This window comes from Salvelinus sp. IW2-2015, linkage group LG6.1 (genome assembly GCF_002910315.2).
Source record: "Salvelinus sp. IW2-2015 linkage group LG6.1, ASM291031v2, whole genome shotgun sequence".
Classification (NCBI taxonomy): Eukaryota; Metazoa; Chordata; class Actinopteri; order Salmoniformes; family Salmonidae; genus Salvelinus; species Salvelinus sp. IW2-2015.
This window is the reverse complement of record NC_036845.1, coordinates 3,259,105-3,331,193: the sequence shown is the minus strand read 5'-3', so window position 1 is coordinate 3,331,193 and position 72,089 is coordinate 3,259,105. Positions and strand designations below refer to the sequence as shown.

Below are 72,089 nucleotides of genomic sequence, written 5' to 3'. Positions count from 1 at the left end.
AGTAGTGTAATAACAGCTTAATTACAGTATGTTTGGCCTTACTGTAGAGATGTAGTCTACCTGCAGCATATGTGGAGATAGTTGTGGTAATGATATTTACCTTGGAGACCTGGGGGCTCTTGCTGAGGTGGAAGCAGGCTGACAGGCCCCCGATCCCCCCTCCCAGGACAGCCACTGTCTTCTGCATTCGGCCCTAGGATGCCCAGCTCTGTGCAATGGAACAGAACAGGGCTGTAATGTATATTCTGTACCACACAAATCCCTCAAGCATCAATGTGTAAATGGCATTAAGAGCAGCTGAGCAAGCCAAGTAATGTTAGTAGAAACTTCAGTGAAGTGACCAAGCTTGGCTTTGGTTAAAGTGGGGGGAAACAAGGACAGCTGCACACTGTCGGACCGGTAACTGTCAAAGGCCTGGCCAAGCCTACTTGACCCCATGAGGAAGTGTTTTTGAAGATGAGCTTCCCCACAGGGTGATGCAGTTACAAGGGTTTGTGGAATTCAGCTGTGAATACATCGATTTGCTCAAGGTCAATACTTCTAAAAATTGTAATTGTTAAACACTTACCTTGTAGCTATATTTGTCCTCTGTAGTTGCGTGCCTGTTTGCTGAAATCCATACTTTGTTATGCAACGTTCGTCAAATACAACCACTGACCGTTTCCTAATTTCTGTTGCTCTAAAATGTGCCAATTGAATCTCAGTTTAGGCAGGGTAATGTACGTTTTAGAGCAATCTTTCAGCAATAGAAAACGTTGAAATGGTCAGTGGTTGTATTTGACCAACGTTTTGTTAAAAAGTATGGACAAAGAAAGGCACGCAACTACAGAAGACAAACATAGGTACAAGGTAAGTGTTTCATAATTTACATTTTTTAAAGTAATAACCTTGGGTGAATCGATGTAGTCAGAGACTGACTTCCACAAAGCCTGGTCCCTGCTCAACTCCGTGGGTGGAGATAATCAGAAACTTCCTTCACCACAGAGTTGAGTTTAGTTAGCTACAAGGGCCCATTACTAAAACAATATGATGGTGTCTCTCACTCATCAAACAGATGACTGACTCAGAGAGTTGTAGCCTATGTCTCTCACTAATCTTGAGTGGAGAAGGAGGGTTGGGTCTGGGTGGTGGCCCCTGATAAGATGATGACATAATGACAGCCCCTTTCAATCTGCTTGCTGTCTGGAGACTCAGAGAGACAAGAGAAATGTACTTTCTTGAAAGAAATACTTTTGTGTACAGTCAGTGACAGTTTTCACTTTGATCCAGTTGAGCATATACCTAGCAGTAGCTGGATACAGCAATAGCCTAAATACAGCTAGCTTGAAGATGATATTGTGTTACTTTTTACTTTCGTTTATTTGGTCAATATTTTCTTAACTCTTCTGGAACTGCACTGTTGGTTAAGGAATTGTAAGTAAGCATTTCACGTTAAGGTCTACACTTGTTGCATTCAGCGCATGTGACAAATAAAGTTTGATTTGATTTGCTAGCTAATAGTTAGTTAGATAAGTAAGGCCAGTGAACGTGCAAAGGCATGATGCCAAATTACGGTAGGGGCCAAAGGCAGTCATTCGGTTGTGTGCAGTTTTACTGTAAATGACAATACACCAGCAATATATCAGATGGAACTAAGTAACGTTAGTTTTGAAGGAGTCTTCGCTCACAACACCTGTTCTCAGGTGTTACCCAATGCATTCAAAATAACCGCAAACGTTGTTAGCCGGTTAGCATACAAAACAACTGGGGAAAAGTGTAGCATACGTTGGAAAGGAAGGCACAACTTCATGAGAGGTAAACAGACATAACGATATGCTTATTGGAATAAATGTAGAAATGTCTAGAAATTACCTTTTGCGGTCTAAAGTTGGAGTCACGACTCATATGAACCTCCGTGACATACCATTGATGACAGAAGACTTCGTCGCTGCTTTGAACAACCAATTACAATCACCGATTTTGTCTTCTTTGCTGGAAATCCTTTGCTTGTTATTTCTGTATGGTTGCCATCTAGTGTACGGGAAAGCAATTACAACATGGCTTTCTTTTATTGCAAAAAAATGAAATGACTCATTTGCACCTGTATTTGTATTTAATATATTTTATTTTATTTAAACCATAATGACCCATAACTTCATAAACTGGATACAACTTCACCATACAATGATTATCATCGACCTTCATCAATCTGGCCAAGGCTTTCGACTCTGTCAGTCACCGTATTCTTATCAGCAGACTCAACAGCCTTGGTTTCTCTAATGACTGGGTCGCCTGGTTCACTAACCAGTGTTGCCAACTTAGCGACTTTGTCGCTATATTTAGGAAGTATTCAGACCCCTCTAGCGACACATTTTTAAAAAATCGTCTAGTGACAAATCTAGCGACTTTTTCTGGTGTTATTGGAGACTTTTGGATACTCTGATGGGAAAGCACGTATCGTTCTTACTCTTCTCAACAAGCAGCGGGTGCTGCCGTGGGCCCCACCCCTGTCCCAAAGCACTCACACGCGGCCCAGTCCTCGCGCAGCAGTCCCTCCCAGCTGCAGTCAGAGCAGGAGATGTTCACCCCTCCACGTCCAGACTGCAAATGAATTGCGCATGCGGGAAGCCGCCGCTGGCTGATCATGGCTTACATTCAGGGCGGGATGTAAATGTAAAATGTTCTTTGTCTAAAATAAATCACTGCACAAAAATAAATCACTGTATTTGACTGACACAGCCTCAGTCACTTACTCACCTTGTCCACTGTGTGTGTGTGTGTGCCTCTCTGTGACATAAGCTAAACATCTAGCTGGCTAGCTCATCATGTCTCAGTCTAAACTGTACACTCAAAAATACAGAAAGGAGTGGGAATCAAACCCTGAATTCAAAGGCTGGTTGAAGCTGTTTATTGGAGATGATACACGAGCATACTGCCTGTATTGTAAGGCTGATTTCTACGCCAAACTTAGTGATGTAAAAAAACACATGACAACTCAAAAACATACTCAAAAGGTAAAGCCTTATAACAGTTCCACCCAAAACAAGCTGCCATTTATGGTTAAAAACATTGACTGCAAAAAAGGCTGAGGCCACCATGGCATTAGCTATCACTGAACACTGTTCCATCCTGGCATGTGATCACATTGGAGAAGCATGTAGAGCTGCTTTCTCAGACTTCACTGCTGCTACCCACTTCAAAATGCACAGGACAAAGTGCACAGAAATTATTAATGGTGTTCTAGCACCATACTTTCTGAAAAAGTTGGTCGCAGATGTGGGTGACCAGCGTTTCAGCCTCCTCCTCGATGAGTCCACGGATATAAGTGTTTCTAAGTACCTGGGGGTTGTGATAAGGTACTTTAGTTACACCAAGCAGACAATTGTATCAACGTTTCTGGGGCTTGTTGAGTTGGAGGGAGGAGATGCCAAATCTATAGCCCGTGCTGTTGTGGCTTTCCTCGAGAAGTGTTGTCTTAAAAAAGAGAAACTCCTGGGGATAGGGACTGACATTGCCTCTGTTATGACAGAGATTAACAATGGGGTCCATAAAGTGCTGAAGGAGGAGTATGGCCTCAAATATCTGGTTCTTATTCGCTGTGTGTGCCACTCTCTATAGCTTGCTCATTTGTAGTTCTAAACATATTTAGGGTGTTTTTTACTCACTTTTTGTCTCTCTCACGACGTTATTCCTCTCTCCTACAGCGTCCATCACAATTACATGCACATGGCCAATTATGCAAACTAGGTGATAACGTCATTTAGCGACTTCTAGCGACTTTTAGGACAGCCAATAGCTACTTTCCTTACTGAGAAGTTGGCAACACTGTCACTAACTACTTCTCAGATAGAGGTCAGTGTGTCAAACCTGTTGTCCGGACCTCTGGCAGTCTCTATGGGGGTGCCACAGGGTTCAATTCTCGGGCCGACTCTTTTCTCTGTATATATCAATGATGTCGCTCTTGCTGCGGGTGATTCTTTGATCCACCTCTACGCAGACGACACCATTCTGTATACATCTGGCCCTTCTTTGGACACTGTTAACAAACCTCCAAACGAGCTTCAATGCCATACAACACTCCTTCCGTGGCCTCCAACTGCTCTTAAATGCTAGTAAAACGAAATGCATGCTCTTCAACCAATTGCTGCCCGCACCCACCCGCCCGACTAGCATCACTACTCTGGACGGTTCTGACTTAGAATATGTGGACAACTAGAAATACTGAGGTATCCGGCTAGACTGTAAACTCTTCTTTCAGAATCATATTAAGCATCTCCAATCCGAAATTAAATCTAGAATCGACTTTCAGTCATGCTGCCAAACATACCCTCGTAAAAATGACTATCCTACCGATCCTTGACTTCGGCGATGTCCTTTACAAAATAGCATCCAACACTCTACTCAGCAAATTGGATGCAGTCTATCACAGTGCCATCCGTTTTGTCACCAAAGCCCCATATACTACGCACCACTGTGACCTGTATGCTCTCATTGGCTGGTACTCGCTACATATTCATCGCCAAACCCACTGGCTCCAGGTCATCTATAAGTCTTTGCTAGGTAAAGCTCTGCCTTATCTCAGCACACTGGTCAGCATAGCAACACCCACCCGTAGCACGCGCTCCAGCAGGTATATTTCACTGGTCATCCCCAAAGCCAACATCTCTTTGGCCGCCTTTCCTTCCAGTTCTCTGCTGCCAATGACTGGAACGAATTGCAAAAATCACTGAAGTTGTAGACTTATATCTTCCTCACTAACTTTAAACATCAGCTGTCAGAGCAGCTTACCGATCGCTGCAGCTGTACACAGAACATCTGTAAATTGCCCATCCAACCAACTACCTACATCATCCCATATTTGTTTTCTTTCAGCTCTTTTGCACACCAGTATTTCTACTTGCACATCCTCATCTGCACATCTATCACTCCAGTGTTAATTGCTAAATTGTAATTACTTCACCTCCTTACTTCATTTGCACACACTGTATACAGATTTTTCTATTGTGTTATTGACTGTACATTTGTTTATCCCATGTGTAACTCTGTGTTGTTTTTGTGCACTGCTTTACTTTATCTTGGCGAGGTCGCAGTTGTAAATGAGAACTTGTTCTCAACTGGCCTACCTGGTTAAATAAAGGTGAAGAAAAAAAAAATATATATTTATTTGTACTGTATTTGTGAGACATTCTACTGCACTGTTGGAGATACAGTTGAAGTCGGAAGTTTACATACACCTTAGCCAAAAACATTTAAACTCAGTTTTTCACAATTCCTGACATTTAATCCTAGTAAAAATTCCCTTTCTTAGGTCAGTTAGGATCACCACTTTATTTTAAGAATGTGAAATGTCAGAATAATAGTAGAGAGAATGATTTATTTCAGCTTTTATTTCTTTCATCACATTCACAGTGGGTCAGAAGTTTACATACACTCAATTAGTATTTGGTATTAGTATTTGGTAGCATTGTATTTGGTAGCATTGCCTCCTGAGCGGTATAATGGTTGCGTGGTCCCATGGTGTTTATACTTGCGTACTATTGTTTGTACAGATGAACGAGGTACCATCAAGCGTTTGGTAATTGCTCCCAAAGATGAACCAGACTTGTGGAAGTCTACAATTTTTTTCTAAGGTCTTGGCTGATTTCTTTTGATTTTCCCATGATGCTATGCAAAGAGGCAATGAGTTTGAAGGTATGCCTTGAAATACATCTACAGGTACAACTCCAATTGACTCAAAATATGTCAATTAGCTTATCAGAAGCTTCTATAGCCATCATTTTCTATATTATGGTCATAATTTTCTGGAATTTTCCAAGCTGTTTAAAGGCCAAGTCAACTTAGTATATGTAAACCTCTGATCCACTGGAATTGTGATACAGTGAATTTTAAGTGAAATATTCTGTCTGTAAACAATTGTTGGAAAAATGACTTGTGTCATGCACAAAGTAAATGTCCTAAACGACTTGCCAAAATTATACTGTAAGGTCTACCTCTACCTACACCTGTTGTATTTGGCAAATGTGACAATTAACATTTGATTTTAAATCTGTGTATGCAACCAATAAACTTAGATGTTATCTAGATTTTAATATAGAACGTTGACCCAGTCATTCAGATTATCCGGAGCCTCTGACATCTCACATCATGGCTTTGATACAACAGGAGACAAAAATAATGTATCTAGCTTGTTAAATAAAAAGTTAAATAAAATGTTTTTAAAATATACAGTTTGTTGAAATGACATGTCACTAAAGCTTGCAAGAGTCGGTCTGTCTGTCTGTCTGCTTGCCCCCCCTCCCTCTGATTCCAAAAGTTCTACAACATAATGAACAAGGGCAGCCTTTCTGTGGGAAGCTAGTGCACTACAAAACAGCTCCTGCAGCCTGGGGAAGTCCAGCTCCCCTGGGTGGAGAGCTGACACCAGGACATTTGCTTCACATCCTCTGGGACCTCAACTCCTCCAGCTGTGGCTGCCAGCCTCTTCCTCTCAATCTCCATCTGACGCATTCTCATTCTCTCCCAGGCACAAGTCTTACAGGGTCCTGTGAGCTTCTCCTGGACCAGGTCCCACTCCTGTTCAGCTCTGACTAAGAACAGAGGTTGGTCCCTGTCTCGGAGCTTCATGATAGTGCAGCACCAAGACAACCTCCCAGAGTTTGAGGTGAGGACCACCTACACATCGAAGTGTTCAATAGGGTGGTTTTGACCATCGAGGCTTGGAATTGTCCAAATCCAAATGTTGGGGATTTTAGGGTGCAGGACCATTGGTGATTTGGGGTGTAGGACGATCGGTTGGTTCTCAGTGGGAGGGTTATTCCTCTTATTGTCGTCCTCCTCACTTTCCTTAACCTGTCCTTTTCCTTCTCTCAAGCACTTTCTTCAGAGTCCCAGAAAACTCAATTTCATCATCTGCATCTCCATCACTAGCTTCCTCATCCGCACTTTTCTCCTCATCTCCTAACCCACACAGTGCTCTGGCCAGCTGAGTGTTGGCCTCCTGGGTTCCCCCAGTAACAGCCACATCTAAAGGGAAGTGGTCATACAGTTCCAACGCCGCCACCAGCGTGCCCTCCAGTCCTGTCGCCCGTGGAGACGATCGCCATGGTGCCAGCAGCAGCTCCACCATTTCTTCACTCAGTTTCCCAGTCATCATGAGCTCAGTTTATCTCTCTGAGAAAAAACAAAGGAGTATTAAAAAGGTATATGTCACAATTATATGTTCCTAAGACTTTATATTGTACACAATGCTCGTTACAAAACCAATAACTAGCCTACGAATATTGTTGCACTTTCTTTGTCTAGGGGTCCTAGGCTAACTGGAATTAATGTACATTTATGTGAGAAATCAACGTATGTGCCTAGGTGTTGAATGTACATGTGCCCAGGGAGACAGCAATCTTACCTTGGTCCAGGGCCAGCTCTGTCTCTCTTGACCTGTTGGTCAGCCAGTCAAAGCTATTATATATTTTTTCAGTTGGTGACTAAATATAAATATATATATACTGTATGTAAATATAAATAAAGTCCAAAAAATAAATGAAATGTAACGATGTGCGCTGAGAGTAGGGAAGCAAGTTCAGGGAGTGCGTGTTTTAATAAAATAAATGGAACATAATACAAAACAAGAAACGCTAACAGCGCACAGACTTAACACTGGAACAGAAACAATAACGCCTGGGGAAGAAACCAAAGGGAGTGACATATATAGGGAAGGTAATCAGGGAGGTGATGGAGTTCAGGTGAGTCTGACGACGCACAGGTGCGCGTAACTATTGTGACAGGTGTGAGCCATAACGAGCAGCCTGGTGACCTAGAGGCCGGAGAGGGAGCATATGTGACATGAAAGGCCTCATGGCCACCAAACAAAACCCACAGCCTTTACAGCTTGCAAGGTGGGATACTGACTGACGATCACTTTCTTCATATTATTCGTCTTTTTCTTCAATGAGGTTTAATGGCGGTTTGCATCCATTATATGTTGTATTACCACCACCAACAATACTTTTTTGGTGGTTGGCGTCCAACTTTATGTTCCATTCCAGCCACCTACTGAACTGACTATCACCTTCATTGACAGCACCTGCTTATCAATTCAGCTCAGCACCTGCTGCGTCCTGGGGGAATGGAGTGTGGAAGTGTATCATGTCAATGTGTTGCCTAACTGTGTTCTAACACTACGCTACCTACTACATAACACTATGAAGTAAGAAACAATCAGATTTTAGGGTAGCACTACATTACAGCACTTTCTCCCGTCTACTGTAATGTAAAGTGATACTGATTTAGTTGGACAGAGAATACTTAAGCATAAATAATGACAGACTACTTACCCTGCAGAGATAAAATAAAAATGATATGCAGACTTGATTTTAAGGCTAATATCACTAGAGTGGTTTTTCCTCTTGTATTGAGTAATCCTTCTCTTCTGGAGGTTTGCCGATGTAGTAAGTTCTTTAGGAATAACATCTGAACCCCGTTCACTTCACTGTTGACCAAGTCAGTCACATGCTGCATTGTAAATACACCACAGATATAGATCTTTTTTCAGGTGGAGCAAGGTGTGTGTAGTCCCACGGGACAATTCAGCGAGCTAGAGAGGCTGGTGTTAGCAAGACTATGGTGTGTGAATACAGAGAGAGACAAACTGGTGACTGTTATTGGAAACACAAGAACTGGCTGCTTTCATCACAAGGATATTACTTGGTATGAAACAAGATTACATTTGTTGTTTGATATTCAGATCATAATTATTACCATACAATTACACATGTCACTTATTTTACTTTACATTTAACTTTTTAGTGACAGGGGGCAGTATTCGGAAATTCGGATGAATGACGTGCCCAAAGTAAACTGCCTGTTACTCAGGCCCAGAAGCTAGGATATGCATATACTTGGTAGAATTGGATAGAAAACACTCGGAAGTAGTTTCTAAAACTGTTAAAATAATGTCTGTGAGTATAACAGAACTGATATGGCAGGCGAAAACCTGAGTAAAATCCATCCAGGAAGTATAAAGAGGAACTTTATCGAACAAAACGACCATTTATTGTGTAACTAGGACCCTTCTGATTGCAACCAGATGAAGATCTTCAAAGGTAAGTGATTAATTTTATTGCTATTTCTGACTTTCGTGACTAATCTGCTTGTTTGGAAACTGTTTGTATGCTTTTGTGTGCGGGGCGCTGTCCTCAGATAATCGCATGTTATGCTTTCGCCGTAAAGCCTTTTTGAAATCTGACAAAGCGGCTGGATTAACAAGAAGTTAATCTTTTAACCGATGTATAACACTTGTTTTTTCATGAATGTTTATTATTACTCTTTCTGTCATTTGAATTTGGCGCACTGCAATTTCACCGGATGTTGTCGAGGTGGGTCGCTATAGCCGTGTGTTTAAGATATATATTAAACACACAAAAAGAAGTGACAAGTGAAAGGAACATTTTAAGATAATGTATTAAAAGCCAAAGAGGGTTTAAGACAATAACCTACAAGTTTCTTTATAGACCAAATGTAATGTAGAGCGTAACAAAAGCATTATTGTGACATGAAATTACTTTGTAGAGGTTTTTAATCATCCATTCATGAGAAACACAATTCTCAACAATGTAGCCTACTACTTAATGAAATTGTCCTGTATCCTGTTTGAGTGTGAACAGTTGAGAAGATCAATGGCACTTCTCCCCAGCAGATGTCATCATTGCTTTTCATCTCAACCTACGAATAGTAACGCCACTCAGTCCACTGGAATAGTGTATTATTGAGCTATGTCAAATAGGCCTGTTGACAATAAATTCAATGTTGCAAACCACCCAATTAGTCAATATACAGTACACACATACAAAACAATGAAGATGCATGTAAACATACTGTACAAAGATGTATATTCATTCATGTTTTTAGTAACTTGGGATCAAGACATGTGCAGACATGCCCCTTGACATCATGGAAGTAGACTACATTTAACAGCAAGCTGAGACAGGTGCTGAGCACAGCAGGTGCAACAGAATGACAGGTGTTTGGTCAACAGAAGAAGATGCTCAGGGCCTGACATCACTGCAGGGGAGGTAATGTTTGTTGTGTGTAAAAATAGATGATGTGACGATTGCTCTAACTCTAACAGTCTTTAAATCTGCTAATTTAAGAGACTGCTGTAACCTAAAAAGGTCAAGAATGGTTAAATACCGGTTGCTATAGGTGTAACATTATATAGCCTAAGGGTAGACTGAGGACTGATGGCTTCAGGCAGAACTGCTCACTTTCTGTCTGGGCCAGATATAGTCTAGGTTTATCATGAATCCATTTCTTTTGTCATATTTTGTAGTCAATATCTCAGTGTTTCCATTCAAAAGGACCACAATGCAATCTCTTGCTGCGCCAGACTGGTTGGACCACTTCTGTTGCTGCTAGTGTGAATAAGATCAAGCCACTCCCTGGACACATTCCCATGTCAACAATTCATTACATCCAGCCAGACCCTACATTCTCTTGGATCTGTTAGGAACACTTGTACTTGGGTCTGTTATTTATTCACTGTCTTTTTCTTCTCTGCTCAGGAGCAGTGGGTTTAGAAGGAGCTGACAGAAGGACTGCTACCATGGCTGATGGCATAGGAACCACCTGTCTTATGGTCATTCTCATCCTGGGGAATATATTTGGAGCTGTAAGAGTTGCACTTGATTTTATTCCTATAGTAGCTGTATTTTGAAAGTATTTTTTTAATCATATGTAATCATATGGTAGACAAATGTTGTGCAGATCTATGGTGTTGTCCTAGAAATGTATTACAGTACATTAGATTTCTGGTCCTTTTCAGCACTATACTGTACGGGTTATTAACACTTTCTATTGTAATGTAGGATTCTGTTATAATAATGGGTTACAATTTGTTATAACAACTCTTAATAAACCTGTTATTACCTTATTATAGGCAGCAGGTCTTGCCCTTTGCGCTCTGGCCATCTGGGTTGCAGTAGATGATTACAAGCTCTACCCAATATCTAGTGTGTCGGGGAAAGATGACATCTTTGCCGGGGCCTGGATTGCCATTTTCACAGGCTTTGCCTTCTTCTGCATGTGTGTCTTTGGTATCTTGGCTGCTGCGAAGAAGAGCCGTGCCTTAATGCTAACAGTAAGACTTTGATACTAAATTCATCACAATTTATTTGGTCACTGAAGTTCTTAATTTGTTAATCTGAACACTGCTTCAAAATATATKATTCAAGTGGAATATATGGTTTGTCTATATCTCTTTCCCTGTTGTTCTTTTCAAGTAAAGGAAAATGTTTATTTTGTGATTTTGACAGTATCTGATCCTGATGTTGATCATCTACATATTTGAGTGTGCCTCATGTATCACTGCAGTCACCCACAGAGATTATGTGAGTACATGGGAAATGGACACCTTGGGGTACCTTCAGATCTTCACATTGTTTGACCAGCACAATTCTAGATACACAACTTAAACGTATTCTCCCGTTTTGTCTCATCCTCTCCTATGTGCTGTTTGTAGCTGGTTGGAAACAGTAATCTGGTGAAGAAGCAGATGCTGAAGTACTATGCAGCCGACGGTGACTCTGGCAGTCGGATCACACTGACATGGAACAAAGTGATGAAAGAGGTGACTGGTCACCAAAACAAAGGAATCTGTCATAGGATAATCTCACTAATCAGAGCCACACCACACATTCCAAACAGACGACTAGCACGAAGACCGACTAAACCTTGGTTATTGTGTGGAGTATCTGTTAGGGAAAGGTATCACATTCCACTAACACACACACACACAGTCACACACTCACACGCACACACCCTTGGGAGTAGCAGATTAATTTTCAGGTCTGACATGTCTTAGCATGCCTGTCTCTCTCCATCATAAATGCCAGAGTGACGCTGCGTCTCTGCTGGGTGAACCGGTTTGGACAGCCCAATAGTGTGGGAAAGACAAGGGATAGGATCAGTTTGCTGCACAGGGACAGAAACAACCACTGCAGGCTGTGTTGATGTAGCTAGGATAAAGAATGTAGAGCTGAGGGACACAGTAGACAATTGTCACAGTAAACATGTGTATCAGTAACACGTTCTACAAATACTTATACAGTAGCTTGTTCAGTTTGAGTGAAGTGAGTTAAGTCTGTCACAACATCAGTTTGTCGACTGAATAACTAAACTATTCTTGTTTGATTGAAGAATATTCCTCACCCATCTATTGTTTCTACAACATCCTCTCCTCCCCTATTTCAGGTGGAGTGTTGTGGAACGGATGGCCCAGCGGACTGGATAGAGTACAACTCCACCTTCAGGGAGAAGTTTGGTACAGACTACCCCTGGCCCACCCACTGCTGCAAGAGGAAGAACAACTACGAGGTGGTGAATGTAGAGGCCTGCAAGAACGGCCAGAACACCACCATGTTCACTAAGGTGAGAAAACACATTCCCATTGCCTAAAACCTAAGAGATTCTCTGGTTCTCTAATTTGCACTTGAAGGCTCAAGATTTAAGTAGCTCATAACCACAGATCTAGGATCTGATTATACAGTACCTACCATGAATTATAACTGTACTGTAACTAATAACAGTATGGAAAATATCTGACCATGTACAGTATCAGTGGTTAGGGGTCATTTATACCTCCCACTTGAAGTAAGCACATTCTTGAAGCACAAGCACATTGGGGCGGCAGGGAGCCTAGTGGTTAGAGCGCTGGACTAGTAACCGAAAGGTTGCAAGATCGAATCCCTGAGCTGACAAGGTAAAAATCGGTTGTTTTGCCCCTAGTTAAATAAAGGTAAAATAAAAAAATGTTGCTCTATCTTTCTACCCAGGGCTGCTTCAACCACATTGAGACTGTGTTCAGTCGATATACATGGGCTATCAGCTGGTATGGTTTCGCTGTGCTAATGTTTATGGTGAGTATTCAGTTGGTCTACTTAGGTTGGTAAATAGTTAAGTATTTAGTTGGTCTACTTAGGTTGGTAAATAGTTAAGTATTCAGTTGGTCTACTTAGGTTGGTAAATAGTTAAGTATTTAGTTGCAACAGTTTAATTACCTGAAAATGATTTATCGGACACCTTTGGATACTACACAACATACAGTAGAGACATGATCATAACATAAAGTCTAACAACATTTGTACTTTCTTGCTGTAAGTCTAACGTTCTCTTGTCTTTATTTTATTCAGTTCTGTCTGTTGATCCTGGCCATGGTGTACTACCTGATTCTGTGAGAAGTCTGGAGGTGATGTCTCTAACCCATGTTTTTGACTTTCTGCTGAAGCCACACCAACCCTCACTTCAGCAACTACAGTGCATTGCAAAGGTATTCACACCCTTGGCGTTATTTTGATGAATTACAACCTGTAATTTAAATAGATTTTTATTTGGATTTCATGTAATGGACATACACAAAATAGTCCAAATTGGTGAAGTGAAATTTTAAGAATGACTTGTTTAAAAAAAAAAAGTAAGAATTTAAAACGGATAAGTGGTACGTGCATATATATTCAACCCCTTTGCTATGAAGCCCCTAAATAAGATCTGGTGCAACCAATTACCTTCATACGTCACATAATTAGTTAAATAAAGTCCACCTATGTGCAATCTAAGTGTCACATGATCTGTCACATGATCTCAGTATATATACACCTGTTCTGAAAGGCCCCAGAGTCTGCAACACCACTAAGCGGCACCACCAAGCAAGCGGCACTATGAAGATCAAGGAGCTCTTCAAACAGGTCAGGGACAAAGTTGTGGATAAGTACAGATCAGGGTTGGGTTATAAAAAAATATCTGAAACGTAGAAAATCCCACGGAACACCATTAAATCCATTATTAAAAAATTGAAAGAATATGGCACCACAACAAACCTGCCAATAGAGGGCCCACCAAAACTCACGGACCAGGCAAGGAGGGCATTAATCAGAGAGGCAACAAAGAGACCAAAGATAACCCTGAAGGAGCTGCAAAGCTCCACAGCGGAAATTCGAGTATATGTCCATAGGACCACTTTAAGCCATACACTCCACAGAGCTGGGCTTTACGGAAGAGTGGGCAGAAAAAAATAAGCAAACAGGTTTGGTGTTTGCCAAAAGGCATGTGGGATACTCCCCAAACATATGGAAGAAGGTACTCTGGTCAGATGAGACTAAAATTTAGTTTTTTGGCCATCAAGGAAACCACTATGTCTGGTGCAAAACCAACACATCTCATCACCTCGAGAACACCAAAAACACCATGTTTTTCATTGGCAGGGACTGGGAAACTGGTCAGAATTGAAGGAATGATGGTTCGCGCTAAATACAAGGAAATTCTTGAGGGAAACCTGTTTCAGTCTTCCAGAGAGTTGAGACTGGGATGGAGGTTCACCTTCCAGGAGGACAATGACCCTAAGCATACTGCTAAAGCAACACTCGAGTGGTTTAAGGGGAAACATTTAGATGTCTTGGAATGGCCTAGTCAAAGCCCAGACCTCAATCCAATTGAGAATCTGTGGTATGACTTAAAGATTGCTGTACACCAGCGGAACCCATCCAACTTGAAGGAGCTGGAGCAGTTTTGGCTTGAAGAATGGGCAAAAATCCCAGTGGCTAGATGTGCCAAGCTTATAGAGACATACCCCAAGAGACTTACAACTGTAATTGCTGCAAAAGGTGACTCTACATAGTATTGACTCTGGGGGGGGTGAATAGTTATGCACGCTAAAGTTTTCTGTTTTTTTGTTTTATTTCTTGTTTGTTTCACAATAAAAAATATTTTGAAACGTCAAAAGGATAGGCATGTGTAAATTTGTGTAAATTTGTGTAAGTTTGTGTAAATCAAATGATACAAACCCCCCCAAAAATAAATTTTAATTCCAGGTTGTAAGGCAACAAAATTGGAAAAATGCCAAGGGGGGTGAATACTTTCGCAAGCCACTGTACCTAATTTCTTAAATAACAAATGTCTGTGGGAATGATGACAGAAAAGTGTTTCTGATATATAGAGAATGAACACTGTGTAGGGATTTTCCATCTTTTTAGGTAAATGGTCTCAAATATGTATATTTTATTTATGTTTATTTTTTTAATGGTGTATTGCACTGTAAATGCTAGATGAACAAATGGTGATTGGCCTGAAAACTTCAAAGTCCTAACTGCTTTGGTAATGGGATAGATATATAGTTCTTATCATTAAATGTACATTATTTGGACTATTTGCTACATTATAGAATAATAGTGAAGACATCAAAACTATGAAATAACACATGGAATCGTGTAGAATCTAAAATATATTTTGATTTGTTTAACACTTTTTTGGTTACTACATGATTCCATATGTGCTATTTCATAGTTTTGATGTCTTCATTACTTTTCTGCAATGTAGAAAATAGTAAAAAATAAAAAATACCTACCCTTGAATGAGTAGGTGTGTCCAAACTTTTGATTGATACTGTAAGAGAAAATGTATTTAAAACTTTCAAGAACATGATTTACATGGCTGTTGTACATTTCAGATGTGTATACCATGTTCTATTTCTTGTTGTGTTATATTATTAACAGAGATCCTTGCTAAGGGATTCTTGAAATTCAGGACAATCCTTGTCTGGGAAGGGAAACGTAATTTGTATGGTTGTTTTTATTTTTACATTATTTAATGAAAAAAATAGGGCAAAAATTAAATAACTTAAAGAATCTCATGTAGTTTCCTGACTTACAGTATCTGAAAACTGTGATTCCTAAAAAAATGTGTCAGGAGTTTTGTTAATCTCCATCAGATTTGTCTCTCTTTATTAAATGAATCAGAAATGAATGAGCAGGGTCAGCTATACCATGGAAACCCTTTCTTCATCTCCTGATTGCATGTAGTGCAACAAGACAAGGCATGGTCCTGAAAGTCCTCTACTTTGATAGATTTAAACAAACAATATTGAAATCACCATGTTCACAACAATAACCTGTCAACTCCATCTCCCTTATAGGATTTATTTTGGTGCGCTATGACCATTCACAGTTGAGCTCACTTAGTTTAGCTCAATGCTGATTGGCCATTATGTAAAAAAAAAAATATATCAATAGAGGCCAAATGCTTGCTGGCTTCCCTTGTATTCAATGCTAGGTGCAGCAACACCTAACAGACTCTCTATCTGGTAATATGTGGCCAATGAAATATTTCTGGTTGGTCTCAGGGAATGTAAAACAATAGGTAGACTTAAAAAACTTTTTTTTTTTTTAAGTATCATCAAATATTTTGAATGAGCAACTAATGAGCATAGAGACTGGAGAGCCTCACAAATTTTACGAAATTACCTTAGGCCTATATCTTTCATTATAAACTGGGTGGTTCAAGCCCTGAATGCTGATTGTCTGACAGACCGTATACCATGGGTAAGACAAAAATTTATTTTTACTGTTATAATTACGTTGGTAACCAGTTTATAATTGCAATTAAGGCACCTCGGGGGTTTGTGATATATGGCCAATATAACGACTAAGGGCTGTGTCCAGAAACTCCGAGTTGCATTGTGCTTAAGAATAGCCCTTAGCCATGGTACATTAGCCATATACCACACCTCCTAGGGCCTTATTGCTTAAGTCTAATACGGCTATTTACTTACTTTTGTAGCTCTTCATCAGTAGCACACTTTTGTAAGTAGTGAGGACTAACTGTCCTCTCCAAGTTTACCTGGAATTCAGCCTGAAAGGATTTGAGAAATGTGATTGGTTGACGATATGCCTATGATATCAACAATGATTGGAGAAGTGTTTAACATCACCATATGATATAAATTATGATATATTTTTTTAATAAGGGCAACGTAACTGCAAGAAACAGTTTGGAATGTCTGACTGAAAAAGGGACAAATCAACCATTATAATTTTTTCTTGTGGTGTTTAATTAAATTTGATAAAATGCGGGACATGAATGCGGGACGCGGTACAGAGGGACAAAATGTGGGACTATCCCGTGCAATCCGGGACATGTGGTCACCCTACTTATAGATTAAGATAGAATATGAGTTTTGGTTAAAATATGTTCATTTTAATTAGGTTTAAGAGTCATAAAATAACTGAGGAAAAACTAAATTGCTGTTAAGTATACCGCTTGAAGGTTGAAGAAAAATATGCAAATTGTCAACTCCGTAAAACATCAACTCCGTCAGATTTATGTCTAATGTCAACTCTGCCAGGTTGCTGAAAGATTTGATAACAGTTATATTTTTATTGGGGAATTTCTAATGAATTATTTTCCATTATTTAGACAATGTTTGTATTGAACTTAAAAATATGTCTGTTTTAAGTATCTGTGCTCCATTAGAGGCATTTCAACTTTGTCACTGATGGGTAACCCCCTTAAGATCGATATTTTTGTCAATATTCTGAATAAATATTAATATGCTTAAACTGTTGAAGTATTTGCAGTGATATACCTAAGTGATACTTTTAATAAATGTTGTTTTATGTTCTGAATCTATAAAAACATGCCCAAATGCTAACAAAATTAGCCCTGAAGCATTATATATATATTTTATTTTATTTTACCAGGTAAGTTGACTGAGAACACGTTCTCATTTGCAGCAACGACCTGGGGAATAGTTACAGGGGAGAGGAGGGGGATGAATGAGCCAATTGTAAACTGGGGATTATTAGGTGACCGTGATGGTTGAGGGCCAGATTGGGAATTTAGCCAGGACACCGGGGTTAACACCCCTACTCTTACAATAAGTGCCATGGGATCTTTAATGACCTCAGAGAGTCAGGACACCCGTTTAACGTCCCATCCGAAAGACGGCACCCTACACAGAGCAGTGTCCCCAATCACTGCCCTGGGGCATTGGGATCTTTGTTTAGACCAGAGGAAAGAGTGCCTCCTACTGGTCCTCCAACACCACTTCCAGCAGCACCTGGTCTCCCATCCAGGGACTGACCAGGACCAACCCTGCTTAGCTTCAGAAGCAAGCCAGCAGTGGTATGCAGGGTGGTATGCTGTGGTATAGTGCAATAAATAAAAAGTTGGGAGATTTGTATTACGTATTTGAGTAATCTCATGTTAGAATGATACAAGCAAGGTCTTTAAACACTTGTTGGACAATACATGTAAAAAATAAAATGCCTTTTATGGTGTCTGACTGAGTTGACATGAATCCAGTTTATTGCATTTATTTATTATTATTTTTTTTTTTACAAATGGTTGTTCCTTTACAGTATTTAAAAATATATATTATTTGTGAAAAAGAAGTTGAGATTGTTCCATCTTTCAAGAATCTCTGAGCTACAGTTCCTTGCAAAAGTATTCAGACCCCTTGGAATTTCTTCACTTTTTGTGCTACAAAATGGGATTAAAATGAAATGAATTGTCATTTTTTGTCAACAATCTACACAACATATTCTGTACTGTCAAAGTGGAAGAAAAGGTGTATATTTTGTTTTAGATTAACAAAATGTAAATAACAGCTCCCTGATTAAATACATGTTAGAAACACCTTTGACATTGATTACAGCTGTAAGTCTTATTGGGTAAGTCTCTAAGAGCTTTGTACAAACCTTGATTGTACAATATTTACACATTATTCTTAAAAAAATTATTCTAGCCCTGTCAACTTGGTTGTTTATCATTGCTAAACATTCCTCTTTAAGTCTTGCCCTAGACTTTCAAGCCGATTTAAGTTAAAACTGTAACTAGGCCACTCAGGAACATTCAATGTCGTCTTGGTAAGCAACTCCAATCTATATATGGCTTTGTGTTTTAGGTTATTGTCCTACTGAAAGGTGAATGTCTCCCAGTGTCTGTTGGAAAGCAGACTGAATCAGGTTTTCCTCTATGATTTTGCCTGTGCTTTGCCATATTCTGTTTCTAAAAATAAAAAAAATCCCTTGCCAGTGACAAGCATACCCATAACATTATGAACCCACCACCATACTTGAAAATATGAAGTGGTACTCCGTGATGTTTGGATTTGCCCAGAACATAACTCTTTGTCTTCAGGACATAAAGTTAATTTCTTTGCCAAATGTTTTACAGTTTTACTTTAGTGCCTTATTGCAAACAGGATGCATGTTTTGGTATAGTTTTGTTCTGTATAGGCTTCCTTCCTTTCACTCTTTAATTTAGGTTAGTATTGTGGAGTAACTACAATGTTGTTGATCTATCCTCAGTTTTCTCCAGTCACAGCCATTAAACTCTGTTTTAAAGTCACCATCGGCCTCATGGTGAAATCCCTGAGCAGTTTCCTTCCTCTCCGGCAACTGAGTTAGGAAGGACGCCTCTATCTTTGGATGATGTGTCAATACATGTATACATGTAATTAATAACTTTCTTTTTTTTCATCCATCTACCAAATCAGTGCCCTCCTTTACGAGGCATTGGAAAACCTCCCTGGTCTTTGTGGTTGAATCGGTGTTTGAAATTCACTGCTTGACTGAGTGACCTTACAGATAATTGTATATGTGGGGTACAGAGATGAGGTAGTCATTCAAAAATCATGTTAAACACTATTATTGCACACAGAGTGAGTCCATGCAACTTACGTGACTTGTTTAGCAAATTTTTACTCCTGAACTTATTTAAGCTTGTCATAACAAAGGGGGTGAATACTTGACTCAAGACATTTCAGCTTTTCATTTTTTATTCATTTGTAAACATTTCTAAAAACATAATTCTACTTTGACATTATGGGGTAGTGTTTAGGCCAGTGACACAAAATCTCAACTTCATCCATTTTAAATTCACATCAAAATGTGGAAAAAGGGGTGTGAATACTTTCTGAAGTCAGAGGAAGGGTTAATCATTCAAAAATCATGTCAAGCCCTATTATTTCACACAGAGTGAGTCCATATAACTTGTGATTTGTTAAGACAAATTGCACTCCTGAAATCATTTAGGATTTCCTAAACAAAGATTCTGAACACTTAGGCCACAACTACATTTTAGTTATGAATTTTGTATTGATCTTAAAAAATATAGTTTTTCTTCCACTTTAACAGAGTATTTTGTGTAGATTTTTACAAAAAAGACAATTAAATCCATTTTAATCACACGTTATAACACAATAGAAATCCAAGGTGTCTGAATACTTTGCTAGGCACTGCATAACTGTTGTACTCAAATGATCCTAAATGGTCTAACCTTTCCTTTGGAAATTGTACTTATATTTTTTACAGTATATGACATAAAAGGATGACAAAATATTTTAATTGTGCAATAGCAGGTTTTGTTTTCTAGTTTTACCAGTATTTGCTGTCTGGGTGTGCCAAAAGCAAAACCATGGAGAACTCACTGCGCTGTGTTTTGTGTATGGACATGGCACACCTATAGAATACGTCACACCCAAACCTTTTAGTCTCGGTCTAATTTGATGAATCCTCATCAAAAAGTAGGAGTGCCTTTTGGTCAGGATGTACAACCAACTTCAGGTGACGTCACAGGTATAAGCAAGAGACAAACAACTCCACACACACACACCCTGTACATTGAAGATAGCCCCATTGTTCACATTTAATTTGAAGAAATATCAGGACAAGGGACCAAAGACAACAAAATGGTGTCTCCTGGTTTAAAGAATAACTGTTTGAAGGCCATCTATGCAGCTGAAGGATAATGTTACATTGGTTTTCTGCTATTCTACTCTCTGGGTTACAGCCAGAATGCAGAACCAGTTTAGTTTCAATCAAACAATGGGTAGAAGGTGAAATCCCAAGGCTGCATAATGGTAAAGTAAATATATGGATGAAGAATACATTTAATTAAAAAAAAAAAAAAAATCGCTGATGAAACTGCAACTTTAAATGTCTTAATCTTCAAAATGTCCATTGTGTTTATACATTTCAATTCTTTAGTATTCTATTCCATGACAAAATCTGTAGTTTAGGAAAAAAACACAATTACAAATTGTTTCATCTTTGATGTAACCATCAGGTTTTTAATTCACACCTTGGAAAACAATACAAAATAAGATTAACTGCCTTTTGCCAAGTGCTATAAGGCTGAAAGGGATAGTATTGGTCTGAAAATTCAGGTTACACCCAAACACACATAGGTAGTATAGCCATGTTAAGTCTTTCCAACTTGTATGGACTTCAATGTACTTGGTCACTGCATAGATATAAAAGAGAAGAGGGAGGGAGGGATGCATGCTTACTCACACAACAGGACCATACTCTCACACACACACATACAGTAACAGAACACATGCGTGCACACAAACAATTATCCTTCAAAAAGCCCAAGTCCAGAGTCATTAGGGAGTTTAATGAAAAATGTGCAATTTTCTTTCATCTAATCTAAGGAGTTTAGGGACACTAAGAGTACCAGGTCCTGTATGCTGCCTTGAACCTTCATAGTAAAGAGCTATAGTGCACGTGGCAAGATACCATTCAATGTTACCAGCCCGGACCTAAAGAGAGAAAGTTACCGCCTTAACATGCTTCATGGAACCAAATGATTGTTCATCAAAAAGGCACGTTGAACAAAAACCAAAAAGTACATCTCAGAAGTGGCACCGTGAGGAATACGGACACCATATTTCACATTCTTACCCCGTTACAAAACAGCTCGTCCTTCCCTTGCACTTCATTACAGTGGTATCACAGCATTACAACACAGTTGAGGAAACACCCCTGAAAATATGTATAGTTCCCAATGTTCAATGGACAGCACTGCTAAGCTAGCCTAATACAACCTTGTCCTTTGTTTAGCTCTCCTACAATACAACTACACTGGGACATTTGTCTATCTGRGATGGAAAAGTATCCACAAAGACAGTGAGACATACCAACGACTGGGAAAGGATTGAACCAGTTTTGTAACCGACACAGTCATAGCGACATTATTGAAGTGATATACATGTGCACACACACAGTTCAATATAGTGGAAGTCTGTGCAAAAACCATTACAGAACAGGTAATGATCTACCAAGATGAAGTGTCTCCCCCTGATGTCCAATACCAGTATTGCAGTCCTAACGCCAGAATAGGGGAGAGACATGAATTAAGACATGGTGGTTTGTTAATGGAATGACAAACACATACAGTATGTGGTTTCTGCCTCTACTGAATCATCACATCACACCTTTAGAAATGTGTTGTATGTGTCAGGGATATGTTGCATAGGGGCAGGCAGTGAGTACAACTCCCAAAATGGAGGTAAGGACATGTGGGGTGCTTCTGTTGTATTCAACCAACACAGATACAGAAAAACAACCGAGGACCAGTGTGTGGTATTGTATTATCAGCACAGTACTTTGGATAAAAGCATCCGTTAGATTTTTTTAACATGTACAAAAACATCCTTCAAGGATAAGTACATTAGATAAGATGCACAGTACAAACTTTCTGCCGTCAGTCAGAGATACACACACACACACACAGCATTCAGAATGACAGCGCAAACTAGTGTAGTACCACTAATCCTAAAACGACAAAGTACTGTCTGTAAAAACAGTTTCCCTAAAACAGAAGGCAATGTTTTGTTTCAGTTTTTCATTTGATGAATTATGTGCTTTTTAGCTCACCATGAGAGACACTCGTCATTGGTTACATGGACACATTTAGACATGCGTACATACATTCACACACTCACATTCTGTCCAGGGATAAAAATTAAAACAATCAAATTCTACTTGGGTCGTTCCACAAAATAAGTGCCTTTTGCGTCCCTTTGATATTTTAAGTACAAAATTTAACAGCGTTATATTTGATGAAGTGCCCTTTAATATAGACCACACGGAGAATTCAATAAATATTTTTTTTATATGAATAAAGACTTACTAAAATGCCAAAATTCTGCATTTGATGTCTCTGTGACTTCAAGAAGATGAACATTTCTCCATCATTGTAAAGCACTAGTTATTTTGTTGCTTTGACAGTCATTTCTGAAGATTATTCATTTAAATGCAATTAGTCATTCAGTTGAAGGAAAAAAATAAACCTTTCCCTAATTTTAAGCTCAACCCGGTCATGTGAACTCTTGAGGAGTTTTAATATGGTGAAACTTTTAAAATAATATTAATTTTTAAATAATAAAAAGACATTGAACATCTATTAGTCCAAATAATTGAGTAAGAGCAGGTGAGCTGGTTCTTCTGAAAACATTTCTGGTGTTTTGCAGTGGAAAACTGAGCGGGCCGAGCATAACACGTCAACCCTGTTAACCATAGATGCCTAGGCTTGACATTTTATAAGAATTGTATTGTTTTGTGAAGCTTGCATTCAATTGCCCCTCCCTGCTACACACAACAAGCTTACATATCCTCTGCCACGATGGGATTTATGGCTGATTTAAGATAAAATCGTCAAGCCTGTTACTTTATTTGGCACTTACTATAGTATTTATTTATTTATTCAACCTCGATGGGAAAACATGTTTTTTAAATTAAGTTGAACATCTACTCTTTATGATAGAATGTCTAAAAGTAGGTGAAATCAACAAACAATATACATATCAAAAGGTACCGAATTGGTGGAACGACAGACTTATTTCAAACAAATGATTTATATTACATGCATTCCTCGAAACAAAATATAAAATAAATAAAACATGTAAAATCAAGCTTCTGAAAACCACTAAACCAAATCAGCAGCATTTGAGGTTCTTCTATTTAAAAATGAGAAAGACCGAGGTTAATTCCCCGTGGAGTCCTCTCTCAGTACTACTACCACCGTGTAAAAAAAAAACAAGGCAAACCCAATCAAACCACTGTGCAGAACACCAAATAATCTGTTAAAAAGTACAGCAGCCAGGGTTTTTTCTGCATAGAAAAGTCTTGGGCGGGCTGCCTAAGTGCTTTTCCGGGCCGCTTATGTAAAAAATAAAAAGGACTATATATTATGATATACACAGTACCAGTCAACAGTTTGGACACATCTACTCATTCAAGGGTTTTTCTTTATTTTTACTATTTTCTACATTGTAGAATAATAGTTAAGACATCCAAATTATGAAATAACACATATGGAATCATATAGTAACCAAAAAAGGGTAAAAAAGAAAATATATATATATTTTATATTTGAGATTCTTCGAAGTAGCCACCCTTTGCCTTGATGACAGCTTAGCACACTCTTGGCATTCTATCAACCAGCTTCATGAGGTAGTCACCTGGAATGTATTTCAATTAACAGGTGTGCCTTGTTAAAAGTTAATTTGTGGAATTTCTTTCCTTCTTAATGCGTTTGAGACAATCAGTTGTGTTGTGACAAAGTAGGGGTGGGATACAGAAGATAGCTCTATTTGGTAAAAGACCAAGTCCATATTATGGCAAGAACAGCTGAAATAAGCAAAGATAAACGACAGTCCATTATTACTTTAAGACATGAAGTTCAGTCAATACGGAACATTTCAAGAACTTTTAATTTCTTCAAGTGCAGTCGCAAAAACCATCAAGCGCTATGATGAAACTGGCTCTCGTGAGGACCGCCACAGGAAAGGAAGACCCAGAGTTACCTCTGCAGAGGATAAGTTCATTAGAGTTAACTGCACCTCAGATTGCAGCCCAAATAAATGCCACACAGAGTTCAAGTAACAGACAAATCTCAACATCAACTGTTCAGAGGAGACTGTGTGAATCAGGCCTTCATGGTCGAATTGCTGCAAAGAAACCACTACTAAAGGACACCAATAAGAAAAAGAGACTTGCTTGGGCCAAGAAACACGAGCAATGGACATTAGACCAGTGGAAATCTGTCCTTTGGTCTGATGAGTCCAAATTTGAGATTTTTGGTTCCAACCGCCATGTCTTTGTGAGACGCAGAATAGGTGAACAGATGATCTCCGCATGTGTAGTCCCCACAGTGAAGCATGTGATGGTGCGTGACACTGTCAGTGATTTATTTAGAATTCAAGGCACACTTAACCAGCAGGGCTACCACAGCATTCTGCAGCGATACGCCATCCCATCTGGTTTGCGCTTAGACTATCCTTTGTTTTTCAACAGGACAATGACCCAACACACCTACAGGCTGTATAAGGGTTAATTGACCAAGAAGGAGATTGATGGAGTGCTGCATCATCTGACCTGGCCTCCACAATCACCCGACCTTAACCCAATTGAGATGGTTTGGGATGAGTTGGGCCGCAGAGTGAAGGAAAAGCAGCCAACAAGTGCTCAGCATATGTTGGAACTCCTTCAAGACTGCTGGAAAGGCATTCCAGGTGAAGCAGGTTGACAAAATGCCAAGAGTGCACAAAGCTGTCATCAAGGCAAAGGGTGGCTACTTTGAAGAATCTAAAATCTGTTTAACGCTTTGATTCCTACATGATTCCATGTGTTATTAATATTTTTGATGTCTTCAATATTATTCCACAATGTAGAAAATAAACAAAAACCTTGAATGAGTAGCTGTGTCAAAACCTTTGACTGGTACTGTATGTATGTATGTATGTATGTATGTATGTATGTATGTATGTATGTATGTATGTATGTATGTATGTATGTATGTATGTATGCATGTATGTATATATATATATATTTCATTTTTAAATAATAAATAATTGTCGGGATAAGAAATGTTCAGTGTCAACTTAAATTACTAAAAAGAGATGTGAAGTATGTAGAAAGATAATGGACCTATATATTTTCATCTTTGAGAACTAACCATCACTAAAATAAAAGCTAGACACAGGGAGAATCTACAATTCATAAAATGATGCAGTCAGGAGTTTTTGTCATGGCATGGGGCCCCCAGATGTTTTTGTCATGGCATGGGGCCACCATAGAGTTTTTTTGAATTGGAGAAAATGTGCTTTAAAACTGCTACATTTTGTCACTGCGGCCAACAGAAGGGCCTCTAAAATTGTTGCTCGGCCACCGCACCATTGGCCACGCACACCACCTAAGCCCATTTTGATCCAGAAAACACCCTGGCAGCTATTTGCCTTTCTTTCTCAACACTCAAAACAACAGTCTGCTCTGGAATGTTTTCAAATCTAAGCCACTTTTCGGTTCATCTCTTTGATCTCTTCTTCCTCATTGGTCCAGTGGTTGCAGGTGTGAAATGGTGATAGGCCCCAGGGAATGTTAAAACAGGAAACTGGACTTTATGTCTAGCTACCCCAGAATGCCTTGCCCTTGGTCCCATTTCTAGACATGACCGGTTGTCTCACGTTTCCAGGAAGGCTTTCTATCGTCCTGTTCCCTTTCTCTGTGGACCATGAGAGTTTTACATGGTCTCTTCCTAGCTCTTTCTCTCTCTTTCACATTCAGTCTGATAGGGTACAGTGTGTAAAAGTCTACTTTGCGCTCCTCCTCAGCAGTAGCTGCGTGTCTGACCCTCAGTATGGATGGTCCAGTTGGGTGATGGTCCAGGTAAGCTGCCCTGCCGTGCCAGCCCTCTCTGGTTCCTCAGACCCTGCGGCCGCAGCACCGGCTCGTGGACCACATCTCTGCGGGGGGGAGGGTTGGGGTATTGGCCCAGCATCGGGCCAGGATGGAAGGGGTACTGGCTGTACTGGAGGCCTCCTGGCTGGCCGGGGTAGGGCCTGGGGGCTCCCAGCGTCAGGTTGGAGAAGGCTGCAGACGGGGAGTCGGAGGGCTCCAAGAGGGGCTGGCTGGGGTAGCTGGAGGAGCAGGGGTCCTGGGGGCTCTGGATGGGGTAGGAGGGCTCCTGGTAGTGCTGCCGAGGGGGGTAGGGGTTAGCGCCAGAGCTCTGGTGCTCTCCCTGGGGCCCAGGGGTAAAGTCTTGGGTCCGGTAGTATTTGAGCACCTGATCGCCTGAGGGCATGACGTCAAAGGCCTGCCTGTACTGGCCCCCGGGCGAGGACCTCCGGAGTGGGTCTAGGCGTTGGAAGCCCTCTGCCCCGGCCCTCTGAGGAGCCCTGATCKGTGAGGGGCCCGGGGTGTAGACATTATAGGCAGGCGGGGGCTGGTTGTGCTGCTGGCTGGGGTAGGGGTTGGCAGGGTGCTCCATGGCAGGGGAGGAGCTGGCAGAGGAGGAGGTGACTGTGGAGGGACCCTCAGCCCTCTCCTCCTCAGCCAGCTTCTCTATCAGCAGGGAGGCGATCTCCTTCCCCGACAGGCCCMGGATGGGCTCRGTACTYCAGCTGGAGCTCTGGGGGTCTGAGCGGCTGCGYTAGTGGATCCCTGTCGATGTAAACGCTGTGCGAGCTGGGAGGAAGTTGCTCTCCTGGATGCTCCCTGGGGTCGTTGCGGCCAAGTCGTTGTGGGCGGCTGGGCTGTCTGGAGTGGAGGGGGTGAGGCTAACGCTGGTGGAGCCTCCCTGGTCAGGGGCCAGGCGGGGGGAGGACTGTCTCTGATCCTCTGGGTTTGGCGTGGCAAGAGGTTCAGAATCTTGTGTAGAGTCTCCATCCAGGTCTGTGCTGGTCCAGCTCTTTGTGTTTTGGGCCCCAGTAGAGGGGCTGGGGAAAGGGAAGTTGACGTAGATGGGCTCAGACAGGTCCTTGGAGGTTGGTCTGTGGGACTGGGGAGGGGAGGGCTGGGATGGCTGGCCCTGGAGAGACTTGCCCTGGGGAGGCTGGCTCAGACTCAGAGGAGCCTCCTCTGGCTTACGATAGCACACCTTCCCGTTTTCAAAATAGGGGTGTAGCTGGGAGGAGTTGAGGTCTGTGGAGGCTGATCTGTTGGAGCGGTGGAGGTTGCGTTGGTGCTGGTAGAGCGCCAGGGGAACCATGGAGGAGGGGAGGGGGTGCATCTCACTACGGGCCTGCCGGACTGAGGAGGAGGTCTGGAGCCGGGGGTGGTGGTGAGAGGGGTGATGGTGGTGGGTGGAGCCGTCCTGGGAGTGGTGGTGAGAGTGGGAGTGTCCGTGGAAGAATGAGTGGGACTGGGAGTGGGCAGCTGCCCAAGCCCGCGTGGCTTCTTTGGACCAGAGCTGGGGCCCCCTCTCCCCTCTGGGTCCACCCTGGTTGTGGTGGAGAGGCTGGGGTTGGTGATGCCCCCGGGAGATGGGCCTTTTGTTGGCCTCTGGGTGGGGGGCCGGMCGGAAGTTARCCTCCAGGTCCAGCCTCATGTTCTGGTAGCTGTGGCGGGCYTAGCTGGGGGGGCCCTGCGGGTTCTCYGGCCCGGCGATCTCGTAGTAGAAGTTRTCCATCRTTCCCTGGTCCTCTGAGGTGGAGGAGAGGGGCACGGGCCGGATCTGGGCCTGCTGAYGGGGCTGCTGACCCGGGGATGGTTGGCTGGCTGCSCTGGCTGCGWGGTAGCGGGRGAGGTGGTCTGGAGSTCCACTCAGACGCTCTGAGAAGGCRCTGGCCAGAGGAGGGTTCCCCTGRTGACCAAAGATCCGCCTGATGCGCCCMGAGTCCAGGGAGCGACGCATCTCATTCTGGGCCAGTGGTGCTCTGTGGGGACGCTCCAGATCCAGGGGCTTAGGGGGTACTTTGGGGCGGGTGGGCTGGAAAGCACAGACCTGAGTCAGAGGGGACTCTGACTTGGAGTGCAGGAGCTGGGGGTGGGCCGAGTACGGCTTTGACTGGGTAGAGGTTGATTTCTGTTGGAGGTGAGGGGCAGAGAACTGGCGTGAGTAGGCTGGGGGCTTCCTCTGAGACTGGGACTCAGTGGGGCTAGGTCTCTCCCCAGACTGGACTGGTTTGGGTAGCTGTGACTGGGGCAGCTGCTTCTGGTTCTTGTAGATGGGGCTGGGGGTCTGGTCGTCTCCAGAGGCGCRCCCACCAGACAGCTCCGAGTTGGACGCCACAGAGTCAGACGTCTCAGAGGACAGGGTCTCCGTATCCTGCAATAAAAAAGACAAATTATAACTTTTTTTACCGCCATACAGTAAGTTACAGTACTGGTTAGTTATGCATGCTGTAGCTACGTGCAGCCGGACATACTTTACTGTACTGTTCTCTAAGCCTGKTTAACCAGCTGGGAAAATAGAACATGGACTTTGTCAGTCTTCTCATAACAACGACAGTTAAAAAAAGGAATCAAATTTTGCCCAGGCAACTGTAAACATCTTGCTTGTTATGGTTAGGAAATGAAGGCTCTGCTGAAAATGACCTGACAGCACTGTTGTCGCTCTTCATATGGATCCCAAAACTAGAACATCTCCAGCACAGTCAAAACAACATATCAACCACTTAGAATTTACCACAGTACAAACGGACACAGTTTACACAAAGTTACACCCATACAGTGCCACTTACAGACATGTGCACACTCCCACACACACACACACCTGTCCTGGAGTCCTCTCTCCCTGGCCATGTCCTGTATCTGCTGCAGTCTCTGTCGCGTTTCCCTCTCCCTCGGTCATCCACACAGACAGGGGGCGCACTGTGGAGTAGAGCTGATTGGGGTCAGAGGACAGCAGCTCTCCTGCGTCGGCAGACAGGGAKCTCTGGTAGCGGGTGTCGGCTACGTCCTGGGACCGGGACTGAGGGGGGCGGTAGGGGGGCGAGGCGCCCTGTCTCAGGGCCTTGTTGGCACTCTCAGCCAGGGCCAGGGCCATGAGGCGTGCTGGGTTTTTAGGAGGTGGAGGGGGAGGCTGGGKYAYCAGGGGGGCACCGGTGGGTCCCGTTATACCTGTAGAGGGGAGAGGAGGGTTAAATTACATGACTATGGTCTGCAGTAAAACCTCAAATCATCATTGAAAACAAACTCATTTTTGATGATGATTATAAATCAATCAACTAATACATTCAATCAATCAAACTTGTTGGCAGAGTCCATTTCTGTTTACTCACCCTGTCCTCTGATCTTGGCCTCGGGGCCCAGTTTGCTGCGGATCTCCTGCTGGCAGCTCTCCGTCAGCTGGAAGTCACATGACCGAAGCAGCATGGAGATCATCTGAGGAGGCTGTGACTGGGAGGGGCCGCTGCTCGGGATGCCAGGCTGTAATTCACCAGCTCGCCCGCCAATCATGTCCAACACCTACGAGAGAGAAAGTCAAGTTTGGTGAGGCAAATTTATCATACAGAGTATATAGGCAAGTAAACTCCAATCCTGAGATACAGAAATACAGGGACAGCAGTGACAGAGAGGGAGGAAGTACCTTAGCTGGGACGCTGATGGATACAGGGTCAGAGATGTCCAGTGTAGGGGACTTGGGGGATTTTTGTGAGAAGGCATTCACCATCTTCCGGGTAAAAGATCTTCTCTCTGGCGGGGGCTGAGCAGAGGGGGCAGAGGTCACAGATGTAGGGGGCTGGCCCTGGCCTTGACTGTGTGAGGTACTCAGGTTGGCACCCTCCCATGATTGGCCGGCAGATGGGCTGGTATTGGCCGGTCTGTGTTGACAGAACACCTGAAGGGGCGGGGCTGTGGCGGCGATGATCAGACTTCTCCTGACGGCCGCATCCGATTGGTTGAGCACCGAGTCGGGGTCCTCTGTGATTGAGCGCTGGCTGCTGGAGTGAGAGTGTCCTTGGTGGCTGAGGCAGCGGTAGGGAGGGGGCGTGGCAGTGGGCGGGGACTCCCTGCCGCCCGCGGTGACTGCGCTGCTGCTCAAGCCGATTGGTCCGTCCTCCAGGAAGGTGGGGCTGAAGTCAATGACGTCCTCGGCCATCCAGGAAGCAGCCGGGTCCTGGTTGGAGAAGTCAGGCAGCATGTAGATGCCTTCCTCGTCTTCATCCTCCTCATRGTCTCCATCKTCCCTGGGCRGGCGGTCCTCAGGCAGCAGGCTATCATACGAGCGGCTGGAAGGCAGGCGGGACGGGGGGCGCTGGGGCAGGTGCTGAGGGTCCATGGAGGCAGCCAAAGACAGACCGTCACTGCTGGAGCGGGGCCGCCGCAGACGCTTCGACTGTCCTGAGAGAGAAGGAGAGGTAGGAAGAGAGAGAAAGCAAAAAAGAAAAGAAAAAAGGAATAGTCAGGTTTTAAAATAAGCGTCTCTGTAGTGCTCGTCTCTTAGTGCTCCAACCAGCTCCCAAACAATCCATTCTACTCCGACTGTCCCAAAATGACTCAAACTATCATCACTGCTTCCAGACATATTCCTGCTCTTCCACAGCCTCCCCTGAAAGAGAAATCTCATACTCTATACTTAACGGACGAGAAGAGAGAGGCTCTGCTATCGATCAGTCTGCAAGGACTTAAACTGCTGAGATGAGTAGCAGTATTAGCGTCAGTGTGTTATGGCCTACTGTGGTGTACCTGCTCCACTGTGCTGGGACGATAAGGATTCCTCACTCTTAGCTGAACGCAGGGTCACACTGTCCACACGACAACCTGCAGGAGAGACCAAAGAGAGAGAGACCAGAGAGAGAGAGAGAGAGAGAGAGAGAGAGAGAGAGAGAGAGAGAGAGAGAGACCAGAGCGAGAGATCAGAGAGAGACCAGAGAGAGAGAGAGACCAGAGAGAGAGAAAGAGATCTGTCATACAAAGAGAGGATCAAAAGGGGCGATAAACTGTGGTTGGTATTTATTTTCCTTTCTACCTCCATCCATCCAGGTAAATGGATGGATGGAGGTAGACATGGAGGTAGACATGATATCAGACATGATATCTACCTGCATGTGAGGTGGCGGGCTGGAACAGGGAGCTGATCCTCATTGGTTTACGTTGCCCCGCCCCCAGGGGCTTCCCGATCGCAAAGAARGTCTTCCAGCTCCCTCCAGCTGCCTTCCGTACCTTCAGCCCTCTCTTCCTCCTGTAAGGGGAGGAGAGAGAGCAAGACAGAGAAGGAGAGAGAGAGAGATTTAGGTGGGTGAGACTGCTAAATCAACTGCATGTTATAGTGAAACTATAGAAACTTGCATTGTCTGGAATAAGCCTGGCCTCCCACTCACCTGTCGACAGGGTGGTCCAGCACGGTGTGGAACTGGCCCTGGAACTGGACTGGCGCCCCCTGGAGGAGCAGAGGAGCCTGTGTCCTGGCCTGGGCCTCTTCTAGGGAGAGCAGCCTGGTGGACACAAAGGACTTGGGCCTGGTCAGAGAGTGCCGCCCTGCAGGCAGAGAGAGGACAGTTAGTAATAGGTAGAGGGTGGGAGAGTGAGGAGGCTTTGGTGACGGAGGCCAAAAGCTTAGTTTCAAATGAGATCCTATTCCCTGTATAGTAAGTGCACTACCTTTGGCCAAAGCCCCTAAGTGGCACACTATGTGTAAAAAAATAAAAAAATGAAAAGAATAACATTTTTTTATTAAAAATAAAAAATAAAAAAAATAAAAGAGTACTATACGGGAAATAGGGTGTCATTACAGATTTGCCCAACGAGAGCGAATAAGACATGGAGACGCTTGCAACTCAGAAATCACATGGAGTAAACAACATAAAGGGAGGGAAGGCTGAGGTATGCAGAGGAAGTTGGACCTTTTCATTTGAAACTCCAAATCAAAGAGCAACCAAAGTAACCTCAATGGCAAAGTTCGCTGAAATTTGCTAAACAGGACACCCGTCAGGGGAGAGCAGAGCATGGGTCATCAGACAGGATTGACATCTAAACAAATATGTATTATTATAATGCAATTAACAGAGTACTGTAACAGTGTCTTATAGGGCAAGTACATGCCAGGAAAGCCCCAAAATATTTTTTCCACTTTAATTTACTGCAATACAATTTTTCACATTAAATGTATTCAACATAAAACTATTTATATTAATACTTTCAAAAATCCCCTTTTTGATTTAGCATATTTTTGGGACAAATTGTTGGAACAACATGTCAAACACTTTCAAATGCGTAAAATTGTGCTCTGCTACTTTTATACATAAAAATTTCCATAAGTCATTAAGCAATCACATTCAGCAAATCACCAGCAGAGGGAGTTACATTTGAATCCATTTTCCCATTCACTGGTGGTGCTCACATAATTTATCATAACTTTAAAAGTAGCAGAACGTTGAAAAGTTGATGTACTTGTACAGTATATATAGTTTCAAACAATGTCTAAAAATGTACAAAATCTAAATGGTACGAGATATTCACTAATATGTTTTATGTTGAATAAATGTGTTACAAAATCATCATCTAGACATAATCCATATTTTAGAGCACACTATCATGTACAGTTCACAGATCATAGGGTCTTAGAGGATTTTCTCACAAATGGTCTGTGATACAAATGTAAAAACCATATCAAACATTCATCCTGCCAATTAAGTTTCTGTGAGAATAGCCAGAACAATCTGACACGCAAAATATTTTTGGGACTTTCCTGGCGTGGAGTCTGAGACGCAAAGCAAGCATCTAGCTGAGCCCTGGCTGGGACGCTGACAGAAACGCTTCAGCTGGAGAAGCACACAGARACTGCTGATCTGTAGACAATACTGAGGTTAAACATTTTAGCTATAGGGCCTATTGATTATTTAGCTAGCTGACAAGACAAAACAGATCACGGAAGCTGGGAATAGTCAATTCAACATTGTTGTTTTACCTGGTGGTTCTGGCTCAATGTAATCCTCTTAAAAGAAATATCCACAGCATTTGTGACACATTGATCAAAACAACATCTATTCTTTAATAGTTTGAGCATTACAGCGCAAAACAACCTAAAKGTTACTTTAATAACTATTTAAAATGACAAAAATAAATATTGGAGTACACACAAAATGTAACGGACCACATTTACTTCAAGATGGGATGAATTTGAACCAGGATGGAAGTTTATTGCCTATTCAACTGTCAATACAACCGAAAAATCACGTGAGAGTTCACGGTTGACCAGTGACTCAAACCATGAAGAGACACTGGGTTTATACAAACATATATCAGCATGTGCACACAAAACTTAGCTATATTAAATGTTTGTTTTTTTACCCCTTTTTCGTGGTATCCAAGTGATTGGTAGTTACAGTCTTGTCTCATCGCTGCAACTGCCGTACGGACTCGGGAGAGGCGAAGGTCGAGAACCGAGCGTCCTCCAAAACACGACCCAACCAAGCCGCACTGCTTCTTGACACAATGCCCACTTAACCCGGAAGCCAGCCGCACCAATGTGTCGGAGGAAACACCATACACCTGGCGACCGTGTCAGTGTGCACTGCGCCCGGCCCACCACAGGAGTCGCTAGTGCGCGATGGGACAAGGACATCCCTGTCAGCCAAACCCTCCCCTTACCCGGACGACGCTGGGCCAATTGTGCGCCGCCTCATGGGTCTGCCGGCTGCGACAGAGCCTGGACACGAACCCAGAATCTCTAGTGGGTTTTATACATGCCATAGACCACTGCGCCACTCGAGAGGCCAACTTGGCTATACTTACTATCTACTGGAAAACAACAGACAAAAGCCCAATAGGATGAGACACATTCATCATGAACTCTTTCTTGTGCACATCGTACAGAGATCTCAGGACAAATGGGTCACACAGAAGCCAAAAGTAGACCAAGCCTAAACTAAACTAAACTAATCAACGCTATAGAGCGCTTGTAAGCATCCAGCATTGAGAGAGAGAAGGCACGGACGGTCAGAACATGGAGTAGTGTCGCCTCGCTACGTTGACTTCCAAAAGAGGGTGCCTGGGGGCCTAAGGGACCTCCTCACCCCTGGCCTCCCCCACCTCCTCCTCACCCCTGGCCTCCCCCACCCCCCCCCCCCCCCCCGCCCCCCCCCCCCCCCCCGCCCCCCCCGACCGCCCCACCCCCCCCCTCCCCCTGGCCGCCCCCACCTCCTCCTCACCCCTGGCCTCCCCCACCTCCTCCTCCTCACCCCTGGCCTCCTGCAGACTCACCAGCCTGGTTCTCTGGTGCTGCCGAGAGACCTTACACTCCAGCTTGCCCGTTGCTACGGAGACACASAGCTCTCGCTCACTATCTGCTGCTTCCATCACACTGGGCATACACTGATTGAATCAACGTTGTTTCCACATCACTTCAATGAAATTACATTGAATCAAGGTGGAATAGACGTTGAATTGAAGTCTGTGCCCAGTGGGATGGTTACAGTATCAGTGTGGCTGAGGGCTCACTTTATGGTAAGTTTTCAGTTTTATTCCATATTTAATACTGATGTTTATCGAGAGTAAAGAACAAAATGTTGCCAAATATTGTACTACTTTTTGGACAATCAATTATGAAGCAAATGGATGCAGTGGAAAAATCTTTCCATGCTTAAATCACTTATATTACTGCCATTTTAGACTATTCATACACATGTTACACTGTGCTGCGAGGCAAGACAAAGAGTGCAATGAAATAATATATCACAGAGTCATTCAAGTAGAGTTGCTTTCATAGATTTACAGCATTTGCGGGGTAAAAAGCGGCGGACAGCGGGTGGTGGTGACAGTTGTAATGGTGGTAGAAGTGTCATCCATTATATACAGGGCTTTAACCAAAGCTCTCTGTTTAACCAGACAACTAAAAGCATTAAATAGAGGATAGAGGAAGCCTGGCTGGCTGAGTAGTAAAGCTAGTTACTGTAGGTACTAAAAAGAGGCTTTGAGGCTCTGAGGTAAATGCTCTGTGTGTGGCATTGATAACACAAAACCACAGAGCTGATACAGAGGGAGAGAAGACAGAGGGAGCACTCTGAAGGAGAGAAGACATTTTCAGTCGAATCCTAACTTGAAATCCACACGTCACTGACGATTGCCGACTGATGCAAATAATGCATTGATTTCAATGGGAAATGTGTGTATCCACACAAATGGAACTCCAGTTCGGAGGATTGCGTCCAGTGAGCGTTAGAGAAGCCAGCGTTTGGGTTATGGTGATGTGCATACCTGTGCCTGTGAAGCGTCCTACAGAGGTGAAGGAGTCACTGAAGAGCACGTCCACGTGACTGAGGAGAAACTCCACCACCACAGACTGGATCCGCACCTCCTTAAACGGGTCAGCACCACTCAGACCCACCGCCTCGATCTCCATAGATCTGCCACGGAGACAACACACAGCCACACCAGGGTCAACTCCAGGAAGGTGTTGCAGACAGAAATGCCATGAATAGAGCTGACATGATTCCTCACGGTACATGTCAGAGGCACACCTGTTCTAAAATATATATTTCTATAGGAACGATCCACAACAGGTAGGCACAGACACACACCTGAGCAGGTTGGGGGCCCAGACAATGGCCAGGTTCTTGATGTGCATGTTGGTCTCTCCGCTGCAGGTGGCCAGACCAGCCAGGTGTCTAACGAGGTACTCCAGGGTCCTGACAAAGAGAGACAACATCAATCCACAATCTGTCTCCATGGCTGTGTTGTTTGTATACCTGTAGTCTCTGTCTCCATGGCTGTGTTGTTTGTATACCTGTAGTCTCTGTCTCCATGGCTGGGTGTTTGTATACCTGAGTCTCTGTCTCCATGGCTGTGTTGTTTGTATAACCTGTAGTCTCTGTCTCCATGGCTGTGTTTGTTTGTATACCTGTAGTCTCTGTCTCCATGGCTGTTTGTGTATACCTGTAGTCTCTGTCTCCATGGCTGTTTGTGTATACCTGTAGTCTCTGTCTCCATGGCTGTGTTGGGTATACCGTAGTCTCTGTCTCCATGGCTGTGTTGTGTATACCTGTAGTCTCTGTCTCCATGGCTGTGTGTTGTATACCTGTAGTCTCTGTCTCCATGGCGTGTGTGTATACCTGTAGTCTCTGCTCCATGGCTGTTTTGTTTATACCTGTAGTCCGCTGTCTCCATGGCGTCTGTGTATACCTGTAGTCTCTGTCTCCATGGCTGTGTTGTGTTATACCTGTACCTGTCTCCATGGCTGTGTTGTTGTATACTGTAGTCTCTGTCTCCATGGCTGTGTTTGATAACCTGTAGTGTGGTGGTGGAGCTGCTGGATGACATCATGTACTTTCACCATGCGCTCGTCGTCGTCATCTCTCCCATACAGTCCTACGGAGGAAGACCAGGGAAAAAACAGATGCAAGTTTAGCCTTGACAATGGACAGCCTTTCAGTTGGAGGAGTTGTGTTGGGTTATGGCATGTACTCACAGCAAACTTGTCGTAGAGCTGGTAGGTGAGCAGGGTTGGGAAAGCTCTCTGAAGTAGAGCTTACACAGGGACCCCACACAGTGGATGTCCTGCATGTACATATCCTTGGTCAGGTCTGGAACGTTCTCACTGTCAAACTCATGTCTGGTGGACAGAGAGAGTGTCAAATAGGGTTGAATGCCAAAAAAGTATTGCATATTTGCCTATATGTATCTTATGAATGCAGTCAATGATCTATGTAGTTCTTCTAAGTCTTTACAGGTTCAGGGCCTGACATGCAGGGTTAGCATGAGGAGTGGTACCGGAGTTTCTGAATGTTGGAGGAGACTCCAGAGTGCCTGTAGATGCCGTCCACCACACCATGCTTCTCTATGAACTCTGAGCAGCTCTTCAGAACCTGTGGAACTGGAGAAGCCCACAAAGATCCTTGTCACACGTTACAGTAGTACACCAAACCAGACCAGGCTCTCAAGGACACACAGAGATGACTCCCTGAGACTCTAGAATTAGAACTGTAGAAATCTAACTAGGGCAATGGGCCCATTTCATCAACTCCGAAGCACTAATGGGATCCTAAAATGGCATGATTGACTTAAATATTGTTCCGAGTTCACTTGACACACCAAAACCGCTCACTCTCTGCAGCCAGCTACTCACTCTTACATTACTATAAAAATAACAAGCCCAAAGATACTGACAACTACTTTACATCCCCAAAAGGTTACGTGAGGATAAGTGTGTGTTTTATGTACCGTCCAGTCCTGAGTTGAGGAGGTGCTCTCCCAGGTCACAGCCGAACACCCTCTCCTTAAGAATGCCTCTCTGTTTGAGCTTCTGCTTGGTGGGCCTGGACTTCATAAAGGTGCGCAGGAATCCCATCAGCTTGCCGTGCTTCTTAGAAACTGTCAGAGGGGGGCGACAGAGAGCTGCTGAGTAATGACACTACAGTGGGAAAGAGAGACTATTGTGGTGGGTGAGGGGTCCATCTTTGTGAGGGGCGTGTCTTTGTTTGTGTGTACAGAGAAGTGCCTGCAAACATGTGTGTTCACGTGTGTATGTGTATCCATGAATGTCATCATCGTCATCAAATATAAAACGGGTGAAAATACATGAGAAAATAGGAGAGTTTAGTGGGAGCTGGAGCATGAACACTAGTAGGAGGCTGGGTCGTGTTCTGGACCAATGAGCCACGACCACCAACATCATTAGAACAATAAGCAGCAGCAGATTACTTGAACGCATCGTGAAGATTAGGAGCAAGGAAATAATGATTGTCATTGGTCATAATAAACCTGTATCGTCTTCCTCTAAAACAATGACTTGCTTCTCATTTATACAACAAGCTCCATTGTGTTTTATGATTTATGGGTGACTCTAAAATACATGTACACTAATTCTACTCTAAAAACATCCTCACCACTCCTGCCATGTGAACAGCCCTAGGCTTGGCTAGTTGTATAAATGGCTATTGTACGTTTCCTGGTTGGCTTAAGGGGAAATGTGTGTTATACAGGCCCTGCATTAAGGGGAGAGATGAGGCGTTAGGAAAGATAAGGACGGTGGAAGGACTCTGATTAGATGACAAATAGATTAATGAGAGAAATTCCATTTCAGTTGTTGTTACCAGCAAGTCTTAGGTACCAAGGCTGAGGAACTGAGAGAGAGAAAAAGAGAGAAAGGCAATAGATACAACAGGAAGGCGGTTGAAACACCAGCTAAATACATTGTTGTTCTGTACTTCGCACTCCCAAAACAGAGATATACTGTGGTCGGAGATACAAATATGAAGATAGCAAAGATGTTGTGGTGACCACATTAGGCAAGCAAAATAACCTATGGGCTGAGTAATTGTGAAACTATGTGATCCGCTGTGTGTTTCTGGTTATAACACGAGGTCATGGATCCTTTAATAAAAAAATTGTCTAGAGAGAGATATCATTTTATAATGTTTACTTAGAAGACTTACAAGACGAAGATACAAGGGAGGGAGGAAAAGTGGCTGTTATATACAGTTCAATTAAATATAAGCAATATATGCTGCATGCCAGAAAGAAAACATAGTAACCATGACAGCTAGTACTGCATGTTGTCAAACTCATTTCAAGCCAGCCCCTGCAAAACCGTCGACACGCTCTGTGGAGACTGAATACTCATACAGTAGTGATTGATTGGTTGATTGCGTCTGTTTACCAGATGTAGGAGAGGGAGGTCCTGGTGCGCTGGCGTTGGCTGGATCTCCATCTGGAAACACAAACGTCACTCAATACATCTGACATTGATCTGGTGACAGTGCATTCGGAAAGTATTCATACCCCTACGTTACAGCCTTATTCTAAAATGTATTAAGTTGTTCCCCCCCCCCTCAAATTACACACAGTAACCCATAATGACAAAGCAAAAACAGTTCATAAATGTTTGCAAATTTACTTAAAAAAACAGAAATATTACATTTACATAAGTATTCAGACCGTTTACTCAGTACTTTGTTGAAGCATCTTTGGCAGCGATTACAGCCTCGAGTATTCTTGGGTATGACGCTACAAGCTTGGCACACCTGTATTTGGGGAGTTTCTCCCATTTTTCTCTGCAGATCTTCAAGCTCTGTCAGGTTGGATGGGGAGCATCGCTGCACAGCTATTGTCAGGTCTCTCTAGAGATGTTCGACCGGGTTCAAGTTCAGGCTCTGGCTGGGCCACTCAGGGACATTCAGAGACTTGTCCCGAAGCCACTCCTGCGTTGTCATGGCTGTGTGCTTAGGATCGTTGTCCTAATGGAAGGTGAACCTTCACCCCAGTCTGAGGTCCAGAGTGCTCTGGAGCAGGTTTTCATCAAGGATCTCTCTGTACTTTGCTCCATTCATCTTTCCCTTCAATCCTGACTGGTCTCCCAGTCCCCACCGCTGAAAAACATCCACACAGCAAGATGCTGCCACCACCATTCTTCACCGTAGGGATGGTGCCAGGTTTTCTCCAGACATGATCCTTGGCATTTAGGCCAAAATACTCAGTCTTGGTTTTATCAGACCAGAGAATCTTGTTTCTCATGTTCTGAGAGTCTAAAGACTCCTAAAGGCAAACTCCAAGCGGGCTGTTATGTGCCTTTTACTGAAGAGTGGCTTCCATCTGGCCACTTTACAATAAAGGCCTGATTGGTGGAGTGCTGCAGAGATGGTTGTCCTTCTGGAATGTTCTCCCATCTCCACAGAGGAACACTAGAGCCCAGTCAAAGTGACCATCGGGTTCTTGGTCACCTCCCTGACCAAGGCCTTTCTCCCCCTAATTGCTCAGTTTGGCTGGGCGGGCCAGCTCTAGGAAGAGTCTTGGTGGTGACAAACTTTTGCATTTAAGAATGGAGGGCACGGTGTTCTTTTGGTACCCTTCCCCAGATCTGTGCCTCGAAACAATCCTGTCTCAGAGCTCTACGGACAATTCCTTCGACCTCATGGTTTGGTGGGACCTTTATATAGACATGTGTGTGCCTTTACAAATCATGTCCAATCAATTGAATTTACCACAGGTGGACTCCAATCAAGTTGTAGAAACATCAAGGATGATCAATGGAAACGGGATGCACCTGAGCTCAATTTTGAGTCTCATAGCAAAGGGTCTGAATACTTACGTAAATAAGGTATTCCTGTTTTTTATTTTATACCCGTTTTCGCTTTGTCATTATGGGGTATCGTCTGTAGATTTACGAGGAAAACATTTCTGAATAAGATTAACGCAACAAAATGTGGAAACGGTCAAGGGGTTTGAGTACTTTCCGAAGGCATTGTATGTGATAATGTACAGTAAGTGGGATTCAGTATGGTGGTGTCATAATGTGTGTGTGTGTGTGTGTGTGTGTAAGCTACCTATTTTAGCGGTGGACTGAGGCTTCTCGCTGATGAGCTCCACACACTCACTGGGGAAGAAGCCCACCTAAAGTGGGGAAAGACCATCAAAGTAACTGAGGATAACAAGCACGGACACACAAAAACTTGGGCACACACACACAATAGCTTACACATGACATAGGTTAAAAAACAAGAGCAAATGAGTTAAAAGTAGAAGCTTGGTGAAAATAGAGAACAGTGAAAGAAAGAAATATAAAGAAAGAGGAAACAAAACGAGAAGGGAAAAAGGAAGTACAGAAACATGAAGACGTGAGATAGTGAATGTAGCCATCATCTGGAGAACTGTTGTTCTGCAGCGGGACTCTTTAGAGTGGGTGAGGGAGACAGGCGTGCGGGTGAGGGAGACAGCCAGTGGTGGAAGTCTCCAGTGATTGTGTCGTGTACCTGGAAGCCATGCTTCCCCCTCCACCAGTTGGAGTCCTCTTTGGGTGGCATATCAATTACAGACAGGATATCTCCCACCTGGAGAGACACACACATTAGACAAAGACATTAAACAACCTCCGACTTCAGACAAAGTCTACAGGCAAACGAGCCAGATGACTTCATTTAACATCACCCCCCCACCACCACCAGGGCCAAAAGTACATCAACACACATAATACAGCCTCGGCAGTCAAAACACCAGCCCCAAAACGAAACATTATCCAGACACAACAAGCTGGATCAGGGCATAATGTATCCTGCCCGATTTGGCTGAACTCCTCACACTTATTTCAGATAACAGATAAGGAGAACAGATGAGATACAGTTGCCATTCCTCACTGTAAGGAGGACAGGACAGAGAGGAGATAAGAAACAGAGAGAGAAACAGAGAGAGAGAGCGCGAGAGAGAGACAAAATGAGAGTGAGACGGAAAGAGATAGAGAGCACGAGAGAGAGACAAAATGAGAGTGAGACGGAAAGAGATAGAGAGCACGAGAGAGAGACAAAATGAGAGTGAGACGGAAAGAGAGAGAGAGACAGAAGCGCTAAAATGTGCCTCGGTGTTTGGGTCACCCCATTCCGGGGTGCTGTGGCCCAGAAACAGAAAGAGGAGCAGTATGTAGAGCAGGAGGAGGAGATGAGGACAGGAATAGACAGAACAGGAAGATGGAAAAGGAAAAAAAGAAGAAAAAGGAAGGTGACAGCCAAACAGAGAGACCAAGGCCCAGACAGAGGTGACATAGAAATCTGAAAACTATGAGTGCCACTAATGTAAATCTCATTTGGTTCTGTGTATCCCTGCAGCAGCTCCATACCTCAATGGAGATCTCGTCGCTGGCCTGCGCCGTGTAGCGCTTGATGACATGAGCAGCGGCGATGGCGGGAACGTTGAGCGAAGCTTCCTCTTTCAGGAGGAACCGATTCCCACGGTTGTCAATCTGGGYGGAACAGCAAACACAAACCTCTGTTGTTTAAGGAATAGACGGGCAAATAATTACACCACTTTCTCAATATCCCTTAATTATAGTAGTAGGGCTAATGCACAGGTGGTAAGACAAAGCCTGTCTCTCTAGGTCTGTCTTTCTCTCTCCCACTCTTCTTTGATCTTCCCCAACAATTGTCTTCTTTCTCTGGCCAATTTCTTATGTTTCCATGTTTTTACAGCTTATTCTCACCTTCACTCTTTCTTTCAACGTCTTCAGGGGGAGGGGCAGCCCCACTCCTTAAAAAAAAAAAAAGGAGTCCCACCAAGTTTTTTTTAGCTTTATTGAAGAGATAGTACTACCGTGTGAAAGATGGGGGAGGGAGAATCAAAAGGCAGTGGGCCAGATTCGAACCCATGCTGACTCTGGCATATATGTGAGCCGGGGTCAGCGGCTGTAACCACTGGACCACACAGCCCACTCTCTTATGTTTTCTAAAGACACTTTAATAGTCTCACCTCCATCCAGCTGAGCACAGGCCCACAGTTGAGCTTGTTGTCCACGATCATGGAGAGGCGGCTCAGGTACTCCGACAGCAGCGGGGTGAAGATCTGATAAACAACAAAAACAACTGACGCAGGACTTAACACACAGCTACTGTAGGAGCCGACAGCCATTTACATACATCTACTCCCAGATACCATAGATGAAGACAGGTGACCCTAATATCAACACCTGCTAGAATCAGAGAACAAATGTGTACAGAGACAGACAGGTCACAGACAACGATGACTACATAACCTCGATGAAGGTAATTTCATGTCATTCTCAGAGGTCTTCATGCTAACCTACAGCGGTACCATCGACCTCCATACAGTACAGAAAAACATTCTACAGCTAATTCAGCCAGAATGCTACATAACCCCCTCAACAAATAAGCTCTCCCACAGTCCCCACTCACCTCTACCCTGTCCCCGATCTCGCTGAGGGGTGGCAGGGGCAGCAGCTGGGAGTAACGCCGGTCGTAGATACACTGGTGGAGGTGAGCGTCCAGAGTACGGAACTCCTCATAGGAGCGCCGAACCATCCACGTCTTAGCCTACATCACACAGACAGACGGAGAGACAGAGAGAGAAAGAGAGAGAGCACGCGAGACAGCGAGAGGGAAAGAAGAGGGGACAGAAATATTAATGTGAGGAGGAGAACAAGGAAGGGGGGAATAAGTCAGACAGGAGGAGAGAGGGAGGGGGAAATATATTCCCACTGTCTAAGTGTACGTGTTGGTGTGAATGTGTCTGGGTTAGATATAGCCCTGGCAAGGAGATGTGCGAGTGCGTGTGCACTCGTGTTTGGCGAGGGTATGTGGTCGTGCCCACTCACCTGGCAGGACACCTGCACCAGGAAAACCAGGTCTTTGGCAGAGCCCGAGTTCCAGCTGGCATCGCTCTGCTCGTTTGCAAACTGCAACTGAGGAACAGAAACCCACACACACACAAGCATGGGTCAGAGGAACAGGTGGAGCAACTATACAAAACACATAGCCTACTGTACACCGAATAAGCAAACACACATACAAGGATACTGCAAAGCACCCTCCTATACCTACACACACGATCAGGATACATTATATCCAGGGAAATCTCAATCCTTGCCTGGTACCTTTACACAACCTCCCTCCTAGTCGCCCAGATTCTGCATTTTCTAATAAAGCAGCCAACTAAATCAGGAGATCTTTCAAAATGGCCGACAACATCTCAGCCAACAAACAGTAAAGGTTAATGGACTTAACAATGCAGAGAAAGCTGTGAAAAGACAAGCCTGCTAAACTAGTGACAACAGAGCCATGTGTCGCTAATAGAAAGCCTCGGGTGGAGCCGTAGGACACCCATGGGGTTCTGGTGGCCCGGATTTACAAACAAGTGGGCTTCTACAAACAAGCACAAAAGGAAGACATTTTTTGTTGTTGTCTTTTCTTTTTTGGGGGGGAAGAGGAGGAAGAAGTGAGGGCGGTGTTGAGGCTCCAGGCAGATTAAAATAGAAAATACTTTCATCTGATATGAGACCGGCAGCGTTGTGGACTTCAGAGCGTTTGTCTGAAGGACCTTCACATCACATCCACTATGACTAACGCCGAGAGATATACAGAGAGAGCAGCAGAAGGACAGAAAGAGAGATGCAGAGAGAGAGAGAGAGAGAGAGAGAGAGAGAGACTCAGTGGAGGGAGGTAGGAAGAGAGAGGGAGAGGTAAAGAGGAAGGAGTCAGAGAGACTTAAGAAAGCAAATGCAAGAAAGAGGAAGAAAAGGAGGCGCTTTGGCGTGTGTTTGTTTCTGACTCAGAGAGCAAGGACAGTGAGATGAGAATGGTCTCTTTCAGATCTCTTTTCTTCAGGGGCTTCAGACACTAATGAGTAGTGCTCCCTCTGCTCAACACACACATGCATGCTCCAGCACAGAGAACGAGAGCACTAACAGCTGTGCTGGGTGGGGAGAGACATGGAGGTGATGATGTCGCTCACTACATCAGGTGTATGGAGTTCATCATCATGAATATGTTTAAAATGGCATTAAGTTACCTAATCCTTGTAATAGGATGACGTTACATTATCTACATCTAGAGAGGTATGAGTGAGAACGTCAGAGAAAAAGAGAGAGTACTGCTGCTCTTCCACTACGATGCCCATGGACTGAAAATCGGAGTGAGTTTGTGTAGGTCAGGTACAAAGAAAGAGAGCCAGCCTCAGCCCTGGAGATGTTGCTGCTCTCATCTCTCCACTGTGCCCACCCCACCCCCTTCCGGCCATAGCCCTGACGCATTCTGACAGGAACACACAGTACCGACATGCGGTAACACACACACACCCACAGTGAGACCTGTACTGTGAGGTTATTAGTAGTGTCAGTCCTGTTCACATGTGATCATTACAACAGCAACACTACAGGCATGAGGCTGGGGTTGTCGTCACGACAGTAACATTACAGCATGAGGTTGGGGTTGTCGTCACGACAGTAACATTACAGGCATGAGGCTGGGGTTGTCGTCACGACAGTAACATTACAGGCATGAGGCTGGGGTTGTCGTCACGACAGTAACATTACAGGCATGAGGCTGGGGGCTTGTCGTCACGACAGTAACATTACAGGCATGAGGCTGGGGTTGCCGTCACGACAGTAACATTACAGACATGAGGCTGGGGTTGCCGTCACGACAGTAACATTACAGGCATGAGGCTGGGGTTGCCGTCACGACAGTAACATTACAGGCATGAGGCTGGGGTTGTCGTCACGACAGTAACATTACAGCATGATGCTGGGGTTGTCGTCACGACAGTAACATTACAGCATGAGGCTGAGGTTCTAATGCAGGCCACTGGAACATCCATAAGGACCTACGACCTTAGTAATAGACATGGCTAAAACACTTCATTTACAGTCAGCCAAGCAGGACATCTTTGTAGTTTACATTTCTAAAATGGGCATTTTATCCCGCACGCACAGTCTTGTGTCAAAACCTACCTCGATGGAGCAAAACTCCACATTGTCATAGTGGAAGTGGGCACAGTCAACAAGCTTAGGGAAGTGACCTTTCACAACAGACAGCCTGAGATAGAAACACACACAGCAGTCAGATTAGATTAAATAGCAGCATTATACAGTCACAGAGTGTGTGAGTCACAATACAGAGAATCTATTTGTCTTTTACAGCAGCAGACCAACACTGTTCTAACGTTAGTGCAGTAGTAGAAGCCCTGTATACAGTGTCTATGTTTGGGTGAATTAGTAGGCCTACACTTAGGTTAGGAGTGAAGCTCCAGGACAAACAAAGCTGTAGCTATGGGAGCTTGACAGTGACCGTGGTTCTAGTTTGAACAGAAACCACCCTGAGCAGACTGCTTTGCATGTCCCTACTCCCAAATGCACACACTGACTGCGGCAGTTCCATGGCATGGTGATTTTTGCAGCTCGACGTTTATTGTCATGAATCTTGACCTGCAGGCAGATATGAGCGATTTCTGCTAGATGGGCCAGCTGCAAAGTCAAAATTGGCTAGATTGTAAAAATGTATGAAAACAAAAATGTGTTTTTGGTCTTAAATTTAAGGTTAGACATTAGGTTTAGTGGTGTGGTTAAGGTTAGGTTTTATGCCAACCTGCGGTTATTTAGTGGCAATACGGTGACCAGGGCCAAACTTGATCAGTGACATCACTCACTCCTCTAAGCTTCACATCACATCAACCTCCCACTGTCAACTACCACATAACCTCACAGCAGCCAGGGGGAAATGAAACTGGGGACCTTCCTGTTTCACAGCACTGCGTGGGCCGTAAGGGGAGTTCTGAGGTTCCCTGTATGTGTTTGTGCTTTAACTTCTCTCCGTCCCGTGTCTCTACAGAAGTGGTTTAAGACATGACAGGGATGTCCATACAAGGGCATTCATCACAGAGCACAGCTACAAAGTATAGCGGACCTGAAATACTAAAGTATATAAAATATACACCCTTCCTCTCAGTCTATGCTTGGCATCCCTTGTCTGGCACCAAAGTTCCATCGGTGCCTAATGGTTCACATTTCACACCACTTCTGCATCCTGTAACTACACTGCAGCCACATTTCCCTTGTGCAGGTCAGCAGTGTACTTGTTCCACCCTCTGTGAAATGATCTTTAACTGTTCCAATCCACCCTCAGTGAAATGATTAAGACCCAGAGGGCAGTGTGCCAGTCTTAGTGGCAGTATCACCTCTTACTCATCTTCCCCTTCAAGTTGGCAGTGGTGCCCACGGAGCGGGTAGTGGGCTCCCCGGAAGTGTCCAGATTATCGGTGCTCCAAGCCTTAGGGAGGGAGATGAGCAAAGAGGAAAAAGACACATAGTTAGTAAAACACGACAGTCAACGTTACATGGTGTCTGTCTGTCTCCAGGGGTGGTGGTCAAGACTGTACCTCAAAGGGAGATAGGGAGGACACGAATCTCAAGAAGACATCAGATATATCTAGATTGACTGTAGTAACAAAGTATGGTTTATAGGCTACACCATCTACAAAATCTTTATACAGCATGGCTCTTCCTTCTTGACGGTGATTTGACGCTGTCAAAGCAACTTCCTCAGCCCCATGATGTCACTCCTGACTACAGTACATAACATGCAGAAGATACTTACACAAACACAGCACAACTAACACCACTGCAGAGGACAGAGCAAACTGTAGTAGTGGTAGCTGTGTCTGATTCTACTTCACATTGTGTAGCATATTTAAACTGTTAGTTAGTAAATCCCTGTCCCCCTGCGCGTATCCAGTCCTTCCTGTCAGGATCTGCATGACGATGCAGCAGCCGTCACACAGTGGAGCTGAATGCGCACTGACTCAATAGCAGGTGGAAACACAGCTCTTACCATCACACGGCTCACACCTTCACAGGCCCTACGGCAAGCCAGACACACATCCCTCCTCTCCCTCTGGCGTTAGGTCCACCTTCACTCATCTCTAAACCAGCATATAGCCATGTAATTGACGAAAGACAAATATGTCCCTCTTTTCATTCTTACCTCTCTCTCTCCCGCTCTCAATGTCAATATTCACCTACTTTCCATATTATTCAGCTGATGAATGCAAACCAACACACCCACTCCTACACAAACAGGTAGCAGCACAGATGAGCTGTCAACCACCAAAGGGAAAGAACATTAATCACTCACTGTGTGCACACACACACGACCAGTGTATATTACACCCATAAGGCTTTGGTAGAGGCTAACGGAGGTCATTTGTCTGTTGTCAGGAAAATATGTCCCAAATAGACTAAGGGTTGTAATATACACAGGGTTGTCACTAGAGGTCGACCAATTAATCGGAATGGCCGAGTAAATCGGGGCCGATTTCAAGTTTTCATAACAATCGGAAATCGGTATTTTTGGGTGCCGATTTGCCATTTTTTTAAATTTTATTTTACACCTTTATTTAATCTTTATTTAACTAGGCAAGTCAGTTAAGAACACATTCTTATTTTCAATGACGGCCTAGGAACGTTCTGCCTCAGGGGCAGAACGACAGATTTTAAACCTTGTCAGCTCGGGGGATCCAATCTTTAACTAATCCAATGCTCTAACACTGATTACATTGCACTCCACGAGGAGCCTGGCTGTGCCGCGAATGCAGTACGCTAAGGTAAATTGCTAGCTAGCATTAAACTTATCTTATAAAAAACAATCAATCAATGACTGTCATTGCTCCAATATGTACTTAACCATAAACATCAATGCCTTAAAATCAATACACAAGTATATATTTTTAAATCTGCATATTTAGCTAAAAGAAATCCAGGTTAGCAGGCAATATTAACCAGGTGAAATTGTGTCATTTCTCTTGCGTTCATTGCACGCAGAGTCAGGGTATATGCAACAGTTTGGGCCGCCTGGCTCTTTGCGAACCTATTTGCCAGAATTTTACGTAATTATGACAACATTGAAGGTTGTGCAATGTAACAGGAATATTTAGACTCATGGATGCCACCCGTTAGATAAAATACGGAACGGAATAAAKMTTTTGTTTTCGAGGTGATAGTTTCCGGATTAGTCAAAGGTATATGGTTTAGAGAGAAATAGTCYACGCGTTATAATTCCTGTAATAACRTGCGGCWGAARTTGAAAGGGGTTCCTTCGTTATTTTACCGTTCATGTCTTCCATAGAGAATGTCTTGATCTACTTCAAATAAGGTCTGTGTTTCGTGCAGGCTTAAACCACCTCGACGTTTTGATACCCGTGTAAATCTCACTAGGATAAGGTAAAATTTTTCGACATATTTTCATAAATCCACTCTACAAAAAAAAAGATCTTCGCTTATATTTAGCCAATATTGATCAGAGTTACCTTGTCCTATGGATATCTACACAGTTATAAAATTGGCAAGGTGGTGTAAGCCTACACGAAACACAGACCTTATTTTAAGTGAATCTAAAAAATATCATGTGAATTATGACTCGCACTTTGGTCATCAATTCTTACCATGCCCATTATTAAAATAGGATTTCCTGCATATAGAAATGACAGTTTTTGTTTTCAACATTCATCACAGGTAACTTACTCTATTTTTATTCAAACAGTTGAGAGTATTTGTCTCCTAAGCAGACTCTTCAGTATCATTGTCACTTCAGAGCTGTGTGTGTGTGTATTTATGTATTATATTAAGTTAAAATAAAAGTGTTCATTGTTCATTCAGTATTGTTGCAATTGTCATTATTACAAAAATGTGTGTGTGTGTATGATATATATATATATATAAAACTTTTTATTTAAATAAATCAGCCAATTAATCGGTATCAGCTTTTTTTGTCCTCCAATAATCGGTATCGGCGTTGAAAAATCATAAATCGGTCGACCTCTAGTTGTCACCCCCATGAGATGAATTGGTGACAACCATCTCCATTCACAACAAAGACAGTGAGAAATGGTTTTGCCCAGATGGGGGGAGGATGGGAATTTGGCTAAAAGTATGTGGATGAGTGATTCCCGATTCTCCTTAAAATACTCAATGGGATCAAATATCAAAACCTCATGTTCAGAAGCTAAAGGCCTCTACCTGAACAAGTGTAGGAGAATCTACCGCTTTCTCAGAGAGTTGGCCTATCTTCTATCTTACAATGTCTCACTCTCACATGCCAACAGAAACTGTGACAATAACAGACTGGATAGAGTTTGGAAGGGTGCAAGCCAGGTTCAAGATCAGATTCTCCACTACTCGGCCTGTCATGAGCTCCTGCAACACCTTTAAAGGATACAGAAATGAAATCTCCTGGGCTTTTAAAACCTTCCCAGTTGTGAATCACTGTGATTGGGGACAGCGTGTCTGTTCACAGGTTATTCCTCAGCAGAAGCAGAGGATGCAGAGCTGGATAGAGTACTGCAGCTCCAGGGAAAAACATTACTCCTCAGAGTATTGGCCTAGGATCAGTACTACTCCTCCCGGGACTGACCTTACCCACACAAACCCAAACTGGTCCTGGTCAATCGCTTAGGGACAACTGACACCCTCACCGTTCCTGGGTGAGTGAGTGGGAGAGTGAGCACCTGGCATAGGCTGCTGAGGTAAATTGACTGTTAACAGTACGCCTGGACAGCCCTGCCTCCACCTGGTGTGTGTGTGTGTGTGTGTGTGTGTGTACGCACTCAGCGGGGCCCTTAGAGGCTGAAGACACTGGGGCTAAACTGGGCAAAGCTTCATCAGAATACATCAGCGCTGCATCACTTCAGCATTGAGTGTATCACACACCAAGATGTGTCTGTTCAGCCCTCAGTACAGCCCGGCCCCTTAGAGGGACTGAGTCGAGGCTGACAACGTGGCAACAGCAGAGAAACTCAACGAGCTGYGAGTCCATCATTACAAAGCAGGGGATAKGGTATTTATAGACAAGAACCCTGGCCTGTATCCAGTCTGCACTGACTGTCTGCAACATGCATTCATTCCATCTCCAACATTCTAAAACCTTAGTTCACCACCCGACTGGTACATTAAATGGATGCTAAAGGTCATTAGCGGACCACGTCATGTCGTTGCTCTTCCAGTAACTCCACACCCCTCTTCACTCTACACCAGGCTCGAGTTTCACGGGCAGCCGGTATGGAACAACAGGCACCTGGAACTGGATCTGCCATGGAAGCCACCGCTTCCAAACAACAGTTAGCTAGACGGTCAGAGACACAGGCAGGCGGTCAGAGCAGGGCAGTATCCACACACAACCTTCCGGGACAATACCAGCCGTTAATCCTAAGAGACTAGGCTCTAGGAGGTATTGTTGTACAGCAACAACACAGAGAGGTCTTCTTTAGACCAAAACCAAAGACATGACAATCCTAATGGCATTCAGGCAGGGTAATAACCCCTGCAGTCATTCACTCTCACACCCCCTCATTGATTCCACAGTAGCCCTCTTTCTCTCCACCTCCTGTTCTCTACCTTCTGCATCCTCCTCTTCTTGAACATATTGAGGACCCCTTTCAAGGGGGGCGGGGGTTCTTTTTAGATGTTGGTGTAGTCCATCTCCAGTGCTACGTATCTCCTCTGTCCATCCATCTGTCTGTCACCATCGGTCTCCCATGGTTACCTCTGCCCAGCCATCACTGTCCCTTCTCAGTGCATTCTGCTCAGAGGGACAGGTAAGTGGACCTAACATACCTGGCGGTTACGTCTGTGTGCGTGTGCACAGACACATACTTGACTGTTGAATATTTCATGGTGTGAACACACACAGCGATCTGAACCCTGGGCCATTGCCAGAGCTCAGGCTTCTCAGCTGTTCTATGAGAGGGGCAGGAGACGGACTGAAGGGCGGTCGGTCGCTTTATATAAAAGCTTGGTTTCCTTCCTAATCTATCCAGCGACAACTGGCAGTTATACAGGGCAACACAACCTCCACATCATAGCAAAACCACATAAGGGGGCTATAAAAAGGTGTCACGTTTAATGCTTCGACAAGGCCAAGAGGAGGGAGTCTTGGTGGTACAGAGAAGAACTGACCTAGAAAGCGTGTTCTGTTGAGTCTAGAGGATCCAGCATGCTATATAAACCCCCTCTCAGTTTAGACATCTTTAAATGATAAGCCCTGGTTCTCTCAGTAAGGCCACTGTCATCAGATCTCACCTCATAGTTTGAATGTTTGTGCCCTGATCCAACAGCAACAGTCCATATAATGCATGCCTGGTATTCCAGCCTCTCTTTAGGGACCGGGAAAACAGGAACTCTGATCTCTTGTTTGGGAAGAACGGCTGCAGTTGCTCAGCACCAGCTCTACCCAGTGTCTACCCAGCGTCTACCCAGCTCTACCCAGTGCCTACCCAGCTCTACCCAGTGCCTACCCAGCGTCTACCCAGCGCCTACCCAGCGTCTACCCAGTGCCTACCCAGCGCCTACCCAGCGTCTACCCAGCGTCTACCCAGCGTCTACCCAGTGCCTACCCAGCGCCTACCCAGCGTCTACCCAGTGCCTACCCAGTGTCTACCCAGTGTCTACCCAGTGCCAAGCAGTGTTGGGGAGTAGTGAACTACATGTAGCTCAACAAGTAACTTAACTACATTTAAAAGTTGGTGATAGTTGAACTAAATTCCAATCTTGGTAGTGTTTAGTACTTAGTTAATTACTTTTTTTGCCATGTAGCGGTGTAGCTAACTACTGGAACTCCACACTACTGTTCTTGCAAATAGAAAAGATGATATGGCTGAAGTAAACAAGAATTTCCTTTCTTTTTTAGCATCAGCGCTTCCCCGAATTCCCCGAATTGAAACACCGTTTTTGTGTTTAATATGCACATTCTGTAATCGTACTGCAGAGTGATCTGTTTGAGTATATGACATTTCAGATTTATATAGAATTTATCAAGAAGTAGTTTGGATGTAGTGAACTAGTTTTTGAAATTAACTTAGTGTAGTTTAACTTCCTCCAGTGTGAAGTAATTGCTAGCTTGGTAATCAATATTTTCAGAGGAGCTTCCCCAACACTGGTACAAAGTCATCCATTACTGGGTAGTGTTTGGTCCATAACAATGTGCCATAATGAACATTGCCACAGAACAGTGGGAAAACGGTGCCACAGAGAGACATGTCCACCATGGAGACATTCAGGGAAATAAGACAAAACAATCATGCATAGAATATCTACCAGAATATCAGATCACTCACACCACACTGGGTAAAGCCACACACAGACATTATTGTGCTGATGACATACAGAGGTTGACAATACTTGTAATAATTGTTGACCGCATGCACAAGTTGTACATTTACACACACGTGCAGACAGACCACCACACCACATATAGACAGGCACAATACGTACCCACAGACATAAAGAGGTGCATACAGACAGTTTGGGTAGATGGAGACTTACCAGACATGACTGTCCGGCTCATAGCGCGTATAAACATGGTGCATTTCCCAACCCACTGGGGTCACGACACTTCACACAGAAAAAGAAAATGAAGGAAGCACATTTAATTTCCGTCCCTTCATACAAGAGGCTTATTGTGTGTAGACAAGAGACAATACACTCTAGACTGCTTCCTGAGGGATTTGAGTAAGTTGAGTTCACAGTTGATTCTGGAGAGAAAGTCAGACTTTTGTTTAGCCTAATTGTTGGAGGGTACATTTTTTATATATATTTTTTTAACATTGAGGATTTAATCCACAATGTTATTGAGCTTTGCTGTAACACCAAGTGGCCTGTGTTGAGAGCTAGAGCGAGAGGACTTGGCTGACTGTTCACGCTCCATCATAAAGAGCCAAACCCAACCAGCCTTAAATCTAACGTAACAAGGCCATGCATCAACACCACTGCTCTGAAAGCCTTCTCCACTCTGACACAATTAAAAGATCACTTGATTCCCATACAGAACCATCCCTATAATAGTGCCATCTAACCCATAACCCACAGTGAGAATCGTATCTCAAATGCCTATACTGGTTTTGAATACTCCTCTTTGTTGACAACAACCCTTGGTATTTTGATAAGTCAGTCACATACCATTTTTAACAGTCTAACCTTGATGGTTGTCAGCACGGACAGCACTCATTGTGCTTGGGCTTCCCAGTATTCAGCGAGTGAAGCGTTGGCACACTGTCTGTCTGTCTGTCTGTCTGTCTGTCTGTCTGTCTGTCTCAGAGGGAGTTGACTCATTTGGTTAGTTGAGGTGGGAGGAGCAGACAGACATGGGTCACACACAGGGTTCAACACACTAAGGAAATGGGTTAAATGTGACCGTTTTGTTCCTTCTTTAGATAGGCCTAAGTCGTGTGTGTATAAAAATTTGGCCGTGCTATGCTGTGTGTCTGTTGTGGGGGGGTTAGGCTGAGTGAATGTAGGGAGTTATTGGCGCAGCAGCGCCTCTTCACACTCAGGAGCTGAAGAATCGGCTTGTCCCAAACGGCCATTCACAAACTTCTACAGATGCACAATCGGAGCATCCTGTCGGGCTGTATCACCGCCTGGTACGGCAAGTCATACTGCTCGCCACAACGTAAGCTCTCCGAGGGTAGTGAGGTCTGGCAGAACGGCATCCCGGGGCAAAATACCTGCCTCCAGGACACCTACACCACCCGATGTCACAGGAAGGCCATTAAGATCATCAAGGAACAACAACCACCCAGCCGCCTGTTACCCGCTTATCATCCGAAGGCGAGGTCAGTACGGTGCATCAAAGCAGGACCGAGAGACTGAAAAACAGCTTCTATCTAAGGCCATCAGACTGTTAAACAGCACCACTAACATTTAGCGGCGCTGCCAACATACTGACTCAACTCCAGCCAGTTTAAAAATGGGAATTGATGGAAATTATGTAAAAATGTACCACTAGCCACTTTAAACAATGCACTTATATATTGATTTACATACCCTCAATTACCATCTCATATGTATATACTGTACTCTATATCATCTACTGCATCTTGCCATCTTTATGTAATACATGTACCACTAGCCACACTTTAAACTATGCCACTTTATGTTTACATACCCTACAGTATATCTCATATGTATATACCGTACTCTTACACCTACTGCATCTGCCTATGCCGTTCTGTACCACCACTCATTCATATATCTTTATGTACATATTCTTTATCCCTTTACACTTGTGTGTGTGTATAAGGTAGTAGTTGTGGAATTGTTAGGTTAGATTACTTGTTGGTTATTACTGCATTGTCGGAACTAGAAGCACAAGCATTTCGCTACACTCGCATTAACATCTGCTAACCATGTGTATGTGACTAATAAAATTTGATTTGATTTATTTGAGTTCAGCTAGGCTTACTGTACCCTATGAATCACACATGAGTGAGGCTGTTCCATGAACCTTACTAAGTCTCAGGCATTGAATGCGTTTAAAATGCTGACTAGAGTCAGTGGGCAGCCTGTTGGTCTGTGCAGAGCAGACATTGGTGTTTGTGATGTGGGAGTGAGGCTCCATGCTTTGTAGTCAGCCAGAGCCTTACCAACAGTTGCCGAGATCCTCCGTCATGTGGGCAGCATCGCTATGGTAACGCAGCGTGTTTTTGCATGTCAGGCCGTGAGAGGGAGATTGTGTGCTTGCTCGTGCTTATAAAGGACTGCATGGATAAGATTTTGGTGGACAGGATGTCAGAGTAGGATAAGAGAGTGTGTGGATGTGCATGCTAGAGTGTGTGTGTGTGTGTGTGTGTGTGTGTCTCTCTCACAGGGAAAGAAAAATAATGGTGTGAGAGCCTGATTCAACTACTTCTGTCCTTGTGCGATTGAGAGGGTTTAAGTAGGATCAAATGTGCTTGACTATGTGGGGTGAACTGGACAGTGTGTGTGCAGGGGTGTGTGAGCAACATGAGTGTGTGTTTCTCTCATTCCTCTGACTCTGAACTTGACACATAAGTTGGTGTAGCGACAGTGGCCAGCAACTCTCTCATGCCTGTAGGTGTATAGAGTGAAGTGGGTCTCACACACACACAGATTTAACACATATGCACCATATACTTATGACGACTAAAAAACAACAAGCTCAAAACCACTCTGCATAAATCAATCCTGACAAATCTCTCATAACTAAATCCCTGGCTGGCTATTATTACGATGATTGTTTTGTCTCTGCGGCTCAGCAGGAGTCCTGGATCTTGACCCCAAAAGAAGACAATAGGATAGAGGGTCAGTCAAGCAGAAGAAGAGCCATTTGTTATTGTCCCTTTTCTCCCACGGTCAGTAAACCCCCCCACTCCAAGCGACGCTGTCTTCACAGTCAAGGAGACTTTGGTCTGTCCTCTTCAGGTCACAGCACAACGTTGGCTTGGGTTGGTTGGCTGGGTCTGGCTTGGGTCCGGCTTGGGTTGGTTGGGTGGGTGGGTTTGGCTTGGGTTGGTTGGGTGGGGTGGGTCTGGCTTGGGTTGGTTGGGTGGGTGGGTTTGGCTTGGGTTGGTTGGGTGGGGTGGGTCTGGCTTAGTTCAGTGGGTTGGCTTGGGTTGAATGGGATGATGATAAATGGGAAAACCCAGAAGATGGCCGCATGTTCCATCAAACATAGATAAGAGGAAGACTTTACTTCTTCTGTCTTCTGAGTGGCAACCTTGCCAACAGAGAATACTACAGCCCAAAGGGTGAATGTCTGTTTGCGTAACCCAGCTGCTCCAACAGTTTTGCGTGTTGTCTAGAACTCCCCCTGCTACTCCTCCATGCCCCATCCCCTGCTTCTCTCACTCKTCCATTTCACTCACTTTCTGTATGAAAGAGGACAATGAGTATCCCCTACCCTTTTACACCCTCCTTCCCTCTTTCTCCAGGGGGAAGAATAGATTCAAAGAGTGTCCTTTCATGCTCACTCTCCCTCCTCCTCCTCTCTTTCGTAGCAACCCAGTGTAATAGAAGTGTCAGCCCCTCTTTCTCTGAGGACTGAATAAGTGGGWAATGTTGGGAGACGGGTCTTGGGAGAATTCGGGGGAGGCGGGGTGAGGAGGAACGGCATCACAAATCTGCTCTTTTCGTTATTGTCATCATCTGCAAGTGGTCGCGGCTGGGCTAATGTGATGTGAATGGGCCAGTGTGGGCCAAGTACAGTGGCGGCTACAAGTGGTGATCTGTCACGCCGGACACACTGCACACGTGGGGGGAGGGGGTGACGGAGACAGACATGGACTGTTGTTCAAATCCAGGGGCTACTACGGTGACAGGAGCTTGGGGACTGGACATGGGGGAGAAGCATCAGCCTGGATCCAGACACGAGAGGCTATGGGTCAAGTCATTCAGCAGGTTGACAGCCCAATAGCACATGTAAACACACTCAGTGAGGTATAGCTAGATAGTCACAACACAACGCTAGACTGCACATGATTACTTTTCACGTTTCACGCAACATTAGGCCCCATGGTTATTGATGTAGTATGCCATCACTAACACTGTAGAGATGTACCAGAGGGGTGCTTCCTCTGTCTCTCAGCCTCAATACAACTTTACTGTGAGTGTGTTTCTAATGCATGAGCTCCGTTAGCCCCTCCCCCACCACTGCCCTCTGACCTTTCATAGAACAAAACAGGCCTTGGCCTTCCCATTCAGCCATGCCACGCCATCCCCTCACCTCCTATTGATCTCGCCCAACCCCCAACACACCAAAAAAGGAAACACATTCACCCATCTACCACGCCAGTCCCTCCCTCCCTTTACTCCTTCAGTCTAATGCAGAAACCCCCCCCCTGAGTTGGCATGGGAAGCCATAGGGAAGGCTAACTGAGATGGAAGGCTGGGGAGGGTCAGGGTTGTGCAAGAATGGAGCAAGGTGGGCTCTATCAATGACATTCCAGAAGAGGGTCCCTGGGAAACAGACAGTCCTCTTACAGTCCCCGTCACCCACGTTACCCAAAAAGCGGCTCTCTGGAAGCCCCGTCCTCTTTCTTCCACGCGACAGGAAAGACAGAGCCACCGGCAGCATACTAAACACCAAACACTGCCCTCATTCCAGCTGCAGCCATGTGAGATACAGAGACACAAGAGGGAGAGAAGAGACTTAAAAAGTAGAAAAAAAGAGAGATGTGGGTGAAGAAAGAAGGAAAGAAAAGATAGAGGGTGAATTCGTCAGAAGACTGACTGTTGTGAACAAGTGTGTGGCTGTGTGTAGCGAGACATGAGGGACAGTGGACGAGGGGGCCGTTTGTGTTGGTACGGAACAATGTGGGCATGGCTTCAGAACAGATGTTTCTATAGGGGCAGGCAGCTGTCACCCAGAGCATCTGACTGCAGCGGAGAGAGAGAAAAACCATAAGAGGGAAAGAGAGAATGGCTGAATGAAAACACTAACAGAAAACAAATGATCCATATGTGGAGGTCTGGTGGGGGAAAACAAGGTCCCCAGCCATGGTAAAGGGGAGGGAAGGGGTTCTGAAGACATGCTTCAGCAGTGTGTGGAGGATGTCCAGGCAACATGAAAGATTTTAAACTATAGAGCTAGCATGTATAGTGGCTGAGAATATGGACGGACAGAGGACTACACTCCAGGATAGTGACTTTGTGTCTGTACTGCATAGGCAGGCATGCTGTCTGTTTAGTCAGTGTCTCTTCAAGCTGCTGTATATGGGCTTGGACAACCAGGATATGAATCATAATGCAAAACTAGTTTATAGGCACTGACTGTACTGTAAGTCATGGATAGAAGGGTGATCCATGAGGCAAACAGATATTGACATAGCACACATTCCAGCCTCCAGGCTAAAACAGACAGAGAGAAGAGTAGTGAGAGGGGGAAGGGAGGAAAGTCGTAGGTTTGTATACAGGTTAATGTACTGTAAATAAACCATATATGATCGTACACAGTATTAGCACAGACATCTAATGTTAAGCACCCATTAAAGAGTATTTTTCAATTTCCAGGGTGAGTAGTGTGTGTGTGCGCACGCGTTGGGTGTGGCTGGCTTTTCCTCTGAGGGCGTAGAGCAGATGATGGGTGACAGGGCGGGAGGCAGTGCCCTCGCCCAGATCAGACCAGCCCTTCTCCGGCCTGAGGCGGGACTCTGTGACACCCCTTGGCCCCAAGCTGTCAGCAGCAGCCCTGTGAGCCCAGCTACAGGTGCAGAACGACAGATTTTTACCTTGTCAGCTTGGGGATTCAATCTAGCAACCTTTTGGTTACTGGCCCAACGCTCTAACCACTAGACTACATGCAGCACCACATTTTGGCGAGCTGCTTGAATAATATGCCACAGAATAAGCACACAGGACAAACAATAGGCGTAGTAGTGCTCCGAAGTTGTCATACTAGATCTAAACATCTGTCCTCACGGTGAGTCCACATGCAGGGGGAAGTAGAGACGAGCAGAGAGCAGCACTGAGCACACAGGAGGACTGTCTGACCGTCACCCCTGACAACAAGATGTGCGCTGCCTAAACCAGTCCCCCCCTGCCTCTCTCCACATCCTCATTTTAGCTCAAACATAAACCGCTTGCTTTGTGACTGAATGTTGTTGTTAATGCAGCTATGTTTGTTTCCTTTCTTAGTATACGGTATGTGATAAAATAATTATCTGTCAGTGAGGAACCAAACCAGTGGCCAATGACAGACCAGTGTGGCCAGAACGGCTAGTGATACAGAGACCGTAAGCAGCCATTGATTTGTGTGTGTGTATTCTGTGCTTGTGCTCCATTACAGGCAGATCCACACAGGTGTTTATCTCTAGGGGGGAGAGAGAGAGAGAGCAAGAATTCAGGGTAGAGAGAGGAAGGGAGTAGGAGGGCCTCACAGTAAACAGGAAGCTGGGAGAGATGGAGAGGATTATTGGTGGGCGTGCCCGTGCTGTGACATGTCTCTATTTTCTACCTTTCTCTCCATCTTCCTGTCTAGGTTCTCTTTCTACCTTATTTGTACATTGAGGACATCTTTATGTAATTTGTGCAGCCCAAGTGGCAGAGGGGGAAGGGAAAAGTGGAATAGAATGTGAGGTTACGTAACATCAGTGCTGATTCTGACAAACATCAAAATCAACCATTCCTCTCATGTTTACTTGTTATAATAACGCTGGTGTGCCGAGGACAGGGAGGGAGTGTGTGTGTGTGTACTGAGGCACTTCCCTGACCACTCCAACTCCTCAGGTCATCAATGGTAGCAAGAAGGGACCACAGCTGGGAACAAGCTTCAATAGTATTAAATTAACCAGAGCACATCAGAGCAACACAACTAACATGGGACCGGATGCATAAATAAAAGGATGTATTATTAGAGAGTTCCTTTCTGTACAGTAAGAGCCCCCTATCATTCAGCTGTTGGCAGCCACAGGCCAAGCATTTCATTCTCCTGTTGGCAAGTGAGCATCCCTGGGGAGCATTTACATTAAAACAAGCATGTTGAAAACAACTAGCATTTGAGTTCAGTTGGGGCTGGGATAGGCTAATTTGTGCTGCAACGGAAGCCTAATCTTTATAATAGTCTTACTACAAATACATACATAAAAACTACACACACATTGAACTGCAGCCGACTACACACTGAGCCAACAATGTGAAGGAAGCAGAATAACTTTTGCTCAGCAAATGTAATGGCCAAGCGTAAAAGGCTCTTAAAACAACATTACCATCAGTCTGCATTGATTTTCCTCTTACCGAACATTGCAAGTGACCGTACATGAGACAATTAAATGGAAATCAATTAGGTATGTAGCCAGTGAGTCCATCCAACAGCTGTAAATAAACCGTCTGTCCGAAACAAAGACACACACAGAGTATTTTTCTGTCTCTGTTGCTCAATCTCTGTATGGTATACACAAACAGACACACACACTGTCTCCGTCGTTCTGTCTCAGGCCCTCAGTCTTATTCAATCTCTGAAACACACAGCTCCTGCCAGACAGTGTTATGAAGATGCTGGGTTTGCAATTAAACACCTTGATCGCCCACTGCTGCTCACACTGGAGGCAGAATCCTCAAACTGACTATTGGGGAGAGCAGGTAAGCTACACCAGCTGGACATGGAATCAGAATGACAACATTCTTGGACACTGGAAAGGGTTCTGACTAGGGAGGTCAACGTAACCAATGGGTCTTGAGATTGTGAGATGGAGGCTAAACTATAGCCTTGAGCGAAGCATTAAACTCAGGACTGACAACATAGTAATGCTTCTCTAGAACATGGAACCAACTATCTATCTGAAGCCAGTGAGTCTATCGAACAGAGCCACAATAATGACCATAAGATTTAGTTCCATAAAGGAAAAAGCAGTAATGACACACATGCCTTGTTTTGCCAGGCATTAGAGAATACAGAAACATAAAACAGGCCTGGCTATTCCTAGTTTTCCAAGGGAAATGTAATGTACAGTCTGAGAATAAACATAGGTGACATAAGCTGAAGCTAAGCACCAGTTCAGCCTGTTTCAGCTGTAACATACTGGGTCCACTGCGGTTGGGTAGATTAATGACAGACTGATCATTAATGACAGAAATACCCTGTGCTGTGGCTAAGAGCCAGTCTTGGGACCTAACCCAAATTACTAATTGTCAGTCTTGAGAGCAGTAGACTCATGGATGGAGGGGGATTTGTGTCCTCTGATCATAAACCACCATATTCTATGGTAGAACGACCTCAAGGTCTATTGAAAACACTGCTGTGTGTAAGAATAATGCCACGTTCACGTGCTAGTCAAATATAGGAAGTCAGAAATTTCAGAGTTTCCTAGTTCTGACTGGCACGTCAACGCGGCATAACTCGAGGGGAGCAGACAAGATATCAACATAGAGTTGGCATGCCAATCGCTCCATTCAATCAAAGACAATATTTCAAGTTGCACAGCACATTTATGACTAACCATAAGGTCTAATGCGCCTGTACCTTAGGAAAACACGAAGTCAGTGAAGTGATGTTAAAGTGCAAGAAGACGGCACAGCGTTGAAACGGTCTGAAGTGATACTTCATCACGCTGATGCACAGTTATCTGGAATCAATTGTTTTCCCATTGGACTAATTGTATCCACAAGCGAAGTAAAGGGACATTAACAATCTTCTATCTGAAAACGTTGCAGCCCGACAATGGGAAACAGATTCATTGTATTGTGCTGCGCATAACATTCGTTTCTTTAGTACTAACTTAACATCATATTAGCTACATTAGTGTCTCTTTGTTGTGAGACTAACGTTAAGTTGGCAAAGAGCTGCACGCTGTTGTTCATCATTGTGGCTTGCGCGCAATTAATGAAATGGAAGCCCCGGCCAGAGTAGACAAAAGATGGTCAGTTTTCAAAACTGTTTGAGCTGGCAAACAGTAACAAGGCAATCATAATAATATTAGTTAGCCTTGCTAGATTGTGTTAAACTGTGACACGTTGTAGACCGCACATAAATACTGATATTAAGCCAAGTGATGAATGCCCAGTAAAACCGAATCACCCTGTCTGGCTGACAGACAACACCGCCATTCATACTTATATTTCAAGGGAGGGGCGCGCGATGTGGCTAACTGGAGCTAGCTAGCACACTAGATGAAATAAATAACTAGTTAGCTAGCTCAAATGAGCTAAAAAAGCGGAATCTGGCTGAATTACATTAGCTATATGGTTTAGTTGGTTATTGTCTTTATCTGATCAACTATGTCAAATGACTTAAGCGAAGCAGTGACAGGCCAGGGTTCAGCAGTGCCCCTGTAACTAATGGCAACAACGGACTAGACAGCATCTTCAGTTTGCCAGACTAGTTATCTGTGACAGACGTGGTACGAAAAACAAGCTAGCACATGTTTTGTGGCCAAAATAAAAAAACATTTTCACTAGCCTCGTGTCTACGGACACATATGCAGCCTGAAATAAAACAAAATTACTTACCACCATTCCGATATCCAGGTTCGGGGGAAAGGGTCGGAGGGTCTCCGTCTTCAAATTCCAATCTCACTGGTTTAAATTAATGTTTGATTGATGCATTCGTTAAAGTGGCCCTCTTTTCCTTACATTGATACGTAACGTTAGCAAACTATGCCAACAGTTTACCTCACATTTAGAAAATGTCGAAGCATCATTGCTAGTTGATGTGAATCTAACACGAAAAGGGACCAAACCACTCGTCACTAGCCCCTCCAAGACAGGACTGGGAGGAGGGACGGGGACCACGAGGGGGTGGCGAAATCTAGTTCTTTGCTTTGGCAAAAACACTTATTTTCAGCGAGATCCTCATGAAAATGTAGACAAATGTCCCCATATTATCGACGACATAATTTGCTAGTTAGAAATATGAATATAAGTTCTCGGTTCATGTAAAGTCGGACTTTCTACATTGTCAGTATATTGCATTCATTGCCTCAATTCAGGCAATGATGGGACGTTTCAACACACGTGTGGTTGAAATGTGGATAAGCAGTGTCTATCCGCCGATACCAAAAACTCAAAGGGATATGCGTATTTTATGGTAACGCAAAGATAGCGTGAAATGCTCTAGCTAACCGTAAATAAGATAACATTATTTTAACGACGCCAACAATGATACATCAACCATTTTTTGTATCTTCATTGATCAGCCAATAATACTCGTTTAGATTGAGGTGATATTGCTCCCCTTATTTGTGTGAATGCTGAGGTCCAGTTGATGCCCCCCGTCAGACAAAGCCGCAAGAAGCAGACTGGCTATCTATCCTTTCTTTATGCTTTCAAGTTACAACAAAATCAATTCAGCTAGCTCGCTGTCTTTTTCCTCGAATTATATTTAGATTGTATCAAATCTCACCAATCATTTATCATCCAATTACTTTCCTAGACAGACATCCTAATCTGTTTTAACACATTGCTATTTCCTAGAAATTGTGCACTGTGAGGGCAAAAGGTTTAAGTTCCACTATAACTTTCCTAGTCTCAAATCAAATCCGCAACAGTATTATCCTATATTCCCCCATTGTTTAGCACACTTGAGAATGCCTTAACCCTCTGGCTATGGTAACATTGAATACTCCAATCGTAGTTGGCCAAAATATTCAACATGAGTTATCTTAAAAGCTGACATTATCTTCTATTTTGTATACCATTACAATTTAAAGCAAGGTATGTATATTAACGTTACCTTCCAATGGTCGGTTGATTAAATAATCAATAGATGGTATTGGAGTCCCATCTTGTGACCAATTTACGAACTATCCCACCTCACCTCACCAAATGCTATCATTGCCTGGGCTGCAGGAGACAGGAGACAGGAAAGGTGAGTGCCAGGCAAATATGTCAAGCCTGTTAAGACATTTGGTTTTATTTAAAAAACGTTGCATTATTTTCAATTCACTGCTTTTTCAAAATAATCCACTTTAATGTACAAACATTTAGATTTTATTTAAAAAAAAAATTCCCTGTATGAATAACAGAGGCACTCCGGAAATATATAATTGCCATTGGAAGTAGTTTCCACAATAGCATATACATAAATGAGATCACCAAACTCACATTTCAGACAAAAATCATGAGATGCATGGGAGCCATACCAACTAAGAAAATCTGAGTGATGTTGAGAATTTTTTTACAAACTAAAATGTTAAAAAAACAAAAAAAAAACAGGAGATCAGTACATTCTAAACTTCAGAAGGGCATGGTTTATTAGGAAAAGTTAATGTCTAACCATTACAACCAGGACCATGTACAGTGTTTTGTAGCCTAGTTTAACCATGTTCCATGAGTAAAATGACATCCCTACTCTGGTAATTGAAAACATGTCAGATAGCTAGATGAGTGGCCTTCCAACTGGGCAATGGCAACAGTGTTCTGCCATCAGTGTGATTCTCACACACTCCCAGTCAAAAAACAACACTCGCACATACATACACAAGGGAAACACCATCTATCTCAGTCCCAGTTTCTTTTTCTCCTTCTGTTTCTTGCGTACAACTTCCATGTTCCTGTCCTTCCACATGCTCTTTCTCAGTTTGATGGGTCTGCTGCCGACATACCTCCCTGTGGACAAAAAAAGTCTAAGATCAGTTGAGAATTGGACTGGCACCACCACACAGGTAGGTGTTAGGAAAAGAGAAGAGTAAGTCATTCTCCTCACACAAACAATTGCTCACCGTTCATCTCTCTCATGGTGCGGATATAATCGTTAGGGTCCTTGAAGCAGACAAAGCTGTAGCCCTTGGCTGTGCATTTGTCACCTTCATTAGCTTTATAACTATGCTTTCTTGCTAATTATGCAGAAAATCCTGTTTTTGCATGAAAAAAGAAAAGTCCATGTTCCCGTGAGATATTACTCACTACTACAGAGCCTCAGAATGAAAAGATCCAGATCAGGAGTTACTCCCCATTTTAAAATGACATCTTGGGGTTGGATACAAAACTTGTTGGGCCATATTACACACACTATTGCTCACCGTTCATCTCCCTCATGGCTCGGACGTAGTCATTGGGGTCCTTGAAGCTGACAAAGCCGTAGCCCTTGGTCTTGCCTGTGCGTTTGTCCCGCACCACCTTGGCTTTCAGGTAGGAGGGGTAGCGGCTGAATGCCCTTGCCAGGATGTCGTCGTTCACCTCATTGCCAAGGTCTCCACAGAAGATTCTGAAATCATCTGGATGGAGGAGGGGAAGTTAGAAGATAAGGTGTGAGGCTGAGCAAAGAGGGACAAAAAGGGAATGGGACAGTGGCCTATTGTAGTGAAAACAAAAATTATACTATTCTCAATACAGGCAAGTAGGTAGCTGCTTTAAGCAACGCTAGTATTTACACACTAGTGTTGCTGGGAATTAGCTTGCAAAATAATTAAATTCAACTTACTCTGTTAATTGTCCTTATGCAGGGGGGAATAAAAATTAATAAAATAAAAAAAGTCCTGCACGTGTGCCATAACTAACAAAAAAAAAATCTGGGCTTTTGACATGATAAGCAGAGGAACTGATTTCTCTCAGGAACTGCATGTCTACAACAGACCCACCTGAAATTCTGTTTAACTATACATTCCTTTTAGATGTTCCTCTGCTAACCTCATATCAAAATAGGTCCCCCACAATATCGTGCTTTTTCTTTTTTGCATGTATAGCGCACGTGCAGGACTTTTATTTTGACATGAGGTAAGCGGAGGAAGGCCCACTTTGGAAAGTCTAATTTATGTTCTATTAGATGTTTTTTCTCAATTTCCCCCTTGCATAAGGACCAACCCTATGAACAATTGGCAGAGTAAGTGGAAATGTAATTTGATTGAACGTCTGGCATCCGGCGGGCTATATAATCGTGTCAGTGTAATCTGAAGTCATTAGCTAGTTTACCTGAGTCCCACTCCAGTAGACTCTGGTCCTCCCAGCTGGTGCCTGCGGCTGTACGGATACACTTCTTCGCCTTCTCTTGCTTACCCTTCTTCTTCTCCTCTGCTGTGCTATCCGCTGGCTGCAGAGAAACAAGATCCTAGAGTCAGAAATATTTTTGAGATTGCTGCAATACTGATCCTTTGTAGGGTTTGGGGTCAAGTCTATTTCAATCCACCAATTGAATTGTACAAGTATTTTGAATGCAGAAAAGTTTAAACCCTTAAATTAGGGCCAGGGCTGATAAATAAGGCGGCGTGTTCTGTACCTCAGTGTGGACGGGCTCGGGCTCTGGCATGCTGGGTCCGATAACGTTGTCATCTGAGGCGGCTAAGCTGGCCTCCTTCTTAGCCTCCAGCAGTCCGGCGGCCATCACCGCTGCCTGCTGCTCTGCTACAGACGCTGCCAGCTCCTCCTGATGAAGTCAGAGGGAGAACCGAGAGAGAAAACCCCCAAATCAGAGATATGATAGATGAGATTCAGTGTGAATTTGCAACAAACAGCAGCAAACTTGGCAAGTATGTAGAATGCAAATTTTAAGTAGTCGCCATTTTTTCCGAATGTAAAGGCATTGAAAACTAAAGAGTAGAAGTGAGTGTACTTACCATGCGAGCCTTTCTCTGGGCATGGATGTCTGGTATCTTGGGTCCGGAGGGAGCCGTGTAGACAGTGGGGGCTGCAGAGATGATCGAGGGGGTGAGCTTGGGAGGGGCCTGGGTCACAGACCTGGAGGGTGCAGACACCATGGAGTGTCCCATGGGTGTACCATGGGTCAATCCCACCTGTAGATGGTAAGATATGGTAAGAGCATATAGAGAAATGGAGATAATGACTCACAACAGAACAGGGCAAGATTGACCAAGCCTGTTCACATTCCTAATTGAAGACACAGTTAACACTGAATTTCCTTAAAGGCCTTCCAACACTGTACGTCAATCAGTCTTTTACGATTATTACATGTCACGATCTGTGCGATCTTACCTAATTTAAATCTATCAACCTGGCCAGATCGTACGATTTGCTTCAGTACGGTCGACACATTCTGGGATTGGCTTGCGAGGGTACGTCAGCCGATGTATGCTACGTCAACTGCAGCGGTGTATTTGATCTGCACCTGAGCTAGCACTAGCAGCACAAGCCTCCCTCTGCTTATGCGTGAGTGAAGTGAGTTCGGAAAAAACTGAACGTATGCATCTCAGAAATAGTTTTACATACAAACTCGATATGTCTGAACTCATAATCAAACTCGCTTCCCAAAAATAACATGAACGCTGTGGTACAATGTTTATTTTGATTTAATGTATTTATCAAAATTCCATCAGCAAGCCTGATTTCAGATGTCAAAAATGTCAGATGTAGCCTAAACAAGATTAGGGAAACTGGTCTTCTTGCAAAGCATTTAAATGTTTAAATCAAACTATTACAGGGACAGTGAAGCATGTTTTCTTCTTTTGGTTCCATACTCCAAAAGTTTGGATTTGAAATTGAGCAATGACTATGGAGGTTAAAGCGCAGACTGACAGCTTTAATTTGAGGGTGTTGGGTGAAACATTTAGAAATTACACCACATTTTGTACATAGTCCTGCCATTTTAGGGGAGCAAAAGTATTGGGACATTCACTTGTGTATTAAAGTAGTAAAAAGATAAGTATTTTTTCCCATATTCATAGCACAAAATGACTACATCAAGCTTCTGGCAAAAATTTGTTGGATGCATTTGGTCTTTGTTTTGGTTGTTTCAGATTAGGTTGTGCCCAATAGAAATGAATGGTAAATAATGTATTGTGTGATTTTAGAGTCACGTTTATTATAAATAAGAATAGAATGTTTCTAAATACTTCTACATTAATGTGGATGCTACCATGATTACGAATCATCCTGAATTAATCGTAAATAATGAGTGAGAAAGTTAGACGCACAAATACCATACCTCCAAGACTAACCTCTTACCTTTACAATAACGGGAGGTTATCATTTTTATTTCTCACTTATTATTCACAATTCAGGACTTTCTGTAATCATGGTAGCATCCACATTCATGGAAACTCACTGTATATTAATCTGACTATTCACAATAATCCTACTGTTGTGTGCGTACTCAGTGCCGGCCGTGTTCCTATTGGTAAGTCACCGGGATCGGCTCGTGACACCAGCCACACTACACGATAAATGCTCAACATTGACACTGCCAGAACTTTGTCTGAGCCTACGACTGCATGTAGTTGTACTCAAAATCGGCAGACCTAGACCATGTCACACTGAACGAGCCAAGAAAATCGTTTATGACCTAAGAATTTTCCAACAATGTAGAAATGTTGTCCGGGAGGGCCAAATCGTGGCATAAGATGGCTAAAATCGTAGAGTCTGCATGGGCCTTTAGGGAGAGCATTGATATCAGTTGTCCAAGGAGCCTCGGAGGGAGAAAAAAGGCACTCTAGCAACTAACCGGAAGTCCTACTGAGCTCATATGCCCCATTGGGTCCATGGGATGCTGAGGATGCTGAGGGGGTCCTTGCATGGGGGGTGCCATCATCATGGGCGGGGGAGGAGGGGGGCGTGGCAGTGGGGGAGCCATCATACCCTGTGGAGGGGGACCACGCATCACAGGCATCCTCGGACCTGCTGACAGAGATTTCAAATTAGCCTCAACACATTGTTTTTCATTTGAAGACTGAATCGCTGTAGAGATTTGATGCTCTTTCTTATTTCATTTAGCTAGCGCTGAGGTGAAGTCAGCAACAGTAGAGACAAATGACCTGGTCTCTGCAGGATGTGCGGCATAAACGCTGGTCTCATCATTGGCGGTGGTCTGACACCTGGGGTTATAGCTGAAGAGCAGAAAAGAAAAGAAAAAAGAACAGCATAAACTGAAGAGACCTGTAGACATGGTGGTGTAAATGATCAACACTGTTTTGGAGTAAAATATGCATTTTAAGTATGTCATGTAATGTAATAATAAGTAGTCCTCTGTAGCTCAGTTGGTAGAGAATGGTGCTTGCAATGCCAGGATAGTGGGTTTGATTCCTGGGACCACCCATAATAAAAAATCTATTCATGCATGACTAAGTCGCTTTGGATAAATGCGTCTGCTAAATGGCATATACAGCGCATTCGGAAAGTATTCAGACCCCTTCACCGTTTCCACATTTTGTTACATTACAGTCTTATTCTAAAATGGATTTAAAAAGAAATCCTCAATCTACACACAATAACCCATAATGACAAAGGAAAAACAGGTTACACATTTTTTGCTATAATATCACATTTACATAAGTATTCAGACCATTTACTCAGTACTTTGTTGAAGTACCTTTGGCAGCGATTACAGCCACAAGTCTTCTTGGGTATGACACTACAAGCCTGGCACACCTGTATTTGGGGAGTTTCTCCCATTTTTCTCTGCAGATCCTCTCAAGCTCTGTCAGGTTGGATGGGGAGCATCGCTGCACAGCTATTTTCAGGTCTCTCCAGAGATGTTAGATCGGGTTCAAGTTCGGGCTCTGGCTGGGCCACTCAAGGACATTCAGAGACTTGTCCCGAAGCCACTCCTGCATAGTTTTGGCTGTGTGCTTAGGGTTGTTGTCCTGTTGGAAGGTGAACCTTCTCCCAAGTCTGAGGTCTTAACCTGCTCCAGAGCGCTCTTCATCAAGGATCTCTACTTTGCTCCGTTCATCTTTCCTCGATCCTGACTAGTCTCCCAAGCCCTGCTGCTGAAAAACATCACAGCAAAATGCTGCCACCACTGTGCTTCACCATAGGGATGGTGCCAGGTTTCCTCCAGATGTGACACTTGGCATTCAGGCCAAAGAGTTCAATGTTGGTTTCATCAGATCAGAGAATCCTGTTTCTCATGGTCTGAGAGTCCTTTAGGTGCCTTTTGGCAAACTCCAAGCGGGCGGTCATGTGCCTTTTACTCAGGATTGGCTTCCGTCTGGCCACTCTACCATAAAGGCCTGATTTGTGGAGTGTTGCAGAGATGGTTGTCCTTCTGGAAGGTTCTCCCATCTACACAGCGGAACTCTGGAGCTCTGTCAGAGTGGCCATCGGGTTCTTGGTCACCTCCCTGACTAAGGCCCTTCTCCCCCGATTTAAGAATGATGGAGGCCACGGTGTTCTTGGGGCCCTTCAATGCTGCAGAATTTTTTTCGCACCCTTCCCCAGATCTGTGCCTCGACACAATCAAGTCTCAGAGCTCTACGTACAATTACGTCAACCTCATGGCTTGGTTTTTTCTCTGACAAGTACTGTCAACTGTGGGACCTTATATAGACAAGTGTGTGCCTTTCCAAATCATGTCCAATCAATTGAATTTACCACAGGTGAACTCCAAGTTGTAGAAACATCTCAAGGACGATCAATGGAAACAGAACGCACCTGAGCTCAATTTCGATTCTCATAGCAAAGAGTCTAAATGCTTATGCAAACAAGGTACCAGTTTCTTCTTAAATTTGCACAACTTACAAAAACCTGATATTAGTTTTGTTATTATGGGGTATTGTGTGTATATTGATGAGGGGGGAAAAGTATTAAATCTATTTTAGAATAAGGCTGTAACAAAATGTGGAAAAAGGGAAGGGGTCTGAATACATTCCGAATGCAAAGTATTATGTTAATAAACGTGAATCAAACCATGTCACCTGGGCCTACAAATGCAGGGGGTGGAGGTCCCACGAAAGTGGCAGCCCTTGCATCCAAAGTTTGCTGGACCTGAGAGAGAAAGAGGATTTGAAGGAGTTGGATGCATCCGGCTAACACCGCATTCTGTTTGCTTTTAGCAGAAGATAGGTTTGAGTTTGTTCATTCTATTATTTATCTTTCCATATAATGTTCAATCATTCTTCCTCCAAGAGCTCAGTACCTGTCGGTAGGTGTTGGTGCCGATGATGGGTCGGATCATAGGAACACCCATAGGAACACCCATAGGGAGCACCTCCACCCCTACAGGGTCTCCTGTAGTCATTGCCACTTGACCCCCCAGGACCTCCTGCTCAAACCTGGTTCAGAACCAACACAAGAGTTACCAACAGATGACGATTGTCATGAGATGTTGTTTGCTTGTCATGATAGAGAAGTAAGACCATTTAGTAGGGGTTGTTTTGGCATAGTCACCACACACGGCATTGCAATCTTATTGAAGGTAACCGAAGTGTCACGCCTCAACTCTTGTACTCACAGAGCCATTTCAGCCTCCATCTCCTTCAACCGCTCCTCTCCGGATTTCATCGCCATACTTACTGCAAAGACAAACGTTTTGTTGGAAGTCCATTCTTTGGTGGTAAACACATCTAGGTAGCTACTAGATGCTAAATGTGTACAGTTAACGTTTGGCTAACACCAAAGGCATTGATTCTTGGCTTGTTTACGTTATAGCTACTGTATTGGCTAGTAACTTTAACTGCTTGCTAACAGTTATCGCTAGTTGGCTGGCTAACGTTAACAAGGATGCCATAATAAAAAAACAGCAAGTTAGTACAGCACGTATACGTACAAAACGTTATTACCCTAAATCGCGACGTTCCAAAACTGTTCAATCTTAACTAGCTATTTAAATAAAGCATGAATTGTTGTATTTATCCGTCCCTACAAACCGAGGCCAACGTTGTCCAAAATGGCCAGTCGCATTATTATGACGTAGGAGTTTTGGTTGCGTTCCATCACGACTGTGTGGTTTGGGTCTGTTCCAGGGGGTCTGATCTTCGTCTTCGCTTGGTTTTCCGGCAGACAATACACTTTGTTGAATATTTTTGCCTTTCACAGTTCGGAGAGTGCAATGCACATTTGTTCACATAAAAAGGGAATAGGGAAATTGCACCACCATCTAACCCTATTTATAGACTGGGTGGTTCGAGCCCTGAATGCTGATTGGCTGACAACCGTGGTATATCAGACCATATACCACGGTTATGACAAAACATTTATTTTTACTGCTCCAATTACATTACTAAACAGTTTACAATAGCAATAAGGCACCTCAGGGGTTTGTGGTTTATGGCCATATCCAAGAACATCCCTTAGCTGTGGTATATTGGCCAAATACCACAGCCCCTCGTGCCTTATTGCTTAAATATATACCACTATCCCCAACACACCCCACCACCCCTTCCCACTACTTTGGCCCTCACAGATCCTACACCAGGCCATTGGCCAGGGAGCCTGTGTTCCCTTCTCTCAAAACCCACTGTAGTTCTTCTGCAGTAAAATATCTGAACCCAAAAACGTCTCTGCTGGTGTATAGAACTGTTCAAGTCACTCTGTACTGGCCTACTACTCACAGTGATCCTCTCCCTCACAAGTTGTCCACCATTCTCTACTTTACTCACTTCCTCAGCATATGACGCTTTCTGCACTGCTCTTATCCTGGAAACTTCAAGCTGTCTCACTCGCATAGAACATTTCTGATTCCC

At 43.8% G+C, this 72,089-nt stretch overlaps 3 protein-coding genes and 1 pseudogene across 6 annotated transcripts in view; 1 reads left to right on the top strand and 3 right to left on the bottom strand.

Moving 5' to 3' along the window:
• The window catches only part of LOC111964888 (protoporphyrinogen oxidase), an 8,210-nt gene extending 6,272 nt beyond the window's left edge, over positions 1–1,938 (bottom strand). Inside the window, exons 1-2 of the mRNA XM_023988744.3 lie at positions 1,852–1,938; positions 101–208 (exon numbers count right to left, since the gene is read on the bottom strand). Of these exons, the coding sequence (XP_023844512.1) occupies positions 101–187 (87 nt within the window). The 5' untranslated portion in view covers positions 188–208; positions 1,852–1,938. The remainder of the gene's footprint in view (positions 1–100; positions 209–1,851) is intronic.
• An 8,492-nt stretch (positions 1,939–10,430) lies between these two features.
• Positions 10,431–13,795, top strand: LOC111964900 (uroplakin-1a). Its single transcript, XM_023988767.2, has 7 exons — positions 10,431–10,642; positions 10,910–11,110; positions 11,286–11,360; positions 11,492–11,599; positions 12,223–12,399; positions 12,804–12,887; positions 13,161–13,795. Exons 1-7 carry the CDS (start codon positions 10,577–10,579, stop codon positions 13,203–13,205), a joined length of 756 nt encoding a protein of 251 aa, XP_023844535.1. The 5' UTR covers positions 10,431–10,576; the 3' UTR covers positions 13,206–13,795.
• Positions 13,796–22,157: 8,362 nt separating this feature from the next.
• LOC111964910 (rho GTPase-activating protein 33-like) lies at positions 22,158–62,762 on the bottom strand (annotated as a pseudogene).
• Positions 62,763–63,612: 850 nt separating this feature from the next.
• On the bottom strand, positions 63,613–71,404 carry LOC111964890 (RNA-binding protein 42). 4 transcript variants are annotated; one of them, XM_070443918.1, is made up of 11 exons: positions 71,274–71,404; positions 70,859–70,919; positions 70,544–70,679; positions 70,323–70,392; positions 68,442–68,513; positions 68,132–68,307; positions 66,291–66,467; positions 65,954–66,100; positions 65,650–65,767; positions 64,761–64,955; positions 63,613–64,347 (listed from the first exon to the last, which is right to left on the bottom strand). In XM_070443918.1, the coding sequence occupies exons 1-11, from the start codon at positions 71,338–71,340 to the stop codon at positions 64,235–64,237; spliced, it is 1,332 nt and encodes a 443-aa protein (XP_070300019.1). In that variant the 5' UTR covers positions 71,341–71,404; the 3' UTR covers positions 63,613–64,234. The 4 variants fall into 4 exon arrangements, with proteins under 4 accessions (XP_070300019.1, XP_023844516.2, XP_070300021.1 ...); XM_023988748.3 differs by having other exon boundaries at positions 68,132–68,304; positions 71,274–71,401; XM_070443920.1 differs by having other exon boundaries at positions 71,174–71,322.
• Positions 71,405–72,089: the final 685 nt, after the last annotated feature.

Bases quoted from the DNA above. Each gene is read 5' to 3' on its own strand.
- LOC111964890 (XM_070443918.1), bottom strand. From the start codon at position 71,340: ATGGAACGCAACCAAAACTCCTACGTCATAATAATGCGACTGGCCATT. The intron at 70,680-70,858 runs GTGAGTACAAGA...GTTCTGAACCAG, and splicing joins ATGGAGGCTGAAATGGCTCT to GTTTGAGCAGGAGGTCCTGG. The intron at 64,348-64,760 runs GTGAGCAATAGT...TTTTGTCCACAG, and splicing joins AGCCATGAGGGAGATGAACG to GGAGGTATGTCGGCAGCAGA.
- LOC111964900 (XM_023988767.2), top strand. From the start codon at position 10,577: ATGGCTGATGGCATAGGAACCACCTGTCTTATGGTCATTCTCATCCTG. The intron at 11,600-12,222 runs GTGACTGGTCAC...CCCCTATTTCAG, and splicing joins GGAACAAAGTGATGAAAGAG to GTGGAGTGTTGTGGAACGGA. The intron at 12,400-12,803 runs GTGAGAAAACAC...CTTTCTACCCAG, and splicing joins ACACCACCATGTTCACTAAG to GGCTGCTTCAACCACATTGA.